Below are 72,089 nucleotides of genomic sequence, written 5' to 3'. Positions count from 1 at the left end.
TAGGGGACTAATGACCTCAGCAGTTGAGTCCCATAGTGCTCAGAGCCATTTTTGAACCAAATAAAGTCCATTAAAAAAATAAAAAAAACAAAAACCAAACAGAATGGTGTGCTGTATTTAGCATTAGAACCAAACGTACAATAAATGAGGTTCCAACACAACCATTAATCTACTTTGCTTATTTTCATTCGCTTAGTACATAAGGCGTTGTGTTCTAGGGTAACTCTTCTCATTCGTGAAGGACGTAAGTCCACGCGATTTGCACGTAATTCGTATGCTACTCCACAAAACATTAAAACAACAGTGGTTACTTAAAGATCGTGGTACACAAATTACAAAATGGTTCAAATGGCTCTGAGCACTATGGGACTCAACTTCTGAGGTCATCAGTCCCGTAGAACTTAGAGCTACTTAAACCTAACTAACCTAAGGACACCACGCACACCCATGCCCGAGGCAGGATTCGAACCTGCGACCATAGTGGTCGCGTGGTTCCAGACTGTAGCGCCTAGAACCACTCGGCCACTTCGGCCGGCCACAAATTACATATCGTTCATATACTAGACGTGTTCCACGGTCGACATATCAGTCGAAAACGGGGGTCAGGGAAGCAGTGATACCCGCCATCCTTCGAAGAAAGCTTGTACATGTCTAACAGATATGGCTTACTGTGAGTTCCGTACTACTGAATTATGGGATGTGCAAATGCCAGAAAGAGGGACGCTATTATAGGTTGTGTAACTTTCTCCTTGTAATTGTGTCTGTTCTAATTGTTCTAAGTACTCAGAGGTTTGACGTGGTTAGAGTTGCAATTAAATGTTGTATCCAAAAGCGTTGCAAAGCATCGAACTCGGCGTTTATTTTCTATACGGCTCAGATATATAGACTGCCAGAATGGGATTACTATGGCAGCGTCTAAAATAACGTAGTTGTGAATACAGGACTGGCCGAATGCCCTTATCAGTTATTAACAGTTATTAAATGTTAAACGGCACAATAGTCTTTACGTATGTCAGTGTAAGTGGGCTGCTTCTGTGGTGGCAGCGCTGTGTAGCGCTTTGCATTGGATCTCTGACTGCGCTTTCTTTACAAGACACTCTGGTTGGACTCGTTGTTGGAAGTTAATCGCTAGTACTATTGGGCAGTTGGAAGTTAGTCGCCAGCTGTGATGGAATTACTGTTGGGCAATTGGAGGTGAACAGCCAGCAGTGATTGATGTTAAATGGGAGAAGTTAGCATTGATGGAGGGTAGAGGTCTGAAGTGTTAGCGTAGGCTAACGATCTGGAAGTATCCGACTTGGAGATTGAAAATTATTCTTGATTATATATCTTTGTACTGGATGTCAATGACGATTTATATTTGTTTTTGAACTGGATGCCACGTTATTAAGGTAAAGAATACATTGTTTGGTTTGCAACGAAATCGTTCCTTTGCTAACCACATGCCTGTTAGTAAACAGTGGCTTTATTAGTTAGAATCTTTTATTTAGCTGGCAGTACTGACGCTCTTCGTGTTGCAATAGTTCGCGTAATAAAGGTTTTTGTGAGGTAAGTGCTTAATGAAATGTATAGATTATTGTTAAGATTTCTTTTTAGTCAGGGCCATTCTTTTGAATTAATTATTTGAAGTCACGTTGTAATTTTTTGAGTTGTCAGATTGCGTTGCGCTAGAATATTGTGGGTCAGTGTTGACATAATAAGAGAAAGTAAAGAGAAAGTAGGTTCAGTATGTTCAGTTTTACTGAGCTGTTTCAGAATCAAATAAGGTAGAAGTTTCATCTCCTCAGTCATTCTGCAATTTAAGTACAGACACAAACATTTAAATATTGAAGTTTCATCTGTCGACCTTCACTGGAATCTTCTGATTTTTCTGGCAGTTTGAATAATTTTTGCATGGGTAGAAATTATTGTTACTGCTAGCGCGCAATTGTATAGAGAACTTCCTTTTGCAGTTGTAGTTTTTTACTGTTATACATTATTGTAATGAGCAAAGCAGTTGTACCACGCATGTGGGGTTGCACCAGGTATTTCGCAGTCGCGTTTGTAATTAACTAGATATTATTTTCAATGCTATTTTTAATGTGTTTTCTTATTTTTGTTCTTCAAATTTTTTTCTGTGTCATCGTGTAAAATTCTGTGATAATCATTTCATGTGAAAAGCGCAACACTAGGCTCCAAAGTAAATTGAGAAATGACAGAGAAGACGAGAGTAGCGTGTTAGCACCACCTAGTAATGAAGTGACAAATGTTCAAAGTAATTTGGTAATTGTGCATAGGGAAATGGACCACGCAGTAAATAATGGTGTAGACAGTGAAACAGTTAGCAAACAGGGAAGAATTGTCGATCGATCGGCCAGCAATAGCTCGCCTCAGGAATGTGAAATGGCAGAACAAAATCTTGCAAATACTGTAGATTCAGGTTTTGCGTCATTACCATTTCCTCAATTAAGTCAAGACTTACACTCCGCTTTTCAAAATGCGAATGTTGCCGGTGCAAATGCACTGCCGAAATGCACAAAGAAACATGTTCCAGACACTAATATATTGTTATTACAATTAATACAACAAATGGCAGAAAAGCTTCAAAAGTTAGACACAATGGAACAAAATCAGGAACGAACACAGCAACAGCTACAAAAGTTAGACAAAACGCTTCAACAAATACATGAAGGTTTAACTGCTGAGTTACTTAAAATCGAATCTAAAGGTCAAAAAGTTTGTAAAGACGTAAAAACGCAAATTTGTGAGCATTTTCAGCTTATTTTTTCGCGACATGAAAACACATTACAGAATCATGAAGCAGCCATAAAAGAACTGCAGACTACAGTTCACGAAAATCACCACACCTTATAGGCTAAAACTGATTCAGTTGTGTCTACCGCTAGGGTCACGTAAGTTGCTCAAAATCAGGAAAACGTATAGGACACATTAGATACGATTTCGACACAAATGGGCGCTCTGAAACTTGGTTCAGAAAAACACACGGAGGAAATCAGTACATTATAGGAAAAAAGTAGTCGAATTTTCGGACCAACTAACTAATTTATCTACGAAGGTAGATGATGATCTGAATGATACAGGACCGGTAGCCTTTATTGATACAGAAGAGTACGAACAAATTAGGAAATTCAAACAAAATCAGAAACAAATCAATACACAGTACAAAAGAGAAATGCGGGAAGTACAAGATCAGTTGGCTCATGTAATACAAGAATTGCATATTTCAGAGGGCACTCGAGCTCCGACACAGGAATAGGGATTTAGATATACGGAAAAGCCACAAAGTAATAACACAGGGCATTTCGGAAATTTTGAGAATAATTGGCAATATGCACCGAACATTGAGATGAAATCTCCGACACGACGTAACAATGACCGATGTGCAACTCGCCGATATGATGATTTTGACTATAAACTCTTTATCACTACACGTAAATTGAAAACATTCAAGAATTCCGGTAATGATATACATCCACAAGCCTGGCTTCATCAGTTTGCTCATTGGTTTCCTCCTAAATGGTCATTAAAGTTAAAAAAATTAACAAAAGATTATATCAAATTTCTCGTGTAAAACGTTTATTGAGAAACAATTTGCTTTCTAACTTAGTCTTTGCTATAAAAATTTTTATTTCACGCTACTATTACGCTTTGTCACACTGAAAAACTGTTAATACGCAACATTGTTTTGAAGTCATCTATCCAGTGAAGAACCTATGGAACTAAGACAGTAATTTTACGAGTGCATTTTTATAGGGAACAGGCGACACAGTCTCAGTGTGTGTACAGTTTGCTTGTTATTTGCACGATTACGCATGAATATAAAGTCCACATTCTTGGAACATACACTGATAATGAGGTTTTACTGCAACATTTTGGTTTACTTGAAAAGACATATTTTATTTAAAGAATTTTCTGAGAGATTACAGATGACAGAGTACTCTGTTTGTTTGACAGCTACACGATTATCTACGACGCTACTAATGAGTGACACAGTTTTTATAATTATTTTTACGCTGCATTTGTGACACAGTTTTTATTATTATTTTTACGCTGCATTTGTTTCATGCCTGCACAGTTTCTGCTTTCTTCTGGAAAGTAAAACGTATTTTGGTAATGACTATTGTGACATAGCTACAATGAGATAGGTATTTTTCGTAACGCAACAATAAGTTACAGTACAGTACTTTCTTGGTCACGGTAATGTACGTAATAACTACGACATTTATACGCATAGCGTTTTTACTTTTGTATATGACAAGGTAAGTACATTGACTTCTGGAGAACTTTGCTTATGAACGACACTTGGCACATTTTTTACCGTTAGCCAATGACAGAAATTATCTTACAGCAAGACGCACAATTTAGCGCTACATGACATACATTTGAGTGATTATTTTCATACTTGGAATATTTTTAGAAATATTTTGGAACTACTATGATGCAGAGAAGGTTTTCGGCGATACATTTCATTCCGCTGTTGTTATCTGTAACATCTGAGGGTATAATTACATTAACCCACAGGGGGGTACACACTTACTTTGTGTACCATGTGTGTGGCGAGCGCAAGGAGCATTAGCTAATATGGTATTTGCTTATACAACTTTACACATCGGTACCATCTTTCTCCAACACAGTAAGCAAGGCATGCTATCATGGCTTGTGGATGTCAACAAAGTGAATGATTCTTGAAATATCGAAGAAACAGGTATAACTCTATGCAGAACTGATTTCTTATTTTATCAGACTATCAGTGCGTCACTGTTATTGTAATTTACGCATCTTCTCACTCTGAAATCTGGCTTATGAAGTGTCATTCATTGTCACAGCAAAAAACGATAAATTCGTTTTTGAAAGCATGTTCCAGCAATTTGCAGTTCAATGAATGTCACCAGTAGGATGTTCTGATGGTACTAATGAGCATTTAAATTACTACCTCAAACATTACTTAGAGCAAAAGACGGCATTATAAATAAAGGAATCGTCTCAATAACATAGACTCTGTAAAATGGATGTTTGGTTCAGTAATTGCGTAACTCATTGTTTAAATTAATGGTAGCCTAACGTCTATAACATGTATATGCATCTTAATCAGGTGTTTACGTATGTTTTAATAAAGGTTTAACAAATAGCATATAGTTTCACTCTTGGTTTTCATACAAAAATATTGCATGTTATTTTAACAGAAGCCTTTTTGCTTCATTTCCCAGACTATTTCTTGCCAGGACTTCTCTGTACCACTTTTTCAGGAATAACCTCCTTGATTTTACTGTTGAATTTCATTTTGAGGTTTTTTAGAGTAAATAAGCCTACATTAAGTTTTGTGATAAACCAATAATATTACTAGGATGACATGCATTTACTGCTTTTAGTTATTCATTCATCCAACATACAGTAGTACAATGTACGTGTCACATACAGTCACGAACATAACAGTATAAGAGATATTATTTATATTTGAAGGGTGCACGGGAATAATGAAAGTGGTCAAAAATTGTGCAAAATTTTTGATGTGCTTGAGAAAAAAGATCAAAGTCCACTCGGTGCTGAGCAAGAACGATCAAGATCCATTTTCTACTTAGAGCTTTTTTCTTTTCCTTTTTCTTTTCATCTTATAATTCTCTAGCTTCATATTACCTGGTTTTCCAGCAATATTCGCCATTCACTCAAACACTGTAAACGAAGTTCGAACTTTTGTATTGTTAAGTAATAAAGCAAAGGCCGATATAAAAATTGCGCCACATTGAACATCCAAAGCGGGCTTCTCAGTAAGTTGAGCAGAAACACTCTTGTTAGCGTTACCGAAATTCTGCATAAGGTTATTTCTTAAGTGAAATGAAAGCATCAAAAATGTCGTAGAATGAAGGTGAACATTCCAGTCCTGGGCAGAAAACAAGGACAACAAAGGTGTTGGGATGCGATTCTGGTTCTTCAAAAAGATTACTGGCCATGAGACACGTTACAGTTGACAAATGTAAGTGCTTACGATTTAGGTGTTTTCAGAATGTTCTGTTTATAGAAAGGGATAGATTAATCAGGAAATTCAATAAAATGGCTTCCTGTAATACACTATACTCACCGAATAGACTTACCAGCGTAAATCCAGCAATGCGAAGACCAGATGAAGCTGCATGTCATGATTTGTCCTCTGTCTATAAGGTGTGTATTAAATAGAAACGGAAAAATACAGGATATTCATGAATTTCAACCATAATTCTTGACATTGCTCATCCATCATTCTTGATATTGCATGGCATAACTGACAGATATCTTACTACTCTTAGAAAGGCATTGGCTACTAGAGGGAAAGCACATGTGGAGACCGGCGGAAAATATATCAGTAGACCAAACAGAATTAAAGAATATCGTATCTAAAGCGCATAACCATTTACCGTCACTGAGAGGCTGCATGTCACAATATAGCATTCATGATAGTGAACTGCTATATGCACGAGAAGAATTTAGAATTCGAAAGCTACGCCTGCTACATTCAGAGAAAAATTCCCCAAACCCTATTTCATTCCATCAATATTTACTGATGTTTGTCACTGAGTACTTATGTTCACTGTACGACGAATGTAGAGCCGAGTGTTCTAAACTTGATTTACAGATAAACAACGAGAAAGACACAACCCAGATACAAACTTTAGTAAGCAGAAACAGCATCTAACGACATAAATGAACTACGTGAAAGTAAAGCAGACAAGTTTTACGAGATTAAACATTGCGGACGTTTAAAGACCAGAAAATCTGAGGATTTCTAATATTTCAACAAATAAAGCATATTACCGCAGGCAGCTATCACTATATTCATTCAACATTCATCTGCTTTCTCCTGGGAAATCTGTATTTTATGCATATGACGAAGCACTTTCCAAGAAAGGACCTGATGAAGTGTGTTCAGTCTTGTGGCACAGTCTAATACATACAATCATGAAACACTCTTGTGCGAAAGTTCATATCGTTTGACAGCTGAAGCGATACTAGTGCTCCAAGCGGTGAGAAAGCAGACAGTCACATAGTCGTAAGGATAATGTTTGTTTTTTAGTTATTTTCTACTTAATTAATGAAACAGTTGTTATATTTTTGCTTTTCATGCGTTAGTAAACCACCAAGAGACACGAATTATCGTGAAACATATGTAAAAACAGCTGAATCAAACAGGTTAAATGACAGAATCTGAAACTTATTCATGAAGAAATACTTTCGAATATAAGTATATTTAAAGCTTTCTCCTCTGAAAGCTAGAGGATGTAAACACTTATTTCATGTCTGAGAAGCATACATTTCTGTTATTTTCTGTTGTGATTACTGTAAGCGCTTTTCTTGACTCTAAAAACATTCCTACACTTCGCTAATACACGAATATTTTGGTAAATGTAATTGCCTTTACTTCAAAAGCGATTGTGTTGCAGATTCTTGCCGTTTGTGGCTCAGATTTAGCAACAACCGTGGAAATGGTTTCTTCTGAGTTGGAAAACAGTATTATTAATTATTTCCTTAAGATGCAGGTGTTGCGGCCTATTTAGTACGTTAAATAACGTTGATATTATATTCCATATAGGTTTCCTCCGTGCCACATTCACTGATTTGGCTGAAAGTGAGCTTACGTAACTCGGCTTTGTTGGGTAGATATACGTCTCTCCACTAAAGGTCAGGTCTCACGTTGTTTACTAGCATTTTTTGTTATTGAACGAAAACGACGATGTTCAGTAAATGTCTATATGTTACAGGATAATCATAAATAAACTGTCCTGTGGTGCACCGTTTCGTACTTCGCAGGGGCCTTAAGAAACTAAAGAAAGAAATATGTGGTATTATTATGAAGTTAATGGCCATTGTTGTGATACCACATGCACTGCATATAATCAAAACTATATTACAAATCAATATAAATGCTAGTATTCTCACTCACCCGATATCGTATTCAGAAGTGTCGGTTGCTTGTGGTTTGGGACGCTACTTTCAGTGTGTAGCAGAAACGTGACGTAGTGTTGCGACTGTTTATGTCAGACTGTGGTTGTTGCCTGACTGTACGTGAACTTAATGTATTCTGTGATTCCTGTTTTATCGATGTATTACACATCCGTGCTTATTCTGCATAGAATAAAAACATCTGAAGGTATTGTTATGGGGCTTCTAAGATGGAGGATGTCGGCTTAAAATTTTTGATGCCATGACATCTCCATAATGTCTATTAAACATAATCGCTGGTTGTCAAGAAAGTCGGCAGTCAACAACTATGCTATGACGATATTTAATACAAAACGTTAAAACAAGAAATTCTCGTTCGTATTCTTTCTGAAGAAGACGAAGTTGCAAATTTATAAAAAAGTAGTGGTGTGCACGAAGCTTTTCAGGGTTGACCAAAATATTTTATAATATTATCAATGGTAATGAAGTAATATCGCTACGAGTAAAATATAAGGGGCAGTCAAATGAGAATGAGAAATGTGGTAAAAAGTAAGTAAATAGTTCATTACACTGAAGCGCCAAAGAAACTGGGCATAGGCATGCGTATTCAAACACAGAGATGCATAAACAGGCAGAATACGTCGCTGCGGTCGGTAAGCCTATATAAGACAACATGTGTCTGGCGCATTTGTTAGTTCGGTTACTGCTGCTACAATCGTAGGTTATCAAAATTTGAGTCATTTTATACGTGGTGTTACAGTCGGCGCTCGAGCTTGGGCACAGGTAGCGATGAAGTGGGGATTTTCCCGTACGACAATTTCACGAGTGTATCGTAAATATCAGGAATCTGGTAAAATATCAAATCTCCGACATCGCTGCGGACGGTAAAAGATCCTGCAAGAACGGGACAACGACGACTGTAGATAATCTTTCAACATGACAGAAGTGCAATCCTTTCGCAAATTCTTACAGATTTCAATGCTGGCCCATCAACAAGTGTGAGCGTGCGAACCATTCAACTAAACATCGTCGATATGGGCTTTCGGAGACGAAGGCCCACTCATGTAACCTTCACGACTCGAGACACAAAGCTTTACACCTCGCCTGGGCCCGTCACACTGACATTGGACTGTTGATAACCGGAAACATTTTGCCTGGTCGGGCGAGTCTCGTTTCAAATTGTATCGAGCTAATGGACGTGTACGGGTATGGAGACAACCTCATGATTCCATGCACCCTGCGTGTCAACAGGTGACTGTTGAATATGGTGAAGGCTCTGTAATGATGTGGGGCATGTGCGATTCGACTGAGGTGGGACCCTGATAGGTCTAGATACGACTCTGATAGGTGACACGTACATAAGCATTCTGTCGGATCACATGCATCCATTCAGGTTCATTATGCATTCCGACGGACTTGGGCAATTCCATCAGGATAATGCGACACTCCACACTTTTAGAATTGCTACAAAGTGACTTCAGGAACACTCTTCTGAGTTTAAGCACTTCCGCTGGTCACAAAACTTTCGACATACACTGCTGGCCATTAAAACTGCTACACCACGAAGATGACGTGCTACACACGCGATATTAAACCGACAGGAAGAAGATGCTGTGATATGCAAATGATTAGCTTTTCATAGCATTCATACAAGGTTGACGTCGGTGGCGACACCTACAATGTGCTGACATGAGGATAGTTTCCAACCGATTTCTCATACACAAACAGCAGTTGACCGGCGTTGCCTGGTGAAACGTTGTTGTGATGCCTCGTGTGAGGAGGAGAAATGCGTACCATCAGGTATGCGACTTTGATAAAGGTCTGATTGTAGCCTATCGCGATTGCGGTTTATCGTATCGCCACATTGCTGCTCGCGTTGGTCGAGGTCCATGACTGTTAGTAGAATATGGAATCGGTGGGTTCAGGAAGGTAATAAGGAACGCCGTGCTGGATCCCAACGGCCTCGTATCACTAGCAGTCGAGATGACAGGCATCTTATCCGCATGGCTGTAACGGATCGTGCAGCCACGTCTGGATCCCTGAGTCAACAGATGGGGACGTTTGCAAGACAACAACCATCTGCACGGACAGTTCGACGACGTTTACAGCAGCATGGACTAACAGTTCGGAGACCATAGCTGCGGGCACCCTTGACGCTGCATCACAGACTGGAGCGCCTGCGATGGTGTACTCAACGACGAACCTGGGTGCACGAATGGCAAAACGTCATTTTTTCGGACGAATCCAGGTTCTGTTTACAGCATCATGATGGTCGCATCCGTGTTTGGCGACATCGCGGTGAACGCACATTGGAAGCGTGTATTCGTCATCGCCATACTGACGTATCACCCGGAGTGATGGTATGGGGTGACATTGGTTACACGTCTCTGTCACGTCTTGTTCGCATTGACGGCACTTTGAACAATGGTCGTTACATTTCTGATGTGTTACGACCCGTGGCTCTACCCTTCATTCGATCCCTGCGAAACCCTACATTTCAGCAGGATAACCCACGACCTCATGTTGCAGGTCCTGTAGGGGCCTTTCTGGATACAGAAAATGTTCGACTGCTGCCCTGGTCAACACATTCTCCAGATCTCTCACCAACTGAAAACGTCTGGTCAATGGTGGCCGAGTCCGCAGTTCGTGGTCGTGCGGTAGCGTTCTCGCTTCCCACGCCCGGGTTCCCGGGTTCGATTCTCGGCGGGGTCAGGGATTTTCTCTGCCTCGTGATGACTGGGTGTTGTGTGATGTCCTTAGGTTAGTTAAGTTTAAGTAGTTCTAAGTTCTAGGTGACTGATGACGATAGATGTTAGGTCCCATAGTGCTCAGAGCCATTTGAACCATTTTTGAATGGTGGCCGAGCAACTGGCTCGTCACAATACGCCAGTCACTATTCTTGATGAACTGTGGCATCGTGTTGAAGCTGCATGGGCAGCCGTACCTGTTCACGCCATCCAAGCTCTGTTTGACTCAATGCCTAGGCGTATCAAGGCCGTTATTACGGTCAGAGGTGGTTGTTCTGGGTACTGATTTCTCAGGATCTATGCACCCAAATTGCGTGAAAATGTAATCACATGTCAGTTCTAATATAATACATTTGTCCAATGAATACCCGTTTATCATCTGCATATCTTCTTGGTGTAGCAATTTCAAAGGCCAGTAGTGTATGAACGTTATTGAGCATATTCGGTATGCTTTGCATCGTGGTGTTCAGAAGAGGTCTCCACATCCTCGTATTCTTACGGATTTATCAACAGTCCTGCAGGATTCATGGTGTCAATTCCCTCCAGCAATAATTTAGACATTAGTCAAGTCCATGTCACGTCGTATTGCGGCACTTTTGCCTACTCTTGGGGAGGCCCTACGCGATATTAAGCAGGTGTACCAATATCTTTGGCTCTTCAGTTATTTCAAAAGTAATCACCCTAATTGTTAATCATTTTTTCATGCAAATATGTTTGCATATGCATATGGAAGCATGATTGTACCCAGGCGTAGACCTCTTCGTACGAACCAAATTTCGGCGGCTTACATATCTTCCATACAATCCCAACCTCTTCTCATGCCAGCTCCGTGTTTTTGGTACCGCGAAGACAGACATTCGCGGCACCAAATATACGGAACTGGCTTGAGAAGAGGTTGGGACTGTATGGAAGATGTGTAAGTTGCCGAAATGTTGCCCAGTTTATTTCGAGTACGCTGTAGAAATTTCGCTAGGAATACCTTACACATCCTCCATACAGACCCGATCCCTCCCCATGCGATTTCCACATTTGTGATTTGTGCAGCTCAGAAGAAAGACATTCATGGCCGTCGATTTGCATCGAACAAAGAGGTGGATGCGTAGGTAGAATAATGGTTCCGTAGACAACCGCAAAATTTTGGTTCATATGGTTCAAATGGCTCTGAGCACTATGGGACTTAACTGCTGAGGTCATCAGTCCCCTAGAACTTAGAACTACTTAAATCTAACTAACCTAAGGACATCACACACATCCATGCCCGAGGCAGGATTCGAACCTGCGACCGTAGCGGTCGCGCGGTTCCAGACCGTAGCGCCTAGAACCGCTCGGCCACACTGGCCGGCCGCAAAATTTTTCCGCGATGGTGCTGACCTTGTCTCACATTGGTATGAATGTGTTAACTGTTACGCAGATTACTTTTGAAATTAGTTGTCACTGTGTTGCATGCCTCAACTTAGGACATAACATTCGATTACGTCTCATCAAGACCTGACAGTCATCAGAAGAGTAATCTTCCACCCTCTTCAGACGTGTGTACAGCGTTTTGAGATATGTGCTGTTCTGAAGTCGGTGACATGGAAGCTAAAGATTATCGCTCTGTGCAGTGGGACACATATGGGAGAAAGGAGAGCAACTCTGACCAGTCTTCACCGGTTTGCAGGCGATACGAACTATTCGCGGTGACGTCTGAGGTCGTCTCGGCAGCCCCGCTGCATTCGCTGGCGACTTCAGTCGCTATGAGGTCGCTACGGGCACCGCTGCAGCCGCCGCTGCTCGTCACGATGTCTTTGTTGATGACGCTCCTCTTGTTGCTGACGAGTTTTTCGGTCAAGGCCGACGAGGGTGACGGTGGCGACGGAAGTGAAGCTACAGCTGAGGCGGAGGTTTCTGCCGCCCCGATGACAGACGAGCCGCGCGCCTTTGCCTTTAGGAAGGCGATCTGTGGAAAGACTGCCGAGGACACCGACATCCTGTGCGCCGTCGTCAGGATAGTCAATGATGCCGCCAGAAGAAGAGAGATGACGGATGACCCAGAGGACGGTCCGAAGAATCAAACGGAGGTTAATTAGGAAGTGGTGAGTCGTTCAGGAGTTGGACATGTTTTGGACCTCTCATAGGGGTTCCTCGTGCCAGGCCAGTATTTGGTCGCGATATTCGAATTATCAGTAATTACGAAACTTTCTGTGTGTGTTTTACTTCAGTATTTACTTAATGGTATCAGTTCCCTCCAGCATTAATTTAGACATTAGTCGAATCCATGAGTCCATGCCACGTCATGTTGCGGCACTTATGCGTGCTCTTGGGGGGGGGGGGCTACACGACATTAAACAGGTGTACCAATTTCTTTGGCCCTTCAGTTATTTGAAAAGTAATCACCCTAATTCTCAATCATTTATCTCACAATTAGACAATACGGTCAATGCCTTGATGCAAAAATGTTTGCGTTTGCATATGGAAGCATGATTGTACCCAGGCGTAAACCTCTTCATACGAAGGAAATCGAATGTGGAGACCTCTTCTGAACAGCACGTTGCAAAGCATCCTAGATATGCTCAATAATGTTCATATATGGAGAGTTTGGTGACAAGCGGAAGTGTTTAAACTCAGAAGAGTGTTGCTCAAGCCACTTTGTAGCGTGTGTATTACTTCGTAGCGATGCAATGTGGTGCATACGCATTTTTATTTTGCTTCTTTATTGTTGAAAATGTTTCTCACTTTACATAGAATATCAAGATAAACTGAATAACTATTAACTTGCACTTGTCGGTCAAAATATTTTTTCCATACTTTACTGATTTACCTTAAATTTCCAGTTATTTCGTACTCTTCACATCATAAGAAGTTCTGGTCTCATCAAGATCACAAGTATAACATCGTACAATTTCAAAGACGGAGAAGTACTTACGAAATGCTTCCGGCAATCTGACAGCGTCCTCGTATTATACGTTGCTAGGCATTGAAATTGCAATGCCAGGAAGGATAGAAAGCGACGAAATTTTGTTTTGCATTTTGTACGTATGCAGCTTAGTAGGTCGAATACATGAGTAAATTTGTGGGTGATTTGGGGGAGTACAGGGCGCGAAATCTGCCACACAGGCCTGCAACCTTGACTACAACAATGGCTCTAACCCGTCTGGATATGAAGTCAATTCGAGTTTTCGTGACAGATGCGGGTAAGTCGTTCATGCGATTCAGCTCTGTGCCAGAATTCGCCAGTCGTAGTACTTACCAGTGTCCCGGTAACCCATGTCCAGATGTCTTCAGTGTGTGAGAGATTTTTACTTTAACAACAAAGAGTGAGGCCGCGTGTTGACGATGCTGTCCTGGACTTCCTCGATACACAGTTTCTTCGACTGCCCCCAATCTCTCACCCACCGAAGACATCTAGACACCTCGCCTATCTCGAAGACAGGGCATGGTATTGTTTGTGGGCTTTCTGAACCCACTGCATCATCCATATTCCCATGACAGCAGTGCGATCCAGACCAACGCGAAAAACAACATTGCGCAACGATAAGCTGCAGTTAGGTCATCATCTAGTCGAAGTCCGACACGTGCTTCTTAAATGAGACGTATTACTTTCTACCCACTAATGGATGACATTGAAATGAGATTTACGAATGACCTTCACAGTGTTTCTTTATATACTGAGTGTATATGGCGTTACTCCTCTGGTTTATGCGGCTGTGCTAAAATTCTTATCATTTGCATATCCAATCATGTTGTATACTTAACGCCAATATGTGGTTTTTTGCATGTCAGCTTTAGGGTGTTACAGTTTTAACGTCCAACACGAAGACTTCTTAAGTAATAGGACCCAGTACGTTGTCCTCGACGGCGAGTGTTACTAAGAGACAAGGGCATTATCAGGAGTGTCTCAGAGAAGTGTGACAGGACCGCAGTTATCTGTGTGTACATAAATGATCTGGAGGACAGGATGGGGAACAATCTGTGGTTGATTTCTAAAGACGCTGTGGTGTTTGGTAAGGTATCGTCGTTTGAGTGACTAGACCAGAACATAAGGTGACTTTGACAAAATTTCTACATCTACATCTACATGGTTACTCTGAAATTCACACTTAAGTGCCTGACAGAGGGTTCATCGAACCATTTTCATACTACTTCTCTACCATTCCACTCTCGAATGGCACGTGGAAAAAAGAAACACCTAAATCTTTCCGTTCGAGCTCTGATTTCTCTTATTTTGGTATGATAATCATTTCTCCCTACGTAGGCGGGTGTCAACTAAATATTTTCGCATTCGGAAGAGAAAGTTGGTGATTGCAATTTAGTAAATAGATCTCGCCGCAAAGAAAACCGCCTTTGTTTCAGTGACTGCCACCCCAACTCACGAGTCATATCAGTGACACTCTCATCCCTATTGCTCGATAACACGAAACGAACTGCCCTTCTTTGTACTTTTTCGATGTCTTCCGCCAATCCTACCTGGTAAGAATCTCATACCACGCAGCAATATTCCAGCAGAGGACGGACAAGTGTGATGTAGGCTGTCTCTTTAGTGGGTCTGTCGCGTCTTCTAAGTGTTCCGCCAACAAAGCGCAGTCTTTGTTTCGCCTTCCCCACAATATTATCTAAGTGGTCTTTCCAACTTAAGTTGCTCGTAATTGTAATTCCTAGGTATTTAGTCGAATTGGCAGGCCTTAGATGTGTGCGATTTATCGTATACATAAAATGTATCGGATTTCTTTTGGTACCCATGTGGATGACCTCACACTTTTCTTTGTTTAGTGCCAATTGCCATTTCTCGCACCATACAGAAATTCTATCTAGATCATTTTGTAATTGGAATTGATCGTCTGATGATTTTACTAGACGGTAAATTACAGAGTCATCCGCAAACGATCTAAGGGGGCTCCTCAGATTATCACCTAGATCATTTATGTAAATCAGGAACAGCAGAGGGCCTATGACACTACCTTACGGAACGCCAGATATCACTTCTGTTCTACTCGATGATTTACTGTATGTCATGAACGGCATCAAGCTGTAAACGTAGAAAAATGTAAGTTAATGCAGATGAGAATGGGAAAAGAAACCCGTAATGTTCGGGCACAGCATCAGCAGTGTCCTGCTTGACATAGTCACAACGTTTACATATCTGGGCGTAATGCCGCAAAGTCATATGACCTGGAACGATTATGTGAGAATTATGGTAAGAAAGGCGAATGGTCGACTTCTGTTTACTGGGAGAATTTTAGAAAAGTGTGTTTAAGATGTAAAGAAGACCGCGATAGGACACTAGTGCAACCTATTCTTAAGTACTGCTAGTGTGTTTGGGATCCGTACCAGGTAGAATTAAAGGAATACATCGATGCAACTCAGAGGCGGGGTGACAGACTTGTTACTGGCAGATTCGAGCAACCCGCATTTATTACGGAGAAGCCCTGAAGCGAAGGCGACGTTCTTTTCGAAGAAGAGTTTTGGGAAAAAAAAATGGTTCAAATGGCTCTCAGCACTATGAGACTTAACATCTATAGTCATCAGTCCCCTAGAACTTAGAACTACTTAAACCTAACTAACCTAAAGACATCACACACATCCATGCCCGACGCAGGACTCGAACCCGTAGTGGGCGCTGATGACCACGCTGTTTAGCGCCCGAAAACCTCAAACCACACACACACTGCAACCGTAGCGATCGCGCGGTTCCAGACTGAAGCGCCTAGAACCGCTCGGCCACCAGCGGCCGGCAGTGTTGAGAAAATTTAGAGAAACGGCATCTGAAGCTGACTGCAGAACGATTCTACTGTTGCCAACATACATTTCGCGTAACGACCACGAAGATAAGATACAAGAAATTAGGGCTCTTACGGAGGCATATAAACAGTTGTTCTTCGCTCGCTTTGTTTGCGAGTGGAACAAGAAAGGAGAAATGTCTAGTAGTGGTACGAGATATCCTTCGCCATGTACCGCACGGTGGCTTGCGGAGTATGTATGTAGATGAACATACGTGCAAAAGCTATTGAAACATTGATCACTATTACAGCTTCAAACTAGCCCGATGAAGTCCATTTTCAACAGTGAACGAGAAATGATACAGCAACGCGATCATATAACTGATATGAGATTGTACAGTTTGCCTCTTACGTCAAAAGTGAGATACATTGTTACTTTTTCATAACTTTCATAAAAGTAGAAGTAGAGAGAGGACTCACATTTTTCTCCGTATTTACAAAAAACGAGTAAAATCATACTTTAGGCACAGCAGGAGTTACATTAACTCTAGGCTACTGATACGCACTTCACCATTTCAAATAATTTATACATTGTCAAGTATTGTCATATATAGACTTCATATGCGATTTAGTGTACAACATAAATGATCCATGTAAAGCAATGTAAATAGCAGAATTATATGGGAATTTTGTCGTTCCACTCAACCGTAATATATATTCTTCTTCCTTTCAAAATAATGTATGACCTCTGAACTGACATTCCCTTGTTTCGACACACTAACAAGTAACGGTGAACTATTCTCTACAATATATTATTTTCCTTTATGCTAATATGCTCCTCTCACTTCACTCTCCTTTCTTGTGCGTTTTTAAGGCAGCTATAAATTATAATTTTTTAAATTGACTTCTGTGTAGCCATTGACCAGTGAGTAAATACAACTTGTGTCTGTCTTCAATGAATATAAGCCCTACATACTGAGGTTTCGGCCTTGTAATTAGTGTGCGAAAGTGAATAAAAACGTACAGTATGGTTGTGAAAGAACTTTTCCATAAAAAACGAAAACACTGTTTGCTGTTGGCGCAGTTCTCATACGATTATCTCTCCCTTTCTTCTGTCTGTAGTGATGACGTGTGTACAACTATCCACGTAATGTCTCATTTACATTTCAGTTTTGTTTCAGTTGAAGGTATAATCCGATCATATATTGCTTATATTCCAGCTTATTTTAATTAGTTTTGCTTAAATAGTAACGCTGAAGTCAGTTTTGGTCAATTACCAATTCACATTTCATGTATTAAATCGTTTTTAGTGGTTCAATTATCTTACCTATTGCAGTTGTGAAACACAAAATCACTAATCGAAAACATGTGGAAACACCTGGTATGTATTTAAATCATTAATTAACCCCTTCGTGTTGTATTTCTGGATATCGCATTTCATACACATAAACTATCCCGTCGTGCATCATTTATTAATTATTTATGTCATTCGAACTAGGTGTTGTGAATTCATCGTTGAAATACTTGCAAGAAATAGGTAATGAGTTATGACAACATTTCTCCGTCCTTTTATCTAGGCTCAGCCATGGAATGTAGCTATGTTAGATGCGTCCCACAAGAAAAACGTAAAAATTTAATAAAAGGTTCATTAATTTGTTTGCAGTTGTGTTACTTGGACGATGAAATGAAACAAGCAGTACTAACAACGTGTAATTTTATTAGGTTGCAGTTGACGTCAACAGTTTGTATCTATGTACAGCAGACCTCTAGGTATGGTCGTGTCTTCAATGAAGCCGGCGTTATCCGTCGTCTAATAATTCTGAAATGAGAAAATAAAATAGAAATTAAAAGACTATTCAGCAAAAGAAAGCTGTAATAAAGAAACTAGTTAATACATAGAACTATCGCTAACCGTTCGAGACTTGGCAAGGTAGGATACCTACACTTGCTATAATCCCAATCCTTACATAAATAATTTTTTTTTGCTTTCTATTATACACGCAAGATATGGACAAGATTACGCAACATTAGTAAACTCTTATGCAGTACACTTTATTATTCACAGTACAGTTTTCAAACTACTGACGATGATGATAGTTCATATGGAAACATTTTATTTAAGGAAATATTTACAATTTTACCGCTATGTAAACCATGTACACTAGAAAATACGTCCCTGCTAATAACTGTTTGTTTCAAGATTGACGTAGCTGATTTGAAAGCTCAAAAAAAAAAAAAAAAAAAAAGTTCAAATGTGTGTGAAATCTTATGGGACCTAACTGCTAAGGTCATCAGTCCCTAAGCTTACACACTATTTATTTAACCTAAATTATCCTAAGGACAAACACACACGCACCCATGCCCGAGGAAGGACTCGAACCTCCGCCGGGACCAGCGGCACAGTCCATGACTGCAGCGCCTTGGACCGCTCGGCTAACCCCGCGAGGCAGTTGAAAGCTCTAATTTTCGTCTTTCAAAGTAACGTTTTACTTTTTCCGAAAAGCTGACATTTCAACAGTTATTCGTATTCAACATTTTCGCATTCCAGAATATATGGACTTTAAAATGCAATCCTTTCCCAGTTAGAATGTTATAGTTTTGCAAATCTAATTATTCTGTTTACAAAAATGTGTAACTTTCCTAAAATAAAGTATTAGACTCCGTCCGAACAGGCCTTGAGAGGCCCAATGGCGCCGACCGACCGCCGTGTCATCTTCAGCGCACAGGCGTGACTGGATGCGGATGCATGTGGTCAGCACATAGCTTTCCCAGCCGTATGTCCTTTTACGAGCCCGGAGCCTCTACTTCTCAATCAAATAGCTTCTCAGTTTGCCTCACAAGGGCTCAGTGCACCCTGCTTGCCAACAGCGCTCGGCAGACCGGATGGTCACCCATCCAAGTGCTAGCCCAGCCCGACAGCGGTTAATTTCGGTGATCTGACGGGAACCGTTGTTACCACTGCGGCAATGCACTTAGTTAACAAACTAAGGCATTAAAAATTTAACTTTCCAGAAAGTTCCTGGCGGGCTTTGGAAGTCCTAGCGTAGTTTAAAATTTCATTCTCATAAAACATTTTTAAATATAGAGGTTGTAGTTAATCAAGAAACTTCACTGCCTGTTGCGATCATGCATTTTTATTGTTTCTGTTTTCATGTAAATATTTAATATTTAATACCTTTATATTTTAGTATTTTTAATTTCTGTCCTACGTGTGGCTTAATAGAGCCGTCACACATAAAGCAATAGGCAGAGAGTTGTTAGCATTCAACTGGTACAGGTGCTATGGATATCAGTCAGTCGGTGTTTAGTAACGATAATGTTCTGTGTCAGTCAGTCTGCGTCCAGGAGTAAACACGTAAAGTACTAATTCGGTACATTGATAATTTTTACTTTTGGACCGTCTAACTACAACAATGAAACACGGCACGAAAATTGTGTTTCGTTCAGATGTAGTTAGACGGTCCAAAAGTAAAAATTATCAGTACACCGTATTAGTACACGCAGCTGAGGAAGGCAGGACTACAAAAGTTGAAGATTTAAAGTACTATTCAAAACAAATTGTTTATTTGTGCTACCACTTGTAAATATTTGCTAGGCTAATGATAGCCTAACGTAACTTACTGAACGGTGATGTTAAACTGATATAGAAGGGTTACACTTAAATACGGAAAGACCATGAGAAATGCAAGCTTGAACATAATGCAGATGCTAGCCATCCTGCAGGTTGCGCTGTGGTATTTGCCCACGAGCGTCATCTGTGCGATGTCTTCCATTCGTCGCAAGTGTCGGCCGTGGCCAGAACAGTGTTCTGTGTAGATGTGAGTGCGTTACGTCGGAAGTAAGTGAATTTTAACGTGCGCAAGTTGTAGGAGAAAGTATGGTGGGTGCTTCCGTAACCAAAGTAGCCGAAATGTTGGGTGTTTCAAGAGGCGTCACCTAGGAGATTTAAACAACATACAAGGAAAGCGGACAAACGGCGTCCGCTAGATCTCCACGTGGACGAAAGTGTGTGCTGAGTGATCGTAGCCGGCCCTGTGACCGAGCGGTCCTAGGCGCTTCAGTTTGGAACCGCGCGACCGCTACGGTCGCAGGTTCCAATCCTGCCTCGGGCATATTTAAGTAGTTAGATTTAAGCAGTCCTAAGTTCGAGGCGACTGATGACCCCCGATGTTAAGTTCTATAGTGCTCAGAGCCATTTGAACCATTTTTTGAGTGATCGTATTGGACGGTCATTGAACAGAACGACAGCAGCAAAAGTCACTACAGAACTGAATGTCGCACTCATGGACCCCGTCACCACCGAAACAAACGAGGAAACTACAGAAGCAGGGATCTGCAGGGACAGCTGGAATTGCAAAACCGCTCATCATTGATGCAAATGACCGCAGCAGGAAAACTTGGTGCCGAAGCCATAAAACCTGGGCTGTGGAGCAATGTAAGAATGTTCTTTTGCTGGATGAGGCTTGTTTCACACCGTTTCCAGATTCTGGCCTAATTTATGCCTTAAGAGCGAAGATTAGCGCGGGTTCGGTGATGATTTAGGCAGCAATATCGTGGCACTCCGTCAGCTCCATGGCTACTGTGCAAGATTGCGGTACTGATATTGATTATGTGACTATTTTGACTGGTCACGTGAATCCCGTGGTACAGTGTTTGTTCGTCGTGTTCCGAGATATCAGGGCCCGTATTCACTGAGCTCGCATCTTCAACAACTGGTCTAGCGAAGCACCAGGATGAACTGTCGCGTCCCCCCTGACCTCCACACAGTCGCCAGATCCCAATAAAGGATGTTTTAAAAAAAAAATGTTTCAAATGGCTCTGAGCACAATGGGACTCAACTGCTGTCGTCATAAGTCCCCTAGAACTTAGAACTACTTAAACCTAACTAACCTAAGGACAGCACACAACACCCAGCCATCACGAGGCAGAGAAAATCCCTGACCCCGCCGGGAATCGAACCCGGGAACCCGGGCGTTGGAAACGAGAACGCTACCGCACGACCACGAGATGCGGGCATAAAGGATGTTTATAAATGAATATCGGAGTTTTAACGCTTTATAATATTTATTATATCAAACTTACCGTTATAAATAATATGTCAAATGAAAGAGCAACTCAAAGCGTTAAAATCCCAATACTCATTTATAAACACCCTGTATTATTGAGCTTTCGTTGCCTACTTTGGAGAGAAGGGTGCGTGATCGCTGTCCACCTCCATTATTGTTGTCTTAGCTTGCCACTATGGTGCAGGAAGAATGGTATAAGCGTCCTTTGCATACTATACAGGACCTATATTTATCTATGCCCTGAAAACTGGAAGCTGCTTTGAATGTCAGTGGCTATCCTACACAATAGTAGGTATTGTAATGTGTTGTGTTTTCTGTGTTTCCTTATTTTGCCCCCCTCCCCCCTCCACCCCTGTAGTTCATGACAAGCAAGCTAATAATCTAAAGTGTTTACAAACAATAGATGTGAATGAAGTGAAAGTTATTCTCAATATAAATTTTACAATAATTGCTTAAAGTTCATTAAAATCGCCAAGAAGTAATAACGGGAAGAGGAAATTCGAGGAGACTTTGGAGGTCGGTAACATTACAGATTTCTCACGTGAATGTTGCAGTTAAATCACCGATTAAAAGGATGAAATAAAGAGGCAACATAATAAAGACCACTAATCAATACACTCTCTCTGTATTAAGCATTCATCCGTGGAAGGCCCAACAGATAATTCCAAATTTTCAGATGGTCTCGGCACACATTATGCAGACTGAAAGGTATCAGCTTGTTTATTCCACAAAATGTATTACACATAGAAATGAATCGATTCATTTCGATGTCTGACACACTTCGAGACAAAGATAAGTTGGTCTATATTTAACCTTAATCGAATAAAAAATTTGGATTTTATTGATACTGCCTTAGCTCAAGTTACAGGGATCCTGTCCTGCATAAAACCCCAGTAATTGTGAAATGCATGCAATTATGTGCTTTGTAAATTTTCCTCTGTTCCAGGAAGATATCAAAGCTCTCATTTATTTTTCGGTTTCTGTTTGTTGTATATTCTGTTAGACGTGACGATAACATTGAGGCAATAATTTTTAGCAGTATCTGTAAATGAGCTGAAAAGTTTTGCCTATCTTATACTTGTTAATGATTACCCAAAGGCAAACACGTATAAGGCTCAAACTGAAAGGTCCATGCTGTGATGGTTTTCGATGTAAAAATTAGCTCGAAGTTAAGCTAAAGCAGAAGCGGGAGAGAATGTTAGTTGAAAATCGCCTGTTTACCTAAGTGTGTCAGTCTTGCCGGTGGGAGACAGTAACACATGCACAGCGACAGAGAGATCAAGAGTTAGAGAATTTCAGAAACAGATGTAATATTATTCTGAGGACTGATTGACAAGTACCGCAACTACATGTGAAAGGTGATTGCAACGCTTTTCCATATGGAGAACGGAAAAATGAAAACAAAACCACTGTTCTTTTCATTATAGCATTGTGCCTCATGTCGAAAAAATGGAGGGTTCATAAGAAATCTGGTTGCAAATTTCATGTCTAGGCTTTCTCACAAATAGTGGTGCCTCTAATAATTCATAATCGGTTCAAGATCACCGTGCTGTATTACACAAAAGTTGAAGTATTTTGCTTTCTGGCTAGTATCCGTTAAAAAAATTTCAAGTGATGTATCGATAGTCAATGCCCGTGCTAGTGGCACTATGTAATTTCATCTGTAAGACATGCTGTTAGCATTCTTAAAGAAGCTGTTAGCGTGGAAGGCTGCATAAACCCAATCTTCTGACTGAATACTACAACACCAGCTGCACCAAACTGATAGCCTTCGATTAACATTTCCTCGTCATTTTTCGAAACATTTTAATGCAATTGAACAAACATTTACTGAGCGCTTGCCAAGAAAGTTGTTTGGTATCTTGAGCTGTTTTTGGAAAAAATGAGCGCGACCATACTCCGTAAGAATCTGCGTAGGTTTTTTTCTGAAAATTTTTAGAATTTTTTGTTTGTCTTTTCGAGTAGGATGTGCTTATTTAGACGTGTGATGTAGAATAATTACGTTAGTTACGCCACATTAAGACACTGTTCCTACATGAACTGAAAATCGCTAAAAAGCTAAAGAGCGTTACGGAGATGCTGAACAAGCTCCAGTGGCGGACACTTCAAGAAAGGCGTTACGCAATACGGAGAGGTTTATTATCGAAATTACGAGAGAGCACATTCCGGGAAGAGATGGGCAACATATTACTACCGCCCACATATATTTCGCGTAATGATCACAACGAAAAGATCCGAGAAATTAGAGCAAATACGGAGACTTACAAGCAGTCGTTCTTTCCACGCACAATTCGTGAATGGAACAGGGAAGGGGGGATCAGATAGTGGTACAATAAGTACCCTCCGCCACACACCGTAAGGTGGCTCGCGGAGTATAGATGTAGATGTAGATGTAAAGCTGCATCACTAGCGATAGATAAATTCCTAGGTAGAAAGATGAAACTGTTCTCAATAGTTTAGAGAACGGGTATCTGAGGTAGGCTCTTCTACGATTCTATTGTAGCTATCGTGTAGCGATTATCGAAAAAGAAAAATAAGATCACGGCACGTCGCCGAGCGAAACAAACAATCCTTTTGCTACCTCTCTATTCATAACGGAACAACACAACAAATGGTTAACACTGATAGAAAATAACCTCTGCGTCGCAATGAACAGTGGCTTACAGACGATGTATTTAGATGCAGGCACTGCGGAGAAAAGAATCTTAATGGAGAAAAGTTTCGACAGGCAAAATCTTAAATGTCTTATCTGCTCGTGTTTGTTGTTATAGTGCCCCACGCTATTTCCATGGGCAGTTAATAAGTGGGTGGTTGATGCCTGCAATTAAGATTCAGTGTATTGCAGTTCAGTGTATACTTCAAATTTGCTACGAAAAATTGAATTAATTTCAGATTATATTTCCGACGAAATTCATCGGCTATATGACATTTTAATGGTACCATAGAACGAATCCAGGTCTTTTACCTCCGTTTTGTACGCTCTTAGCTACCACCACAGCAAAATATTAGAGGTAAAATAACATTAAACGCTAATCTTCTCCATTGCATAAAGTTTTCTTGTGCGGTAAAATCTCCAGTGCGTAAAGTTCTTTTTGCCCTAAGCAATTTATAATAACAAAGCAATCGCCGAACCATTACGTTGTTTATTATCTCAGGAAGCGGGAAGAACATTGGTTAGCAAATACAAAGGAACCTGAAGTTTTCGATGCTCCGCTATCGATACTTTTGATTGGTGATTAACTTTTGCAACGTTTGTTATATACGAAAAACATTACGCTGAGACGAACAGCATGAGGTGAACAGCGTAAATTACATGCTCAACAGTTTTATGGATGAATATCGGAACACTTAATGTCTATTATTGCAAGTGACCGTTGCAATTTTTGTTTCACTTAAATCAAAAAGATATCCTCAGAAAAACGGTAGACGAGATAAGTAGTAACTACAACTAAGAATTCATCAAAATTACTAAGTAGTAAGTAAATAAAGATAAGTAAGTTTCAGATATGTAACCAAAAATTATTGAGTTTCCGTATTATGAGAATGTTGATTTAACGGTAATGGTGGTGTAGGAGACAGGAAAATTCGAAAATAAATGCAGTAATGAAATCCGAACAGGGAATGAAATAAATATTGTTTTACATGTAGCTAGGTATCAGTACCGGTTCAGGCGCCTGAAGTCTGATGTTACTTTTACAGCTCGAACAGTTTTTATTTCTCTGTTCTCTACCATTTAGACAGAAACTCGAATGCTGCAAGCAACAAACAGTAAACAAACATTGTTCTCATTAAATTTTGTTTCGCATGCTGGGGTCAAGTGTTATCTTCCTGATAAGGGAGACTTGTTTGATTGGTTTATAGTCCGAACTTTTGAACTGTTTCGCTGTCCTGGTCCAGTTTGCGACCGACTCCTATCAGCGGGCTAAGTTCTAGGAAAAGCCTGTTTATCATTTGCGTAGTACACGACGAAGATTATCTAGAGGTCTTGGTAGTTTACTTTCAAGGGGCGAACCTAATTTATACTTGGAACTTTTGTTATGACTACCAGTTGATATAAAAGTTGTTATCGCTGTGGCTAACGGCAAATAACTTATCTGGGCCGTTTGAAAATGTGGCAATCAGCGCGAGAAGCTACGCTCACATTACGACTTAGAACAAATTTACGAGTTCGAAAATCGTAGTCTCTAAAGACTCCATTCAGGCGAGATTGAAATCAAAACTGTAGGAAAGTTTATAATGAGGCAGAATGCAAGTGTAATTGTCGCATCTAACAAAGCTGCCAATAAAAGGAATATATAATACTGCTAACAGTTTACAGATCCTGGTGCCGCATGACCAAGAACTTATCCTATTTCGGGAATCGTTCAATAAGTAATGCAACCCTTTTTTTCCGCGGCCTATTATCGGTTGAAAAAACTGAAAAGATCGTATGGCATTGTTGGCGGGGAGTCCTCATGCGGGGGAGCTCGGTCGCCATATTGCAAATCATTTTTAGTTGACTTCACTTTGGCGACTTACTGGTCCATGATGATGAAATGATTACTCCCCTGCTGAGAATCGAACCCGGGCCCCCAGCGTGTTACGCGGAATCGCTACCACCACACTGGGTAGATCACGTAAGTAATGAGGAGGTGTTGAATAGAATTGGGGAGAAGAGAAATTTGTGGCACAACTTGACTAGAAGAAGGGATCGTTTGGTAGGGCATATTCTGAGGCATCAAGGGATCACCAATCTAGTATTGAAGGGCAGCGTGGAGGGTAAAAATCGTAGAGGGAGACCAAGAGATGAATACACTAAACAGATTCAGAAGTATGTAGGTTGCAGTAGGTGCTGGGAGATGAAGAACCTTGCATAGGGTAGAGTAGCATGGAGAACTGCATCAAACCAGTCTCTGGACTGAAGACCACCACGACAACAACGCTACGGAGGCGGATATCGAGTGAAAAAGTACAGAACGTATTGTTGACCCTTGTGGAGTAATCCCGCTTCAGCCCATATAGTTTCATGAAGAACCGATAGGTGACAGCACTATACGTAACCTTCAAAATGGCATTTTATCGGTGGTACATTCCAAGTAGGAAGACGTCATTGAGTCTACATGTAATTATCGGAACAATTTTCTTATCAACATGTCTACTTCGACATTCAATAAATCAATTCTCACGAAGACACCACTTTGGATTTGAAGCAGCAGCTCAGACTTGACTGTCATCTTGACAACGGTCCGACAGTAGCTGATTTAGGAAAGGAGTTGGACGACGTGAGAGAAATTCGATTGTTACCTTGCCGAAGAAATCACCGCGACAGTCTACAAAGTGAGCTAGGAAAACCAATGAAAACATAAATTTGGATCGCTTAAAGGAGGCTTGAAATCTGCTCCATTCGACTGAGAGCCCTGTACCTTCATTGCTCCACCTCGATCACTTTTACTATCAGTTTCTTGAGAACGAGACCGTCCTATACTTTTCACGGAACCTCTTTCTTTGATACTACTTAGTTAAGAGTGAACATTTCCATTCACGGAAACTTAGGGAGATGCTTTAGGAAGGGTAAAAGCACCAGAGAGGTTGGTGTCACGTTATATTTGTTAACTGAACGAAGAGTTAAAGACAAATGACGACATCTTCGTAGCATTTGTCGACCAAGAAAGATCATTTGACAACGTACAGTGGACCAAGGTACTTGAAATCCTCAGGAAAATGGGTGTAGGCTCTAGGGAAAGGTGAGTTATATACAGGCCTGCAAGAAGGATTATTTTTCGGGTGGTGGCGGGGAGGGGGGGGGGGGGGCGTAGGGTTTGGAGGGCTTATTTCACCTACTGTTACTTTTCATGTTATAATATAAATACAGATTCGAGTAAGCCTTTTAATAGCGAGACAGGGGGACAAGAATTGATTTGCTGCTTTCATTGCCCTTAAATGACCCATAAACGTGTTAATAGCTCAAATTTCGCAAAACGTCTAGATAAATATTTATTTAATTTACAGTAATGTTACTGAAGTATGAAGATCATTGTTTATTGTTAGGTTATTGTTTGATTACTGTTGTAGAACTCAAGAATCGCTCTCGCTAAGCTGGTTACTCCATATGAAAATGTTTAAAATATATGAAGCTGCACTCGAAATTTTACAGTTTTTTTCGCGGAATTGGTTGGCTAGTGTGCTCTACAACTTCTATGAGCGGGTAAACTTCAGGTGGACTAGTAATTTACCTTCGCTTATTCCCAGTGAATTACCCATGTCGTGCTTTCCCCTTGCAAGATTATCATTAATGTAACCTACGTGGACAGCGGAAACACGTCTCTGAAATAACGTCATGGGGTCTAATCTTGTTTGTTTGTTGTATTGAATAGGTGGATTCGAATCTGCCCGATTTTATGATTATCAATGACTAGCGATCATACCTCGTTCGGTAAGATTTAGAATTTCCAGTTAGCTCTAATTGAAAACAATGTGTTCCAAGACCAACTCGGATCAGTGCTACGTATTCCATACTCAGAAATGATATTAAGTATTGACTGTTTTTCGTTGGGTTTGGAAAAGTGGTATCTCTATATTTCTTTAAATAAATTTTTTGGCTTATAAAAGTCCGTAGGATGGATGAAATGCTTAATGTCATTTCACTTTTGAAGAACTGAAATAAAGAATTAAATGATTCGCATTACTGGCAATGATTCCAGTGATCAGAGTTGTTATGGTGACCCTGTTTCCATCTACAGTTAGGCTGAACTAAGGGTGCAAAATACTGAATGCGCTGGCTTACCGAACTGACTTCTGAATTGATAACGCACACACGCGTTGTACCGAACAGACTGAAAATTTACTTTCAGTAGCTAACTGGGTCGAAAGCCGTCTTATAAGGTGATCGATGAAAAATGCCTAGTTAAGTGATTCCGAACTAGTGCCTTCACTTTCTTACGTGGTTGGAATTCCTTACTTAGATACGATTGGACAGGGGCTAGAAGATTACTGTTTCTTTGACAGCTCTGTTCTACTCCACGTGACTCTTTCTGCTAAATCCTTTTTTTCTACGTGAAAGCCATCTATTTACTTTACACAAAATTTCGAACAAAGATACTAACCTTGAGTGTATTTTGCTTTGTTCTGAAATAGCCCAGACGCAGCCATGTTGCATCCTGTCACTTGACTTTCAGTCGCAATTAAGAACGAAAATTATAAGAAAGTATTTTCGTACTAGAAAGTTTCCATTGTATCTAGTGTAAGCCCAAACATTTTAGAGGAGGAGGGAGGGGGGAGCAAGGGCCTTCCTCCCGCCCCACAACTACCACGCCGCGTGTGGGCCTCCATACAATACATACAGAAACCAATAGAGAACAAAAGGAAGGCCAAGAGAGAAATGCTTGTATTAAAAAGGATGTAAGGCATGGGTACAGTCAACTATTAAACCTGTGTATTGAAGAAGAAACAAAGAAAATAAATAAAGATTGAGAAATGGAATTCAACTTCGTGTTGGAAGAATGTCAATGACAAAATTCGCAAATGACGTTGCTGTCTTCAGGGAAAGTGAGGAGGAATTACAGGCTAATGGGGACGATTATGGATTGAAAGTAGACCTAAAACAGATGAAAGTAATGAGGAGTAGCAGAAATGAGAGTAAGCAATAAACTTAACATCAAAACTGAGGACCGTATAGCATCTGAGGTGAAGAAATTATGCTGCCTTGGTAGCAAATACCGCGCCACAGAAGAATCAAGAAGGGCATGAAACGCAGGATAGTAAAGACGCAGCCAGCGTTCCTCGCGAAAAGAAATCGACCGGTACTTAAACAGAGTAGATACACCGCATTAAGGAAACACACTGATTTTTTTAAATTATATATTTCAGCCTCAGCTCACACAAATAGTGTCATCACCACCTTCGCATTATTACCAAGTCATTATCAAGTTTCTATTTAAAAAGAAAGAAAAAGTGTAATATTAAATTAGTAGTAACGTAAATTACTAATCAAACAAGCTTCTGTAAACAACAATATGTTACGTATTCAAGAACGTGTAGTTATGTTTAGAAGTCAGCATGATTTAAAATTTAGTTTCTTGCTATGTTACTGTCCCTTTTTTTCCTTTCTTTTTAAACAGCCCATTTGAAGATGGCTTTTTATTAAGTCGAATCTAATAGTGATAAGATTTGCGTGACTCATGGCTGAAATGTATAATGAAAAGTTTACTTGTATCAAACAAAGGCCTCAAGTTGGGGAAGAAGTTTCGAAGAATGTACATCTGGCTAACACAGCACTGTATAGATGTGAATCGTGGATTTTGGGAAAAACGGAAATGGATGGGAGCCGAAGCGTTTGAGATGTAGTGTTACAGGCCACCGAAGATTACGTGGGCAGATAAGTAATACGAAGGTATTTCGCAGAATCGGCGAGGAATGGAACATGTGTAAAAGACTGACATCGGGAAATAGCTTCCATTGTTGTAGGAGGCGCCACAAAGAACAAAAATTGTAGAACGACATTGGAATATATCCAACAAATAGTTGAGGATGTTGGGTCAAAATGCTGATCTGGCACTGGAGAGGAAGTCCAAGAGGGCCGCATCAAACCAGTCTGAAGAATGACGGATCGCACCATCCCCTCCCTGCCCATACCTCTCAAAGTAAATAAGGTCACACGGAGATAAACATTTTTTGTTCAGAAACATTTTCTTTTTTTTTACTCATCGTTTATCAGCTATGCGCATGAGACAGTCAGTATGTCTATGAGAATTAACAACGATTGCACATGAATAACATTTTATCAGAGTGGTGTTAGAATGAGTTTAAGCGGGTGAGCAATCTGCCCTGAGCCGCAAGTCATGCTTCACCACTTTTCACTGTGGCTCTGAGTCTTCGCTAGACTGTAGATCCCTCTACAGGGTAGTCAGAAAGAATCTGAAAAACTTGTAAGGATGTTTCAGGGTAGGTTGTGCTGAGAAATAATTGTTAAGAATACGATGTGCCGCTTTCGAGCCAATTAGCTTTGAAGTTAGCCAATCAGGTCGTTGCGCGCGCAAATTCAAGCGGCCCGCCAGAAACGGTGTCGCCAAACCTGTTCCTCGTTTGGTTTCCTCACACCGAAAACGAGCGTGATACAAAAATTGGACATGGAACAGTAGTAAGGACTGTACCCGAACCAAAGGCTGAGCAGTCTCGTGCGCTATCATCTGCGCTAAGAGACCAACTGACACTAAGTGTAGCTGTCGGGCCACTTGAATTTACTACCGCAGCGGCTTGATTGGCTAATTAACTCGGAAACAGCGCAATGTGTAGAATTTTTTCTTAACAATTATTTCTCAGGACAACCCACTCTGCAACACCCTTACAAGCTTTTCAGACTGTTTCAGAGCACCCTGTATAGCTAGGTCGATGAGTCAGTTCATAGGTCGGAGTAAAGCAACGGTATACAACGTCCTGTAGAAACCTGCCCAGTAAGGCAGTGTGATGCAAAAACCAATCTTTAGGTTGATGATAGCTTTAATTAACTACCTGACGCAGCAGCGGGTGTCCCAGTCTGTTGAGCATAGCGACATTGTGTTTCATGTCGTAAAAGGCGTCTTTGATTTAGGCAAAAAAAAAAATCTATGGAGGTAGTTCGTCTATAGGTTTTGATGCGAGTTTGAGAAGATTTAAATGCGTAACACAAATGGTCGTATCTTTTGACTGCATTGAGTTAGAAGCTTAGATTTTTACACAGCCAATGTACCGTGGACCTTAGTATATGACATAAATTTCTAGTTGATGCTTCTACTCGTTCCTGAAAAAGTGGTCTTAATAGACTAACGGACAGAGAGCCAGACACCAATCGGGAGAAAATATTTTGTATGTGATATGTTTACAAATTAACAAATTTAGGATTTTTTCTTTGTTTTTACTGTGAAAGTATTTTCTTGCTGAATTTCACGATTCCAGCTCAACGGGAAGTACGCTATTGGATTTGATGAGCGAATTCGCGAGTATCAAAATATGTGACGTAAATGCCCGTATCCTTTGAATGTATCCTTAGAAGCTTGAATTTCTTATACTGTCAAAGCACTCTAGACCTTCAAATTTCACATGAATTTCAGCTTGATACCTAGTTCTATTCCTGGGAAGAGGGGTCGTAACAGAAGGAGCGGCAGACAGATAACAAAGTGACCCAGGGGGGTTCGGTTTTTACCGACTGATTTATAGAACAGAAATCCGCTTCAGTTGAGAGGAAATTTCTTAATTTGCTCCACGACCAGTTTAGAAGCTTAAAGTTTCATCTTCAGATGCCATCAAATAATTATGGGAACATAAATGTGTGGCGTTCGGGCCAGTCATGGGCGGTCACACACAAGTCAAACAAACGCATGGGAGTGTAGGACCAGCAGCCACAGTACCCGCTTGGACAGCACGACGCAGAAGTGACTAGTGGCACCTGATGGCACCTGAAGATGAAACTGTATGATTCGAAACCAGTCGTGTAATAGATTAAGAAATTGCTGACAACCGAAGTGGATTTTGACTCTGAAGTGTCTTTCGCAATTCGTGATTTACACTTATAGATGTTGTAGAGGGGACTTCGCAGACCAATTTTTTCATACGAACACATTTCCAGAAACGTCATTCAACGGTGCTACAGAGCGTCAAAGTTACAGGCGCCGGCACCTGTAAATGTATGTATGTACAGTGCGATTCCACCATGATGTTACAAACTTTCAAGTATGATGGAGAAGGATAAATATACCAGTTTGAGATAAGGGTGCCTGCACCGGCAAAGAACGAGTCGGATGTTATAAGCCAAAACCGTTCAGAAACTTGTGAAAGTGGAACACATATACCCGTACCGTTGTTGCTAAGAATGTTGGGTACGCAACTTTCAGAGATGGTAGTATGGACCAAAACAAGAAAAAAATATCTAGTAAACTAGGGCTGTAGAATGCATACCTATAGAGCTATGACCACTTGCTGGTCTTCGCTAGTGTGAAAATATCACCTCTAATGAACAAGTGCTCAAAGCTGTTAAGGTATAAATTTTAGAACCAATGTTTACTGGACTTTTTTCCTTGTTTCGGTCTGTACTACCACCTCTGAAAGCTGTATGTCCCACAGTCTTAGCAAGAACAGTAACAGTACCTGTATTACACTGTCAGAGGTTTCAGAACGGTTTTCACTTACAACTTTCAACTCGTTCGTTTCTGGTACAGACACCATTACCTCAAATTGATGCACTTATCCAGCTCCATCAACCCTGAAAGTTCGTTACATCATCACGGAATCACCCTGTACATACATACATTTACAGGCGCTAGTGCCTACAGCTTTAACGTTTCAGGACGTGGGTTCCCATTTAAAACTTGATCTACTGAGTGTCCTCTATAAAATCCAGAAGTGTATAACACGAATTGTGAAACACCCTGTATAAATATCTGTATGTCCACCTTCCCAGAGATAATTGCGGCACTCCACTGTTCTGTATATGAAGTCAAACACCTTTCAGCCGTCTAATTTCCAGACTGTTATTTTATTTGGCTACGAGTTTCGGCGATTTACTACGCCATCTTCAGGCCCCCTGACCGACGTGTAGGAAGATTGCAACCTCGGTTCGTGCCAAAACAGGGACCTGCATTCAAATACTGGTACCTGTAGATTTCTGCTTGATACAGTGATACCTCAACCGTCACCTGCCAGTCACGGGGCATGAAGATGGCGTAGTAAATCGCCGAAACTGGTAACCAAATAAAATAACAGTTTGGAAATTAGACGACTGAAAGGTGTTTGATTTGACATCCTGTAAAAATACGTGGGTTGGAACTTAAATAATGACAACACTGCTGTGGAGGTATTATGGAATGGACTCTACTATTGTCGCTCATAGCACACGTGACATACTTACCTTACCTCCGAGCAAATGGACTCGCCCGACCCACGTCACCGGCGTGCGCACAATCGAGGGAAAAACAGTCACTTGTGAGCAAGTGGTCTAACGTAACGGTGTCACTATGTTTTCGAAACAGGAACAACGGAGCTGGATGAAGATTGAATGTGCCAGAGGTCGTACAGCACGCCAGTGCCATCAAGGCCTTCAAGAGGCGTGCGGGGAATCGGCATTGCTGTACGGAACAGTGGCACGTTGGGTAAAAGCCTTCAACGAAGGTCGGCAGACTGTGGCAGACATGCATCGGGTAGGTCGTCCTAACGTCTCTGAAGAAGAAGTGCATGCTATTTCCGCGTTAGTGGACAGTGATCGATGCCATACGATTCGTGAGCTAGCCCACAACCCCGGAATAGCGCATACGACTGTGCTTCGCACCCTGAAGGAGGCCTGGACATGCGAAAAGGTTCTAGGCGCTCAGTCCGGAACCGCGCGACTTCTACGGTCGCAGGTTCGCATCCTGCCTCGGGCATGGATGTGTGTGATGTCCTTAGGTTAGTTAGGTTTAAGTAGTTCTAAGTTCTAGGGGACTGATGACCACAGATGTTAAGTCCCATAGTGCTCAGAGACATTTGAACCATTTTTGAACATGTGAAAAATTGCATCACGATGGGTTCCACATGACATGACAGAAATGCAGAGATGGATGCGTTACGACGCTGCTCAGACGCACTTGGAGCGCTATGAGCGCGAAGGGGAGGCTTTCTTACGCCGTATCGCAACATTGGATGAGACGTGGGCCACATCGTACGAGCCAAAACTGAAACGCCAATACAACGAATGGCGTCATTATGGGTAGCTGCGAAAGTTGAAAGTGCGCCAGAGCCTCGGTATGGTGAAAGTTATCGTGTACGACTGTGATGGTGTTATCCTAACGCATTACGTTCCTCCACGGCAGACCGTCAATGCACAGTATTACTGTTCGTTTTAGGAGCATCGCCTTTGACCAGCTTTGCGAAAGAAGCGGCGACACGTTCTGCGCAACCCACCCATCATTTTGCACGACAATGTGCGGGCGCATACAGCGCAAGCTGTGGCTGGTCTGTTCGGTCGATGGGACTGGGCAGTACTGTACCATCCACTATACTCCCCCCACTCAAGTCCTTGTGAATTTGATTTGATTTCGAAGATGAAGGAACCACTTCGTGGCATTCGCTTCAGAACTCTTCCAGAGATTCGACAGGCAGTAGACCGCTCCATTCGCACCGTCAACAGAACAGGCTCTGGTAACGGTATACTACGCCTTCCACATCGCTGGCAACGGGTTCTACACAACTCTGATGACTACTTCGGGGGGCCGAGCGGTCTGAGGCGCTGCAGTCATGGACTGTGCGGCTGGTCCTGACGGAGGTTCGAGTCGTCCCTCGGGCATGGGTGTGTGTGTTTGTCCTTAGGATAATTTAGGTTAAGTAGTGTGTAAGCTTAGGGGCTGATGACCTTAGCAGTTAAGTCCCATAAGATTTCACACGCACACTACTTCGGAGGACAGTGACAGGTGCAAACATGTAACTCTGTTGTATCGGTTGTGAATAAATAGTTGCGACTATTTACACTACTGGCGATTAAAATTGGTACACCACAAAGATGACGTGCTACAGACGCGAAATTTAACCGACAAGAAGAAGATGCTGTGATATACAAATGATGAGCTTTTCAGAGCATTGACACAAGGTTGGCGACGGTGGCGACACCTATAAAGTGCTAACATGAGAAAAGTTTCCAACCGATTTCTCATACACAAACAGCAGTTGACCGGCGTTGCCTGGTGAAACGTTGTTGTGATGTCTCGTGTAAGGAGGAGAAATGCGTACCATCACGTTTCCGACTTTGATAAAGGTCGAATTGTAGCCTATCGCGATTGCGGTTTATCGTATCGCCACATTGCTGCTCGCGTTGGTCGAGATCCAATGACTGTTAGCAAAATACGGAATCGGTGGGTTCAGGAGGGTGATACGGAACGCCGTGCTGGATCCCAACGGCCTCGTATCACTAGCAGTCGAGATGACAGGCATCTTATCCGCATGACTGTAACGGATCGCGTAGCCACGTCTCGATCCCCGAGTCAACAGATGGGGACGTTTGCAAGACAATAAACATCTGCACGAACAGTTCGACGACGTTTGCAGCTGCATGGACTACCAGCTCGGATACCATGGCTGCGGTTACCCTTGACGCTGCATCACAAACAGGAGTGCCTGCGATGGTGTACTCAACGACGAACCAGGTTGCACGAAAGGCAAAACGTCATTTTTTCGGATGAATCCAGATTCAGTTTGCAGCATCATGATGGTCGCATCCGTGTTTGGCGACATTGCGGTGAACGCACATTGGAAGCGTGTATTCGTCATCGCCACACTGGCGTATCACCCGGCGTGATGGTGTGGGGTGCCATTGGTTACACGTCTCTGTCACGTCTTGTTCGCATTGAAGACACTTTGAACAGTGGACGTTACATTTCAGATGTGTTACGACCAGTAGCTCTACCCTTCATTCGATCCCTACGAAACCCTACATTTCAGTAGGATAATGCACGACCGCATGTTGCAGGTCCTGCACGGGCCTTTTTGGATACAGTAAATGTTCGACTGTTGCCCTAGACAGTACATTCTCCAGATCTCTCACCAATTGAAAACGTCTGGTCAAGGATGGCCGAGGAACTGTCTCGTCACAATACGCCAGTTTGATGAACTGTGGTATCGTGTTGATGCTGCATGGGCAGCTGTACCTGTACACGCCATTCAAGCTCTGTTTGACTCAATGCCCAGGCGTATCAAGGCTGTTATTACGGCCAAAGGTGGTTGTTCTGGGTACTGATTTCTGAGGATCTATGCACCCAAATTGCGTGAAAATGTAATCACATGTCAGTTCTAGTATATTTGTCCAATGAATACCCGTTTATCATCTGCATTTCGTCTTGGTGTAGCAATTTTAATGACCAGTAGTGTAAGTTCCAACCCTCGTATGCTACTCAGTTGCGGATGTTTAGTGGATCAAATATTTTAAACGTATAACGGTTCCGTGTCTACCGACTGAAGTTGGGGGACCCCAGAAAGGGTCCCAGAGGCGGCACTCACCTCGCGGTTCTCCCCGGCGTGGGAGCCGTCCTGCCCCCCTTGCTGGCCGCCCTGGCCGCCTTGGCCGTGCTGGTGTCCTCCGCGGCCGCTGTGGCTGCCCTCGTGGCTCTCTTGGCTCTCGTGGCTACCCTCGTGGCTGTGCTCGCCCTGCTGGCCGCGGTGGCCGTGGTGGTGGTGGTGGTGCCGGTGCCCCCTGCCGCCGGGCCGCCCCCCGTGGTCGGCGCCGCCTTCCCCGCCGTGCGAGTGGCTGCAGTTGCGGCCCTCGCCGTGGTGCTGGTGACCTCTACCCTCGTGCCGGCCGCCATGGCCCTCGTGGCCCGCGTTGCCGGAGGCGTTCTCGTCGTCGCCGTCGCCTTTGGCCGCAGACACCACGCACGCCGCCACCACGACGGCCAGCGCTAACGCCAGAAACAGCTTGGTGTACGGCCTCATCTCTCGAGTCGTTCTGCTTCTCTTGCGGATGTAGTCGCAGTGCACTGTCGTTGCCGACGGGGCGGTATATATGGATACGGAGTCGCCTACGCGCGAGTGCGCCGATAACCTACCGCCGAATATGGGTCGTCCTCGGCGCAGTTACTTTTCTGTAGCAGTTATCACTTCGTCGAAAGCGTTATTCTTTTTTTCCTTTTTTTTCTGGCTACTCGTTTATCGACGGGGTGAAGTAGTTTCAACTAGAACCGGAGCGGCTGAGGGTTTTTCCGGAGACAAACAAGCGGCCTTTCGGTGTAAGATGCCTCGGGAAAAAATGTAGTAGAGATTGCAGCAACGAAGTAACCCAGTTATGGAGGCCGAGTTATTGTTGGAAACTGTGAAACCCCACCTCACAGAGTCCGATTTCCACTACAGTTAGCGTTTTTACGGACAGCCACCTTGGTTACTTTGAACACTCAACACCAAAAGCTTTACAGCTCTGAGTTAGGTGTTCAATCTATACTGTTTGATGATAAAGATCAGTCAATATGCACTAGATGGCGCCACGTACTGCCGATTTTCTTGCGCAAAACTTGGTGGACCTATTGCGACTTGCAGTTGTGCACATAAAAGTGTATTCAAATCTGGGCCGGCCGTTGTGGCCGAGCGGTTCTAGGCGCTACAGTCTGGAACCGCGCGACCGCTACGTCGCAGGTTCGAATCCTGCCTCAAGCATGGGTGTGTGTGATGTCCTTAGCTTAGTTGGGTTTAAGTAGTTCTAAGTTCTAGGGGACTGATGACCTCAGAAGTTAAGTCCCACAGTGCTCAGTGCCATTTGAACCATTTGAATCAAATCTGGTTCTGCAAAATCCACCGATGTCACTAATGGCGGAGCGGTTCTAGACGCCTCAGTCCGGAACCGCGCTGCTGCTACGGTCGCAGTTTCGAATCCTGCCTTGGGCATGGACGTGTGTGATGTCCTTAGTTTAGTTAGGTTTAAGCAGTTCTAAGTGTAGGGGACTGATGACCTCAGATGTTAAGTCCCATAGTGCCTAGAGCCATTTGAACCATTTGATGTCACTAAACTACAAACCCATTAATGTTTTCAACTATAACATGTGTGCTACTCGAATAATTCTCAAAACAGACCACCGATTACTTTTTTTTGTTCGCATCCGTATGTCTGCCAGTACATTATGATTTCAGATAACACGTGCGTGGTTTCTCTGTTCTGTGGTTACTCCGACCACTGGTCATTGTCATCAGAGGATTACGAAAACGCAATTTATTAAACGATGTAGATGCCTATGGCAGTGTGAAACTAAGAAATAAAAAAAAATTAACCTTAGATGTATAGACTAAGGCTCATTTGTAGCTGTTAATGAGTCTACAACTAACGAAAATAAATGTCAGTCATATATTACACAAACTGCAAGCTCTTGTCGTTCAGGCAGTTTTCAGGTATGACATGTAATGTCAAATACCTCCGAAAACAAGGAATGAAGTTTGTCTGGCCACAAGTGCCAGATGTTGACTTAATAAATGGATAATCTTAATTCTAACCGCAACGGATGTTTTGAAATAAGGATTTACCCTGTACGTTTCAGACGGATGAAATTTAAGGTATTACGCTCAACTGAATTTAGAGCTACGTGCGTCGTACTCCATCCTGGTACCTTCCATTATATTTATAATTTTGGTGATGGGTCATTTTGTTTGATTCATTTACCATACGAGGTTTCTTTTTTTATGAGGCTTAGTAAACTACTTAAGAAAATTTTAGATCAGTGTATTTATCCCTGGGTCGTGAAGGTTTCATTGTGGTTTTGAAATATAGACCGCAAATGGAATGGTAGTTGACGGTTGTGTTGGAAGTATAGTCCAGTTAATGTACCCCAAATCCATGTTAACGTTGATCACCTACAATTTTTTCCATTTCCTCCACTGCATTTTAGAAAGTGTACTAATTAGTATGTAATATTTTCATACAAGCCTCTCTGTTCACTAAAGTAACACAGAAGAAAAATGGTCGTAATAATCACACTTGAATCTGAAGATCGGTCAAAGTATACGTGGTTTACGGTATTCGTACACTCACTCATATTCATTCTCGAAAAGCCGTGGTACAAGGTAATATTTAATATACCACGTGTTATGAAATGTGACCAATACGTTTGTATAGCTGAGCGAGTAGCTCGCCAGATTCTGACAGGAAAGTGAGCCACGCCAGGATCGAATCAACGTGGTTTATTAATGTTCGTCGGTGTATTACAATGGCAAGCCTGAATGTGGTTTTTTGGCGGTTCTCCATGATGTATAAGGCAAATTCTTGGTTGGTCCCCAATCTCCACTTCTTGAAATAAAGAAACAGTTGAAATATAATAGACACTAAAAAGGGTACACAATTCACAGATACATTTACTTCTACATGCATACTTCACAAACTCACTAAAGTGCATGGCAGAGGGCACTTCCCGCAGTACTACTTATTAAGGTTTGTAACCGTTCCATTAACATACGGAGCATGGAAGCATGATGTTTTAAATGCCACTGTGTGTGCTGTAATTAATGTAATATTGTTCTCACTGTTCCTACTGGAGTGACTAGCGGAGTGTTGTAATATACCCCGAATTCACCAATCAAAAACTGTTATTAGCCTTTCTCAGGATAATCTTCTTCAAGTGTCTGCCAGTTGAATTTCTTCAGCATCTCTGTTACTCTCTCTCTATACGTTTGATATGCACAATATTTGCGGATTTATGAACAGAACTGCCTGTCACAGACTGTTAATGGTTATCATCTTGTCACGCTGCACACGGGAAAGTGGGTCTGTTCGTCACTTATCTCTATCTATAGGAGCAATATTTTCATGAAGAAATCTGGATGTACGACAGCTATCAGTATACGCCTATTTTTTTTTAATCGCATAGCATCATGAGCAACACGAAAGTAATCACAATGAAGACATGTGAACTGAGTTCATTACAATAATGTGCTGTTACCTGCCTTTCTTTATTTTCGTGGTGTCCTGTATGGTATCCAATGAGAGAAAGGGACGTGGCACATTTTTTATCTCCTTTAAATAAAAATAAACTTGTAATTCTCACAGAGTGCAAGTACAGCACAAATTGGAGCAAATAAAACTGGCCCGGAAAATATCAATAAGACTGAATCAGAATTGACCCTGGTTAGTGAACAACAGAACTGTCCGTCACAGAAAATGCTGAACACTGTGATTTCGTTGCATCAACCGGTTCTGCCGGTGTTTCTGAGTGAAGTGGAATCAGGATATTTGAATCCTTTTTCATTTCTTCTGGTGGAGCGTGGCACGCATAGTGACGGTACGTGAACTCAAAGAACATGCGCCATTTCGCATCAGAAAATCCCCATCAGCACTGTGGCGTTTGATGATGTTGTCGAAACTTTGCATGTAACTGATACCTATTCTAGAATCCTTTTCCATGGCGTTTAAGTAATAATGAGTTCTCGCTCTATCAAATAGGGGCGTAATATTCATAATCTCCGAATACGCACAACGTTAATTGACTAATCTGTCTATCTGAAGCCCTAAATGTGTGTCTGACTGGTTTAAATAAAGCTCTTATCTTCCATACGTAAGTCTAAAGAATCTCTATATTTTCCAGGAACTAGTTATATGGTCTTAACTTCACGTAATATTCTTCATATCAATAAAAATCCTGCTCTGCATCTAACAGACTGAAAATCCAGAGAATCATACTTTCTCAAAACAGCAATGAAAACGACGAATTACTGAAATAACATATTTCCACTTCTATTCTTGAAAATAAACATTAGAAGCACTGCGCATTGAAATTCGTAGATAACTGTTACATATTTAATTCAATCTTAGCAGTAAGTTCATTCAAATAACCTGGCCTGGTGTAATTAATATCATTCGTCATTTCTGTAATCATGCAAAGCAACGACTGACTGATATATAGCTAAAATCAAATCTTAATTTAACGACAGTGGCGGTTGCTGTGTAAGAGCGCAAGAGCACGTGAACATCCCAACTTTTGACACCTTGCGGATTTATTGGTTCTTTTTCTTTGAATGCTGTTAAATGAAACATGAATGCCGTAATCTGAAATACATGACACTAAATCTGCCTCGATATGTATTGTTACTCCTCCAGACTCCGTGAAACTTGGCATCAGGGTCCTGAGCACATCTTGAACTGTGTATGTTTCAAGGAGCTTTTGTCTTATGGGTCAAATACATACGGATTTGATAAACAATGTGCGCGCTTCATGGCGTGCACAGCTAGCCTTTACCACTTAACTACAAGTTTACGTCAGTGCCACCAGGTGCTGCAGCAAACTGTTATCCCTGATCACTTGGTATAAATCTCACCTAGACTGCAGCACACTCCTCAGATATGCAATTTTACTCACAAGGGAACCTCCCCATCGCACCCCCCTCAGATTTAGTTATAAGTTGGCACAGTGGATAGGCCTTGAAAAACTGAACACAGATCAATTGCGAAAACAGGAAGAAGTTGTGTGGAACTATGAAAAAATAAGCAAAATATACAAACTGAGTAGTTCAAGGGAAGATAGGCAACATTAAGGATGCGGGGAACGAACATTAAGGATGCGGGGAACGCAGGAGCGCCGTGGTCTCTTGGTAACGTGAGCAGCTGCGAAACGAAAGGTCCGTGGTTCAAATCTTCCATCGAGTGAAAACTTTAATTTTTTTCTTTACAGTTTATGTGACAAACTCTTATGTTTTCATCACTTTTTTGGGAGTGATTATCACATCCACAAGAAAACCTAAATCGGGCAAGGTAGAAGAATCTTTTTATCCATTCGCCAAGTGTACAAGTTAGGTGGGTCGACAACATATTCCTGTCATGTGACGCACATGCCGTCACCAGTGTCGTATAGAATATATCGGATGTGTTTTCCTGTGGAGGAATCGGTTGGCCTATGACGTTGCGATCTTTGCGATGCGGTCGCAAAACACAGACACTAAACTTATTACAGTGAACAGAGATGTCAATGAACGAAAGGACAGATAATAACTATGCAAAAATAAAGCAAGTAAAATTTTAAGTCAAGGGTAGACTTGAACCAAAGAACTTTCATTCTGCAGCTGCTCACGCTACCACGGGACCACGACGCTCCTGATCTCACAACATCCATTATGTTGCTTTTGTGGCCCATGGACTACTCATTTTGTATATTTTGCTTATTTTTTCACAGTTCCACACAACTTCTTCCTGTTTTCTCAATTGATCCGTGTTCAGGTTATCAAGGCCTATCCACTGTGCCAACTTATAACTAAATCTGAGGGGGGTGCGATGGGGAGGTTCCCTTGTCAGTATTTAGTAAAATTAGATCGGACGTCTGTGTATGTTATAGATATACTAATAGAAAAACTTATTTTATGGGTTTCTGAATAAGTTAATAGTATATCAAGTTTTGGATTTTATCGTACAGTAATACATTTGAGTCGCTGAGAACTATAAAGGCCTAAAGCACGTCATCATCATCAGTTGTGAGATTGTAGTATTTATTCATGCTTAGCCGGCCGCTGTGGCCGAGCGTTTCTAGGCGCTTCTGTCCGAAACCGTGTTGCTGCTACGGTCGCAGGTTCGAATCCTGCCTCGGGCGTGTATGTGTGTGATGTCCTTAGGTTAGTTAGGTTTCAGTAGTTCTAAGTCTACGGGACTAATGACGTCAGATTTTAAGTCCCATAGTGCTTAGAGCCATTTGAGCAATTTTTATTCATGCTTTATGTTATGGTGAGTCAGTTTTATCTGTGCAGTAGGCCCCCATTTTATATAAGAACTTTCACGAAAACCTCTCTCACTGGTTTCTTTGATATTGACTTAAATGTGAGATTGACGACGTTGTACTATAGGCCTTTAGGGTTCTCAGCGCCTCATTTGTATTATAATGAAGCGACCATGTGTGTATACATTACTACTTGAATTTAATCAGTTCCAGAAACGTCAGTTTGTGTTTGGAGTTGGTTGTTTACTGTGTGGGGATTGGCTTCCATGTGCAGTGTCAACATGAGCTCTGCTCCGTCTATTTTAAAGGCTAACAGAAAAGTAAAGTGCCAGGAAAAGTTAGCTGCAAATGAATGAAGACCTTCCAGACCACAATCGTTGATCGAGAAAGTGACGAAATTAAATAAGCGTGGCAACAAGCGACCATTTGACAAAGAACTTCACAAGTAGCGTAAGTTGTTGTCCGGAAGTAAATTTGTGGACTAATAAACGTGTTAGGGATCTCGTACATTAGTTCGACAAATAAAAAGGCCACGAAAACTCCCATTTACATAAAAATGAGAAACTGGAGTATCGAAAGCTTGTATATTATTTCTTTCTTGCCCTAAACTATATTTAATTACGTATAAAACAACAAAATTCGACAAAAACTGTTTTTCTTTTGTGAGATAAGTTGTGCATGTTATTATTATTATTATTATTGTCAGAGGCTGTAATTATATAAACTTGTTGATAAGCATAACTGTTATACAGCAGACGCTATTAAATTTATACTCTCAAATTTATCTCAGTCTAAAAATTTGTGAATACCCAGAACGTATGCTCATGAACCTCCACCGTTTAACGGTATTGAACTCCGGGCACCTCTTGCCCTTACAATTGTTAGACCCACTGACAGGCTGCCGTCGCCGTGCGCATTGCTAAGTCCAGATTAGTGACGAGACAACTGACTGGTTTTGACAAGGCTAGTCCATTGCTTTTTCATTCAGTCGGTTTTTTCATTCGAATGAAACAACCGAATAAAACTAGCCTCTTCGCCACGTGAGCAATATGAACGTTGGAGAAAACGCCATTCCGTTTGCGGAGACGGTGGTTGACTTATTGTAAGGTATTATTTTTTATTTTTGACTCAATCACTTTTTTGTGATACAATCATTACCGGCTTCGGCCTTCAAGGGCGATATTCTGGTACTTTGGATGGCATTTGGTGAACAAGTCTTCATGCCTTGAAGGCGGAAACGGGTAATGTTTATATCATAAAAAGTGACTGAGTTAAAAAAATCTTATATCTCTGACTATGAGACGTTTACTTATAAGGGCACCACTTCTGCTCGGCGTCACCGATTTCTTGCAAATTTATGGTAGACTCTATACGCAGAGCTCGGTCAAAAATGAAAGTCACACAAGTGGGAGCGACAAATGACCAAGCGTTTAGAAAAAATAGCGTTTTTTCGCGGGTTGGGCGAGACATGAGCCACCTGTGTTAGCTAAGTTTCCAAACAGCGATTGGCACAGCGGAAAGAGTACAGAACGGTGAGCCAAGGGTCCGGGGTTGGAGTCTCTATGAAGAATTTGTTTTTATTTTTTTAATTTTCAGTTTTTAATTTAGTTACACTGCGAATAAACCTAAACAATGTTCAGTACATTGTATTTATTAATATTTTCTCTGAAGGCATCGAAAGGAAAGTAAAATTTGGGATTGCAAATTAATTTCCAGGAAGGAATTGTAAGGCGTACATGAGAACTACGTGCTAAGAAACACTTACCAATTGCTACGGAACACATGTCAATTGCTACGGAACACCTGACCAATGATGGTAAAAGGAAATGTAGAGGGCGAGAAGTGTTAACTGCAGCGAAGCCTGTGCACGAACGCTCTGTATGTATTCGACAGTTCATGCAGTACGGTGTTTGACGAAGGTTGTTGTGGCACCGATTAGTGTGATATTCCGTGTGGTATGGCAACATATCTACAAGATATCATCTGCATGATTACAATCTTGGACGAACATTTGGAAGGCTCAAAGCCCGTCAAAATGTTTCAATTGTGGCCACAATAATGGGTGTGTCCAAAAGTGTCATCTCACGATTTACAAAGGCCGCTGAACGTAGAAATGCTATGCGAAAGCATGTCTATCGCCGTAAACGACCACCACACCGCAAGTGGATCGACACGAAGACCCCGTGGTGAAAAGGAAAGGACAACCCACTCCTAGGTAGATAGCTAGAGACGCAGCAACCGCTACCACTATACGTGTCTCTGCCACAGCCATTTTTCAGAGATTAAATCAGGCTGGCTTGAATGTTCACAAGCCTGTTAAATACATTCCACTTCAACTACACCTTCATCGAGAAAGAGTTCGTTGTTTAGGGGGCATGTTGTTTGAGATCAGCAACAGTGGTCAAAAGTGATGTTCTCCGACAAATCCCGCTTCACAATTGCGAGTGATGCTGGCCACCAGTTAGCGTATAGAGAATGGGGAACATGTTACGCATCACAGAATGTTCATGAATGTCATCGGTATGCCCTAGGCGTTCTGGTATGACCAAACACCGCCACATATTTTTTCACGAGGTATCGTTACAGCATACCGGTATTGCAAGTACGAGGGTTATTCCAAAAGTAAGGTCCGATTGATTGCCAAATTGAAACCACAGTGAACATCAGAAATGTTTTACTTGTAACAATTAGCTACACCTTTCAGCTACTTCTCTACGTAGTCGCCGTTCTGACTTAGACTTTTGTCATAGCGTTGTACCAACTTTTCAATAGCCTCATCATAGAAGGCAGCCGCCAGTGCTTTCCGCCAATTCTCCACGCTGGCCTACACCTCGTTGTCTGTGTCAAAATGTTGTCTTCAAAGACAGCGGTTCATGTGACCAGAGATGAAACTCAGGGGGAGACAATTGCGGACTGTATTGTGGGTAATCTAACATTTCCATTTGAAAACGATGCAGGAGCATCTTCATTGCCCCTGCAGAATGCGGCTGAGAATTGTCGTGAAGACGAAACAGCACGACAGTTATGTAATGTTGGCTGCATAGCTTCAGGCGAAATTTCTCACCAGGCCCTCGTACTTGGCGGCAGACACTATTTTCTAGACATCTTTACGCACTCACTGCGAGCTCAGAAATGAGAAGAGCGACGTGATGCTAACTGGGGTTATACTAGAGACACTACCCAACACATCTGTGCAAAGCTTTATCGGATTTTCATAGTCGTTTCCATTTCGCGACCGATCGGACCTTACTTTTGGAATAACCCTCGTACATTATTCTGGATTATGTCCGACTGTTTATGTGTGCCGTCCCGTCTTTCTGTTTATGGACGACGATGCCAGCGCACATAGGACTGCTGAGGTGTTGGACATACTGGAAAGCAAAGATATTGAAAGTATGGAATGGCCTGCGTACTCCCCAGACCTAAAACATATAGAGCATGACTGGGATGCTCTTGGCAGACGTGTTTCTCAACGAATACCTCGTCCCCGAACCGTGCAAGAACTGAAAACCGTCTTGAGAGAGGAGTGTTACTATATGCCCCAAGGACTCCTCAGCAGGTGATTAGCCAGCATGAATGCAGGTGTAAAATGTGCATTAGTGCGCAAGGAGGTCACATTCCTTCCTGGGAGTCCAATATCGACCTTTATGTTGGAGTCCGACCTGTGTCGAAAGTGAACGTTATTTATGTCTGTTATCCTGTCTTCCTTTGTGGTGAAATATGTATCATTTTTCGTTAGAAATATACCACTCCACCTCTGCTACGTATTTACTATGTAGGACTGTTGATATTTTTAAAAATTTCGGGAATCCCATACACTGATATTAAAAAAAATATCACCAGTGACCACTGTTATATCGATAACAGTATCGATATAACGACGGATAAATATCGACGTACCGGCGTATAAAAATATCAGCTGCAAGGTAAATATACTGCCGGCTCGGAGCTATATATTTAAGTACTGATTTATTATTAGATATCCTGTACATCAACAAGCTAGCAGCCTGTTTACCCCCCTTAGAGCAAGAATTGAATGGAAAACGATGCACGTTAACGCTTGGCGACAACTACTTTGCTAACAATGGTAACTGCATGTAAGTGGCACAATAATAGGTGTCCGATGGGTCCATCGTTCGGTTTCATCAAGTATCGGATTTGTCTGAACACACCATGTTGACCCCCGGTCAGTGGCCCATCAGTTGTAGTGTCAAAATTCCTGGAGAAGTTAAACGTTGCAGTTTCTGTAAGTAGCGCCGAGCGCCGATTACGTCAGCATTTCCTTCACACGTCTCCGCCCACTGCAAAGATCAATCTTGTCATTTACGTTTTTGTCCATCATTTTCTGTAACTGCTTTTGAAGAATGCCGATGTGACGAAATAGCACACTACTTGCATTAAAAATTGTTTCTAATGCAAGTGGTGTGCTGTTTCTTCACAGCGGAAATCTTGTTATTCTATCCATACCGCCACCCCCAGTGCAATTGGACTTCTTCTTTGTGCCACCTTACATGCTTCACACAGTCAGACAGACGGACTGGACGTGGCGAGAGCTCAAAAAGTGGTAAGACTCCTTCACACAGTGAAATTAAAATTATGTTCTACAATTACAAATCAACAATTTCAAATATTACCGAAAATGGGGATAAAATATAGTATAAAATAAAAATATTGGCAGCTGATTACTTATTTGATTACTGATATGTCGATACATCGGAAGAGCACATTTCGTCTGCAGTTATCGATATTCATGGGAGAAAATATCGGTATTTTCAACAGTCCCAGTAGTGTCTTTCATGTCGTTGTAACGTACCCTCTCTCTGTTATTGTTTTTTTTGTTGCTGTTTTTTGTTATTGTAGTTGTAGGGATATGAAATTATTGTAGCGGTTTGCTTAGTCAGCCGTACTTCGGAATTTTTTGACATTAAATGGAGCCTGAAACTTGCGTAATAAATACTTCGCGTGAAGTGCGATTTGCGGCATAAACAATAATTAATTGCGGAGATGCAATCCACAGAATATTAACAGAAAAGCTTTAGAACAATGCGCACGACTGACTAGACACATTCAGAGGGTACGTACATTCACGTACGAGTGGTTGCGATCTGATGAGAAAGATCTATCTTAAATTTTTTTGTGTAAAGTATTACGTCGTAATGAAACTTCCTGGCAGATTAAAACTGTGTGCCCAACCGAGACTCGAACTCGGGATCTTTGCCTTTCGCGGGCAAGTGCTCTACCATCTGAGCTACCGAAACACGACTCACACACGGTACTCACAGCTTTACTTCTGCCAGTATCTCGTCTCCTACCTTCCAAACTTTACAGAAGCTATCCTGCGCAGAGCTTCTGTAAAGTTTGGAAGGTAGGAGACGAGATACTGGCAGAAGTATAGCTGTGAGTACCGTGCGTGAGTCGTGCTTCGGTAGCTCAGATGGTAGAGCACTTGCCCGCGAAAGGCAAAGATCCCGAGTTCGAGGCTGGGTCGGGCACACAGTTTTAATCTGCCAGGGAGTTTCATATCAGCGCACACTCCGCTACAGAGTGAAAATCTCATTCTGGATTACGTCGTAACTCACTCGGAGATTGCGAACGTACAATCATGGTAGAGGCACGTACTTTCTATCATTCCCTGTGGCCTGGGTAAAAGAATTGCAATTATTTAAATTTGAGAATATTTCTTTTTCTATCGGACTCCTATTTTTATACGAAAAGGAAGATTGCAGGTTCTGAATGTCTCGGGGCAAAACACATCGAAAGTAATCTTAGCGGCCACCAAAGGAAAGTAGTGAGCACAATCACGTACCTCTATTGTTGAGCAGCGCCGTCGTAAAGATTGTTCCTCCATCTAAAATTCGCCTTCTCGAATTAACAGAATAATTTGAACTCCATTGGTATGGGATTTAGGCTTGATCTTGACAGAAATTACAAAACACATTTTTCATCATTTAACACCTTCATTTAACATACACATAGACATGAAACTATACAGTACGTCTTTACGCCAGCACATCAGAACAAAAGGTAGTTAATACTAGAAGTAATAAAAGAACCTCGAAATTAGTCCTTTGTCTTTCAATGATAAAAAGTTTTTTAGAGTATTCCTCTGGTATGACAGTCGAACAAATTTTCTTCTTGTATCTTTGAGATTAAATTACAACATTGTTTAGTTCCTTTTCATCGTCCGTCATTGACAGGGATTACTACTGTCCAACAATGTCTCTGTTCCTTAGAAATTGTCAGTTTAATTACAGTCCCGTCTTGGAAAGTTATTTGCAGTGACCTCGTGGGCGCTGTCAGTTAAATCCTTTCTTAGACAATAATTTGAAATCCCATATTTCCCTTTGTCTTTCTTTTTCATACTTTTTATGAAAATACCAGTAAATACAACACACTGAACATTATTTAGGTTTATTTGCAGTGCAAGTAACGTAAAATTTCAAAATAAAAATGATAAAAAAGAGTTTCTGTGTGGAGTCTCGGCCCCATTACCCTCGGTTTACCATTGTGCACGTTGTCCGTCGCACCAACCGTTGTCTCGAAACTACGCTAACATAAAAAGGCTCGTGTCTCGACCGACCCGCGGCAAAAATTCAATTTTTTCTAAACGCTTGGCCTCATAGAAATTCCTACTTATCACTTTCATTCCTGGCAAAGTCCCTCACATATCACAAATTTGGACGCAATCGGTGACACGGTGAGGCGCGGTCCTCTTGTTAATGTGAGACACCCGAATGACACAAGTCTCTCGCACTTGACGGCAGGGTGCGTGAATTGTTTCACTCAGTCGCCGTGTTTGGGCGATTTCATTTAGATACTTTTCCAGCCTTTTCGGCTACACACGAACCATGACCAGGTTTGCGAACTTTTTTAGAGACAGATAACGTATCATCTTTCAAGGAAAACAATAAAAAGTATATTTCTGAAAGTGAAGTATTTTCAAAATTACTGGATTTATTTACTGAAATACATTTTTTCTTACTTCTGATATTCGGCCTAAATATGGATGTTTCGTTCGTTTTGAAAGATTTGTAATTGGTGCTACATTATAGTATGTTTAAAGAGATGAACGATTACTTTGTTATTAAAATCTATTGAAGCTCTCTTTCTCTCTCTGTCTCTCCTCCCGCTGGTTTGCACGCATCACCGATAGTCATATTTCAGTAAATTCCGAGGCGGTGTAAACGGAAAATCCGCACGATCATTCATGCTTTCTGAAAATATCAATGCAAATACATTTTATAAAAATGTTTGATGATTTAGTCACTTGCTTATTCAGCATATACTGTCACCTGTCCGAAATACTGTAGTTGGTTTTTGGAAAAGAATTTGTCCCCATTAACTATGTTTTTTAATTTCTGTAATTAATATAGCTTCATAATATGAGTTACCCTTGCAGATACAGATATAGCATTGAAATTGTCTTGAGGATAACTTTTTATCCAGCTATATGATCTCTTCCATTCCCCTGTCACTGAACCTTTCTGCTTTCCGATTTGACACAAGGTTCATCATTAAGTAAATGCCTATTCATAAGCATGGACGAGAAACGGGACTACATGCTACTTATTGACACTCAATGAAAAGCAGATATCGAAATGGTAACAACAGTGACGATAGGGGATAACAGCGTGCAGTCAACAATATTGATTTAACAGTGGCAAAACGATGTAATGTTTCCCCTCAGAACTGAATGCGCCGGACTGCGTCGACTGTTTTCATTCTGTTGCCCCCCAGACTGGTTCCACTTGAAATAAATGAATTAATAATAATCCTGCAGATACAACTGACTAAATAGACTGTTTTCATTCGGTTGCTCTCCCAGACTGGCACCCGCGCAAATGAATGAATGTCTTAATTAATTAATTAAGTAATTAATTAACACTCCAACCGAAACGTAAAGCTTTAACTGGCTGCGTTGATTGCTCCCTTAGACTGGTTTCACTCAGAAGAATGAATGAATAATGCAACTGATACATAAAACCACAACTAAAGGGGTTGATTGTTTTCCAGCCAGTCGGTTGCTCCCATCATTAAGCCAGGTACTAATTTCTCCAGAAAATGTTATATCAAACAGGTATGCCACTCACAAAATTACAGTTGGTGGTGACTGCAATCTGCTCTCGATATGTTGAAGAAAATGCAGAAAATACAAGTTTCAAATCGGTGGTAGGCACAAAACGCGTCCGAAATCGTTCTGAACGCTTTCGCAGAAAATTATTTTGAACACTTAGTTCATGAGCCTCTTGAAGTGTAAATGGTTGCGGAAACATACTTCATTTCTCAGCAACAACTAATACAGAGCAAATAGGGATCATCATGACGAATACAGGGGTTAGTTGTAGTAGTTAGTTGTAGCGAGACTGAATACCATAACATCCTAATCCGCCAAAAATAAACTCACAATGTATCTATTTAAAAAAGTAGATAAAAATTCGCTTGACGCCTTCGTAACAGACAGTCTTCCACCAATCTCACTGCCTAAGCGTAGACCAGATGTTGGGTAAATTCAGAGAAATAGTGTCGACAGCAGTTGAGAGATATATACCAATGATCTCTTAATAATGTTACTGATCCCGGAAGAAACACAAAACTGGTCAGAGCACTGATGCGGGAGAAACGGAAAAAGCGTACCAAATTTAAAAGAACGCAAAATCCCCAAGATTGGCAAAGTTTCACAGAAACTCGAAAGTGACGATCTTCAAAGCAAGATGCTTTTGATAGTTTCCACAACGAAACCCTGTCTCGAAATCTGCCAGAATACTCAAGGACATTTTGTTTGCATGTAAAGTACACCAGCGGCAAGAGGGAATCAGTACCCCTACTGCAAAATAGGAATGGTTATGTTATTGATAACAGTGCCACTAAAGTAGAGTTGTTAAACACTGTTTTCCGAAATGCCTTTACCATAGAAGACGAAGTAATCGTTCCAGAATTCGGATCAATAACAACTGCCAACATGAGTAACTAAGCAGTAGGTATCCTCGGTGAAGCTAAACAGCTTAAATCACTTTATAAAGACAACTGTTCTGGTCCAGGCAGTATATCATTTACATTCCTTTCAAAGTATGCTGATACAATAGCCTCATACTTAGCAATCATATACAACCGTTCCCTCGTACAAAAAATTGTTCAAATGGCTCTGAGCACTATGGGACTTAACAGCTGAGTTCATCAGTCCCCTAGAACTTAGCACTACTTAAACCTAACTAACCTAAGGACATCACACACATCCATGCCCGAGGCAGGATTCGAACCTGCGGCCGTAGCGGTCTCGCGGTTCCAGACTGACGCGCCTAGAACCGCACGGCCCCATCGGCCGGCTCGCTCGTACACAGATCCGTACCTAATGATTGGAAACTTGCACAGAACACACTAACAACCAAGAAGAAAAATAGGAGTAATCTTCTGAATTACAGGCCCATATCAATGACGTCTATCTGCTGTGGGGTTTTGGAACACATTTTGTGTTCAAACATTATGAATTATCTCGAGGAAAACGATTTGTTGACAAATGGCCAACACAGATTTAGAAAATATCGTTCTTGTGAAACTCGGTTAGCTATTTTAATCTAACGATGAGTGCCATCGACACGGAATGTCAAATTGATTCCATATTTTTACCTTTCCGTGAGGCTTTTTACACCGTTCCTCGCAAGCGACTTCTAACCAAATTGCATGAGTACGGAGTATCGTCTCAGTTGTGTGACTGGATTCGTGGATTCCTATCATAAAGGTTATAATCCGTAGTTATTGGCGGAAAGTCATGGAGTAAAACAGAAATTACATCTGGCGTTCACCAAGGAAGAGTTATAGGCCCTCTGCTGTTCCTGATCAGATGAACAAAACCAGCTGCAAAATGATTTAGACAAGATATCAGTATTGTGCAAAAAGTGGCAGTTGGCTCTAAATAATGAGAAGTGTGGAATCATCGACGTGAGCACTAAAAGAAATCCACATATTTTCGGGTACATGAAAAATCACAGAAATCTAAAGGCTGTGAATTCAACTAAATACGCTCAAACAGATATTGTTGTGGGGAAAGCGAACCAAAGACTGCACTATACTGACAGAACACGTAGAAAATCCATCGCGTCTGCCTACACTACGCTTGCCCGTCTTCTTCTGGAGTTTTGCTGAGCGATGTGGGGTCCTCATCAGATAGGATTGAGGAAAGATACCGAAAAAGTTCAAAGAAAGGCAGCTTGTTTTATATTATAGCGAGATAGTGGAGAAAGTGCCATGGATGTGATGCTTGAACTAAATAATAAATGTCGTGTGACTTGAGACTCCCGTCGGTTGCAAGTCTTTCGATTTGACGCTACTTGCTCGTCGATGGGGATGAAATGATGATGATTAGGACAATACACCGCCCAGTCCCTGGGCGGAGAAAATCTCCGACCCAGCCGGGAATCGAACGCGGGCCCTTGGAATTGACGTTCTGTCGCGCTGACCAGTCACCTACCGTGGGCGGACATGCTTGAACTAGAGTGGTATCATTAAAATAAAGGCGTCTTTCGTTGCGGCGGGATCTTCTCACAACATTTCAATCACCAAATTTCCCCTCAGAATGCGTAAATATTTTTTTGGCGTCTATCTACAAACGGATGAATGATCATCATAATAAAATACGAGAAATCAGAGCAAGCTCGGCAGGACTTAAGTGTTCGGTTTTCCCACTTGCTGTTGGAGAGTGGAACGGTAGAGAAATAGCTTAAGGGTGATTCGACGAAACCTCACCCAAGCACTTAACTTTGAAATCCAGAGTAGGTATACAGTGTGAATCGCAGGTTAATCATGTAGATGTGGAGCAGAATTACTGCGTGGCGGCTGAAAACGTTTTCAAGAAGGTTATTACAAGGTTTATCTCTCACTTGTAAGTAGTTTAATTCTGACACTCAGAAAGTTTTCCACGTCACAGTAACCTTATTACCAATAAGAAATAAAACAGACGCATGGACGGCCGATATCAGCGGTCAGTTATAAAACTTAGAAGAGCCGTTGCATGATCTCAAGATTGGTGTTCGGTGCTCGAAGTATGGTGCCGTAACGCATCATAACATAATTCTTACACCAAACTATTAATGCTAGCTGGAATGTCCAGACTCTGTTTAACACAACCCACTGTAGATGAATGACAGTATGTGCAGTATAGATTCAGAAAAACGGATCCGTGACAACCTTCTGACGCGTGCATGATGTGCTGGGTGAGGAGAGGACAGTCAGCGGAAGCACCGCAATCCCGTGGCCACCCGATCGCCTGATCTGCGATATTTTTCCCTGTTGGGTAAATTGAAGGGTCTGGTCTACCCAGGTAATCTCCACACACTGGCAGAGCTACGGCATAACACTGAAACCGCTGTTGCAGGAAGGGCTGCTAGGCGTGATTCACAGTTGGATAAACCGAGCGTGGATAAATCGAGCACAGCGCTACATCTCTGTCAACGGTGTTCGTTTACATAATATTCTCTGACGGTCATTAATAATTTTCAATCCCGCGTCAGTGTTGTTGACAATACATGGGCCATTCAATTTTGCCTATCTAGTGTGTGAAGTGACCTCTTCATTTTAGCAGTGGTGGCGAACCTGGACAGCCGGCCGCGGTGGCCGAGCGGTTCTAGGCGCTACAGTCTGGAACCGCGCGGCCGCTACGGTCGTGTGTGGATGTGTGTGACGTTCTTAGGTTAGTTAGGTTTAAGTAGTTCTAAGTTCTAGGGGACTGATGACCTTACAAGCAGTCAAGTCCCGTAGTGCTCAGAGCCATTTGAACCATTTTTGAACCTGGTCAGTTTTCAGGAGAAGGGTTGTATTTTACCTCAAAGTTCTTTGTTTTCATAATGTTCTGTATTGTTTTTGAACGAAGTCATACGTAATGCGAACTCTATAAACACAAAACTCTGTCTGTGATGCTAGCTATGCCGGCCGGTGTGGCCGAGCGGTTCTAGGCGCTTCAGTCTGGAACCGCGCGTCCGCTACGGTTGCAGGTTCGAATCCTGCCTTGGGCATGGATGTGTGTGATGTCCTTAGGTTAGTTAGGTTTAAGTAGTTGTAAGTTTTATGGGACTAATGTCCTAAGATGGTAAGTCCCATTGTGCTCAGAGCTATTTGAACCATTTTGCTAGCTATGTTTACAGCATGCCACGCATAGGAAAAGGGTGAAGCGGTGCGAAATATTGAAGGAAGTGTCTGAAGAGGTGCATCAAGTCAACTTGAGACACGCTGGGAACTTGGAGACATTTTGAATATCGCAAGTGTGGACTGTTTCCTTCAGGTGATGTCATGTTAAAAACGAGTTACAGAACTGAAATCAGTAATTAATTAGTTAGTTGGAAAATAATTGGCTGGAGCACATGTTGCTGCAGTCACTTATCTTTGGAAGTGCAACGCTCATCAATTACACTTTCACATGAAATATTGTTTAGAATTTCAAGTGGAATTGGGGACAGCGTGAAGACAAGCCTTTTTCCTTGACACTGTCGTGCAGATGTTACTGAAACTCCGTTCCAGTCTCATATATCGCACACGGCAACCTTTGGCACGGTTTACGTTCGAAGAGGTACTCTCAATAAAAGGTCACCCGATCTCTGTCCCACCAACAGACCGTACAACATAAGCCGTCGAGCAGATCTCGCCGAGAAAGCGTGTAATATTTTGGAGAAATACTTCTCGTCCGGTGAGTAAGATGCTGAGCAAGAGAGAAGTTAAGCCTGTACTGTGTTTGTCGCCAGCTATCATTGTTGCTTTTAAGTACTCCTCTCGAAAATAGTTGCTTTTATCATAACTCGTTACTAGGTAAAGACAAACTCTCAGTTTCAAGCACTAATCATATGTGTAAAGAAATTCTATTGCAGACAGAACTGGTCTGTCATATTACACACTTACGGAAAAAAAATCGCAACACCAAGAAGGAGTTGTGTGACATAACGAAAGTTTGAAGATGTGTCCCTACATCTGAAAGATGATGTCTATTCAAATTTCGCGCCAGTCGCATGAGAGAGGCGTTAGTAGCGCCACTATGACGATGCGCATCAGGTTTGCTTTGTACACACGCTGTAACGGTCGTGGGCGTGAGTTACCTTTGAGGTTGGATTTGATGAGTTGTCGTTAGTCAAGAATGTCTTTAAGGCGACAAAGACCCCATTATGAACACCTCAATGAGTTTGAACGGCGTCGTGTAACAGGGCTACGAGAAGCTCGATGTTCTTTTTCCGATATTGCAGGAACACTTGACAGGATTGTAGCAACTGTACTTGCTTTCTGGCAGCGGTGGCCAAAGGAATTATACGGTCCACCCCCCCCCCCCCAAAAAAAAACGGACTCCGGACGGTCGAGTGTTCAGCGTATGGCTCTGGCGCATCGTACGGAATCTGCAGCAGCAATTTGAGCAGCAGTCGGCACCACAGTGGTACAAGGAACTGTTACAAATCGGTTACTTCAAGGACAGATCCGTGTCAGAGGCCTTGTAGCGAGCATTCCCCTGACCTGAAATCACCGCCTTCAGAGGTGTCCACCGAGAGCTCATTGGGCGCGAGGAGGGGGGGGGGGGGGGGAGAGAGACAGGGCGAAGTCTGTCGTGTTTTCTGATGAACACAGCCTCGGTGCCAATGATAGCCGTGTGTTGCTTAGGAGGCTAGTTGAGGCCCTGCAACCAACGTGTCAGCATGCTAGACACACTGGCCCTACATGTGAAGTTATGATCTGGAGTGCGATGTCGTATGACAGCAGGAGCACTATCGTTGTTATCCCACCCGCACTGACTGCAAATTTATATGCTTTCCATCCTCTTCACCGTTGTCACAACGCTCTCCTGAATTAGCTGTTGGTTACGACACACCGCTTGCAGCCGGCGACGTAATTACTGTGATTCGTTTTCGTTGTTTGCAATGTTTTCTGGCAGGGGCGTTTACCTGCATGCGGGTGAGCGGCCTAAACTAATTGCGAAAGTTCTGTAATAGTGATAAGATTGTTACCACCCTGCTAAAGAAATCCAATATTACACGTCAATAGGCACCGCGAGGATACATTTAGAAACGGTAACGTCCATCTGCTGGTGGCCCAGCGATGTTGTGTTCGCTGGAACACGCTAACTGACAACCTCCCCCCCCCCCCCCCCCATCGCTCCGGCCCCCGCCTCTTCCCATGCTCGTATGCCAATCACTTTATTGTTTGGACTGTGACTGCAGCTAACAACTGTAAAAGGTTGTTTACGTGTAATGCTGATTATGTTTGTCAGATATTGAATCAAAAATCAAGCAGCGTAGCATCTGCTAACGCTAGAATTAGTGAAATGAAATGATATTACTTTCACATATTATATGGATGTTAAGTAATTTGTCAAAAAAACTGTGAGCACATACTGCGGAATGAGCGCTCCTAGTTTATCGGTGCTACGAGCTTTGCGCAGCTTTAAACCGACCTTGGCGGTAAACATTTTGCATATTTTCGCTTTATGTTAGCTGTAGTTTCCAAAACGTGTATATGAATATAAGCGGCGATCAAAAAATTTCCCTTCGAAAGCCACACTAACCCCTTTCCACGTGTCGCTACTTACATACCTGCATCGGAGTCACGCTGGTTTGCATGTAAGCTACAGCAACGTCCTCAAATGTAAAATTTTTGATCGCCGCTTGTAACAACCCAGCGGTAGCCTACTAAATTTTGTTGGCTCTGTAAACTGTCCGTAAGTGACAAAATTAAATATAGTGATTTTAAAACCTTTCGCCTCATGTAACATGTACTTTAGGTACGGTATTCAATTTCTGAGCAAAACTGAGTGTTCTTTGGCCCTGTGTTGAGCACATGAACAGTGTCGTGAAATAAACTTTAAATTTCATGAAATACAAAATTTGTAGTAAAGAAAATGAATCTAATTAAATGAGCTTAGACATTAATGCTGAAAGACAGAATTTCCGTGAAGGGAGTGATGGAACGTTGTACTTTAACCCTATGTTCTGGTATAAGCAATTTTTCAACAAGACAAGTAGGCCTACAAATCAAAACGCCTCGTCTACAAACTTCTGTGAAAGAGTCGACTACATTGAAACTAAACTACAGAGCTCCTGCTACTGCAGTACCGAAGGACTTCATGAACGATGCCTGATATGAAGTGCAGTGTTTCACTTGAAATATCCACAAAATTAAGTACTGCTCTACTCGGAAGAAAATAACTGTTTGAAGTTACCAATACTGTTCTACTCAGAAGAAAATAACTGTTTGAAATTAGCAATATTTTCACTGAAAATTAATCTGCTTGCTAGTACAACACCTGACAACCCCGACTACAAACTGTTTGCTCACGAATGCAAGGTGTGATCTGCCCTGAAATAAAAGTGACTTACCTCTAGCTCAGCATACTGTCTTTGCGTCGGGAGTACTGACATTCTCGAAAGCAAATACAAGTCAGCAGATGCAGCAGTTAAAGGAAAATAAACTACTCACTACTAATTTCTTTCTTTTTTGCTTGCTAGGAACGATCTGTGGCTTCGTGTGGCGTAAGGTGCAAAGCACACACGACAGAATATTCAAAACCTTACTATAAACCATGGACGTGGGTTTTACTTTAAAGAAAATCGTTCTTGAGAAATCAAACTCTAATTATTGGCAAAAAGGAGTGTAAAACACAAGAAGATTCTAACAACTGCGAAATTATCTCATTACAAAAATTACAAACGTCTCAACCAGTTGCGTAATTTGGAACGTAATGAAGGCAAAGAGATCAAATTAGCACTGATCATAAACATTATTAGTTATCAGAGGGACAAGGATTTCCTTCAGTTAAGAGTGCCGACAAACAAACATTTAATTCTTGCGCATATCTCCGTTACCTTTAAAGTATCTCCAAAATCTTCTCCATCAATATAAATAACGAGGAAGTATTACAAATGAGTTTTTATCTCCATAATAAAGTTTTCCATTTCGTTTCTCCCAGCTTCACAGATAATACACTCCTGGAAATGGAAAAAAGAACACATTGACACCGGTGTGTCAGACCCACCATACTTGCTCCGGACACTGCTAGAGGGCTGTACAAGCAATGATCACACGCACGGCACAGCGGACTCACCAGGAACCGCGGTGTTGGCCGTCGAATGGCGCTAGCTGCGCAGCATTTGTGCACCGCCGCCGTCAATATCAGCCAGTTTGCCGTGGCATACGGAGCTCCATCGCAGTCTTTAACACTGGTAGCATGCCGCGACAGCGTGGACGTGAACCGTATGTGCAGTTGACGGACTTTGAGCGAGGGCGTATAGTGGGCATGCGGGAGGCCGGGTGGACGTACCGCCGAATTGCTCAACACGTGGGGCGTGAGGTCTCCACAGTACATCGATGTTGTCGCCAGTGGTCGGCGGAAGGTGCACGTGCCCGTCGACCTGGGACCGGACCGCAGCGACGCACGGATGCACGCCAAGACCGTAGGATCCTACGCAGTGCCGTAGGGGACCGCAACGTCACTTCCCAGCAAATTAGGGACACTGTTGCTCCTGGGGTATCGGCGAGGACCATTCGCAACCGTCTCCATGAAGCTGGGATACGCTCCCGCACACCGTTAGGCCGTCTTCCGCTCACGCCCCAACATCGTGCAGCCCGCCTCCAGTGGTGTCGCGACAGGCGTGAATGGAGGGACGAATGGAGACGTGTCGTCTTCAGCGATGAGAGTCGCTTCTGCCTTGGTGCCAATGATGGTCGTATGCGTGTTTGGCGCCGTGCAGGTGAGCGCCACAATCAGGACTGCATACGACCGAGGCACACAGGGCCAACACCCGGCATCATGGTGTGGGGAGCGATCTCCTACACTGGCCGTACACCACTGGTGATCGTCGAGGGGACACTGAATAGTGCACGGTACATCCAAACCGTCATCGAACCCATCGTTCTACCATTCCTAGACCGGCAAGGGAACTTGCTGTTCCAACAGGACAATGCACGTCCGCATGTATCCCGTGCCACCCAACGTGCTCTAGAAGGTGTAAGTCAACTACCCTGGCCAGCAAGATCTCCGGATCTGTCCCCCATTGAGCATGTTTGAGACTGGATCAAGCGTCGTCTCACGCGGTCTGCACGTCCAGCACGAACACTGGTCCAGCTGAGGCGCCAGGTGGAAATGGCATGGCAAGCCGTTCCACAGGACTACATCCAGCATCTCTACGATCGTCTCCATGGGAGAATAGCAGCCTGCATTGCTGCGAAAGGTGGATATACACTGTACTAGTGCCGACATTGTGCATGCTCTGTTGCCTGTGTCTATGTGCCTGTGGTTCTGTCAGTGTGATCATGTGATGTATCTGACCCCAGGAATGTGTCAATAAAGTTTCTCCTTCCTGGGACAATGAATTCACGGTGTTCTTATTTCAATTTCCAGGAGTGTAGATTCCATTCTCTGAAAAGCTCAATCGTCCGCTACTATGCCTGTAATAAGAATGCCCCAACGCTGCACAACTGACTGACTTGCAAGTCAACCGCAAATAAAACTAAATACAGACTCAAGGATCTTATTCGTTACACTTGCAGTGCGTTCGTGCATCTTTGTCTGACTACGATAAAGATCAATTATTTACAGTAGTAGAAAACATGTGAGAAACTTACAACTCTGAATAGAAAACGAGTATATAAAAAAAAACTATCTTTAACTATTGTTTGTTGTTTATAGTAAGCAAAAAGACAATCATGTTAAGGAATTGTTGTGGGCTGTGTTGCAGATTGTTGCCAGAGTGGTGCAAATGTACTTCGGTCCAGTGCTTATTGTTCTCCCGCTGGTGCTTGTGGCACACCGCCCTTGCGATGGCGGCATCGTCATCAATAAGTTCAGCAGCTTCGTGAAGACGTCCGTGCCGCTCCAGCGAGCTACGTCCACGAAGCTGCCTCCGAGATCACAGCGCGCTACCTCAGCAGCCAATCACAACCGGCACCGCAACGCACCTACGCATCAACAGCAGCAACAACAGTCCTCTGGCGGCAAGTTTTTCGTGACGTCACTGACGAACGAAGTGACCACGGCAGGGTCGGATACCACGCACGTGAAAACATTCATCGTCTTCCCTAACCCGGCTTCAGAAGGGGGCATAACGGGAATGCTACAGAATTGTGTGAACGGACGATCTGCACCCGCTCCAGGAAACTAAACATCTTGTACATATTTATCATTCATTTGCTTGTCGCCATTTCAGAAAATAAAATGCTGAAAATACACCATTCATTCTGGAACTCACTTTTTATTGGCTTGGATGTCGTGAGTCATACGCCATGAGTTTGGTACAAATATTAAAACATCTATACAAAGAAATGACAAGAGTTTGAACACTGATTTAAGATATTTAACTGTGTACATAGACACAATATCCATAGCTAAAGAATTTTGACAGGAAACTTACTGTAGACAAAATAGGGTGTAACAAAGATCAAATGACCTTCCGTTAGGAATGTGGAATGCACTCAACGACTGTGATATGACTTGCAAAATTATGGAAAACAGCAATCGATCAGTCGTCCTTTCCTTTCAGGCTTTATTAACGCAGAAAATCTAGATTTCGGCAAAAAACTAGCTATTATCAGTGATAAATACAAGAAGCACACAGTCAGGCGATAGCATAAAAAATTACAACTCGTGGCATAACCTGTATCGCATGTACATTACATTACATATCAGCATGTCAGAGTTTTAATACACGCCCTAGTACGTCAGTCCTTTGTTGTTCGGGCTTCAGTCATAATTCATTCAAGACTATTGAAACTAGGCTTTGCGGAGAACACCATCTATCTAGCTGATATTTGGCGCCATCTATGAACTATTCAGTAGGTAAGAGGAACCGCGTATCGCGCAGCGACGATTAAATGAGAGAAAAATAATAGAAAAGAAAAAAAAATTTAAATCAAATCAATTCTAATAATCGCAGCGTTCTTCATGTGCCTCCTAGTATTTTGTAAATATTTAAAAAAAATTTTGTGAATCTGACGTTACCTATGTGTTCTTAAAGAATAACAAAACATTGACTCACTAGGAGTGAATCTGGCATTTTTTTTATATCTTCTAATGTTAGATGTTAAATGTGGCAGCAGATCAGACAACAACGTCAATAATTTTGTTTGTATTGTATCTTGTGTTATTCTTATGCAAATTTTAAGTTTTATTAGAGACCATAACTGCTTACTATTAATGTTACACATTACGTAGTTCATATAGAGAGCGCCATACAGGCAGCTTATGTGTCCTCTGCGGAACCTGCCCTCATTATACAGTAATGTTGAATAAACCGTGACAGGAGCCCAAACAACAGGGGTTGACGTACTAGGACATGTGTTAAAACTGATATGTAATTTAATGTACATGCGATATAGGTTATGCAACGAGTTGTAATTTTTTGTACTGTCGCCTGACTATGTACTTCTTGTATTTTTTAGTGTTGATATTGTCTAGTATGAGCCGAAATCTAGATTTGCTGCTTTAATAACGCCTGAAAGGAAAGGGCGACTGGCGGCTGTTCTACATCATTTTGAAGGTTTTACAAAGAATTCAACAGAGATTGAGAACTATATAGCTGGAGATTAAAGTGTTAATTAATCCAGTACCTGATAGCAAACTAAATTTCATAATAATTCTTTACAACTTTGCTAAATCGTCTCAGACTAAGTAGGATTTTGGACACTTGAGAACCTTCAAGTAGCAGTAAAACCGGAACACCTGTCTGTAGTGAAATGTTCATTTTCGCAAGATTTTGAAGTAAGTGGATTCTCTGTGCTTCGAACTACAGGACATCAGCAAGTGGATTACATCTTCTTCTCCTTTCTCAAAGGCACAGAGCGGATTATCTGTTCCACGTAACCTGAAAGAACTTGATCCATGGTTGGTACATATTCTAACAGCTTCCTACTCGTCTGAAATTTTCGAAACCAGGGGAAGCTTCTAATGACCGGTTAGATGGCAACTTCACTAATACTCAGTACTCCACGGTTGATTGTGCAGTATTTCTGGTTTCGATTCCGCATTCCGCCTCATTGTGACGACTGGAACATAATTGATTTACACACTGATAACAAATGAGGATTTTTCCGAAAAAGTTCTAGAGAAATCGATTGCATGACGCTAATTTTTACTGTGGAGAGAGCTGCGTGTTGATTAAACGTTAGTCTGTTGTTATTGTCGAATGGCGACCAAAGCAGAAGGCGAAGCAGCAGTTAATTGCAGGCTATGTTCAACATTAGTGACAAAGATTGTGACATGAATTCTGAACATATGTCATAACACGACTGAAACTTAATACCACACAGCGATTTCACAGCGGAGTGTGTATACAACATATGAAGAAGGATCGATGGCTATAACTGCCAGAGTAACTTCTTTCCTCCTAATGTCACTATTTAAACAATATCTCATGTATTGGATGGACTATGTAATCTGCAGATCATTCGTTTAATAGACTGACATACCATTGAAAGAAAGTTTTGGCAAGTGAATGTTGAGAATACATAGTTGGAGATCCCTTGGGAAAACTAGTGATACAACACTTATTATTAAATGGTTTTTAAAAAGAAGATGGCAAATATAATAAACAGGGAAGGCCAAGATTATTAAAAGAAGTGTCCCATGCCAGTACCCATTGTTTACATATTAGGTGAAACTGAATCGTACCGAAAGTACGACGTTTATGTAACAAGTGAATAACGCTCAAAAACAACCCATATATCTCTAAGTCTCGTGCTGCGCGTTACCGAACACTCGCAAACATTGGAGTCGCAACTGGCTGCCAGATTCTAAGCTGATATGAGAACCGAATTTACTAAGACCGTACAACTGCTAAAATATCGCGCAGCCACTTTAATAGTAGTTATCAACCAGAAGACACACTGACATGCTCATTATCTCCTCTCTGGCACAGAACAGACCACAAAAATACATGAAATGAACAAATTGGATGACTATTTAAAACGTATATAACTTACAGATGACATACACATGTAGAGTGGAGCACTTCTGTCAATCGGTCCTTCTCAGACCACGCATAATATTATAATCCCAATAGTTTCGTCCTAAACAATTAAATACAGATAATGCGCACACGCTTTCAACATTTGCAAGAAATTTACACAGGTAATAATAAAATGACTTGCTCATAGGCAGCATGACTTTAATCTCTATTCAGGCTTGGATTTAAAGTTACATAAGTAGCACAATTTTTACGGCAAATACGTCTTCCTTACTGACCAAATGATAATTAGTAAGCCAACAAATAAATGTAAAAACTATACATAAAGCATATTGAAAAATAGGGAATGATTCAGAGTACTAAACCGGTCCTGACCACTACCTTCTTAAAACTAACTATCATGGCTGCTCCTCGATTACTTAATAATGTTTCACAAGATTGAACGGACTTCAAAAATCTCTGACGTAATCCAGTAAACATTCTGGTGCAAGTAATTAGTATAGGGAAATTCAGTACTCTCCCCACACTGTCTCTAATGCGCCATTAGTGAGAGATCACTATAATGTCACCAGCACTTTGCAGTTTAATCCACAGCGTACCCACAACGAAATTTTTCTGATCAAAATTAATCCAAAGTAGTACGCCCCTTTTCATTTAATCACGTTAACACAAAATAAGGAATATACCTATGAAATCATCTTGTGGCTAGCTTGCCTCTTACGACTGACTGCAGTGTACAAGGTAAATACTCACACATTCACATACCTCTCTCTCTCTCTCTCTCACACACACACACACACACACACACACACACACACACACATACTGTCTGTTATTGAAAATGGTTATTCAGTCAAGTATATGAGTTATGTTTGATGTAGTGTTATCCAATGAGCAAGTGGATATATATGTGCTCTACTGACATATATGTATTTGGTGTTGTGTAAGATATTCAGATCCAATCTAATAACAAAATGTTAACCGTTGTAAATGTATATATGTGAAGCTTAACAAGAGTTACGTTGTAGTGATATAGAGTGACACATAACACACACTGAATGACAAACACTTCCAAACAAAATCTAAGATCAGGATATCCGTCAATTAAATGCTATATTCGTGTATATAGATCATATTAAGTCCTGCCTTTAACCTCGTATGTAGAACAAAATTATAGTCAAGCTTTTAATATTGCAACTCTCTCAACTGTATTTAGCATAGCTGTTTCAGTAATGACCAGGCTGTTGGATGGCCGACCATAGTGGTTAAATAAGATATGAGTAAATCAAATTCAAGTTACATTGCTTTTTCTTAAATCCTTCCATTCTCCACTCTAAGGAGTGGAGCAGGCTTTTGGAGATCCGGCCCATTGATTATTCAGCCAAGTAATTTGGGGTGGGGGGGAGGCAACAGAGAGATGCCAGTTGGAAATGGATGAGAGGGGATTACAAGTTCTGGCATTCGACATAAAATCTATGGAAGCCTTCCCAAAATCTTGGTCCAAACAATGTTAATTTATTTTTGAGACATTGTTTACCATTGATAACATTATCCTAATCATAAATTACGATTTTGTGTATGTGTAAGCTGTAAGTATGGTGTTCACACTGTAACGTCCCCTTAGAAAAATTAATGAATGACTGTGCCGATAAACCTCTTACATTATTTGCTTTTCAAACAGCTGAGCAAAACTGAACGTACTCAGACATTACTCTCTTTACTTATTCTGATCAACACTAAACTGACACACAATATTTTTAGCGCAATGCAGTCTGACTTTCAAAAATCCCTACAAAAGAATGGCCCTGACTAACAATAACCTATACCTTTCATGAATGACTTACCTCACAAAAATTTTCGTTACTCAAACTACTGCAATACAGCGAGCGCCAATACTGCCAGCTAAATAAAAGATTCTAACTACTGAAGTCACTAACTACTGATAGGCATAGTTAGCAAATTAAAGATTTTTATAAAGAACAAACAATGTATTTACCTTAATAGTGTTCAAAAGTCATAATATATATATCAGTTCATGACATCCAGTCTTACAAATTTACTGTCTCTGATGAACACACGTCCAAATCATCTGCTCTCAAAACTCCACCATCTCTCTCCCCACATCCACCACTGCTGGCGGCTCACCCCCAACTGCGCAATGCTACGCGCTGTTAACATACAACTGCCCAACACAACAATAGCGAATATTAGAACAATGCTAACCAGCCACAGACTGCACACAGCACAGCCAGTGATTTTCATACAGAGCGCTACGTGGCGTTACCAATATAAAAACCTAAACAGCCTACTTATATAGCCCTCATGCTCCCCACAAAAAATTTTACACATTGTTTTGAGCAGTGGCCAATAGAGATTTGAAGAAATTTTTCATAATTACAATAACAAAGGTATCTAATGCACACACTTATTGATACAATGTTGGTCAAAAGCTAAAATTTTCACACAGTCCATAAAGACAGTGCTGATCATTCATCACAGTATTAATTACAATTTTATGCACAAAGTCTGAGCAGTAAAATAAAATGCACACGGAAGTAGTGGATTTCCATGCAGTCTTGAAGAAGTAGTGTTGTCCTTCCAGCAGAAAGGTAATGCTTACTCTTGACATGCAGACAGGTAACGGTCCACAACAGAGCAAACCCATAGCAGAGTCAGTCAAAGTTTTGAAGAATATTGGTATGTAGGTCATCACAGAGCAGACTCACTGTAGGCCTGGTAGAGAGTATGGTATTGGTGGGTCTCCAGAGGTGCAGACTCACTGCAGTCCTTGTAGAAATAACGGTACTGGTGAGTCATCAAAGGTGTAGACCCACTGTAGTCCTTGTAGAGATGACCAGCAGCCATCTGTTGCGACTGTGCAGGTGCCCAGTCACCATCGAAGAGTCTTGCGGACAATATAGCAAGTCCATAACCACTGCTTGTGCACTCATAAAGTTTTTGGAATTGTCCTTAGAACCAGCAATGCTGTTAACCAGTCCCTTGCTGAATTATTAACACATATGCGAGCACTAACAGTCCAAACTTCTCACATATTGTGCATATATTATGACCAACAGAAACGTGTGCACTGAAATGATACTCAATTTGATGAACTGGTGTCTATACAATTATAAATTTACAGCATAAGAATACAATTACAAAGGCAAAAAATACATCATTAAAGAACATAACAATACAGATAACATTTGTAGTAATACGGGCTTTACAAAAGAATGGAAAGAAATATATACATCAGTCTTACAGGAATTATGACATAAGTAAATATATAAAATAATGAAAATAGTTTTCGAAACTTTAATTTCACACATGAGCATTAAAACAGAACAGAATAAATAATGTCTAAACATCTTTACAAAGAAAATAACATATTATTAATGCAAATTATATTTTAGGATAACAGTATTCCTCATCTTAGTGAATGTAGCTTAGTATCAGAAAAATTCTGCAACATAAGTCTTATCAGATAAACACATAAAGACAGGAAGAACAGAAATACACAAGGTACACAGACACGTAGTGGAATGACACAAAAGGACAGGATAGGATTTGTTTTCAGTGTGACATTTGGTACTGCAAACCAACCCAAAACTTCATTTCATAGATGTTTCCTCATGCATTACTTCCAATTCATCACAACTCATTCTCTTATATAGCCTACCCCCTCTTAAGCTAACTTAAATCTACTGAGCTCAGATGCTAAACTAAGGGATGAGGCAATACAGCAGCACAAAACAATTAAGACAAACAGTAATGACAAAAAATGGGAATTGGCAAAGCAAGCAGCAGTATATCTAAATTAGCAAAGCAAATGCAACATTACAACTAATATGAGCCAATGTGCAGCAAAAGGAAAAATAAATCAGTAGTAAAACTGGCTTAATACAATGTAAAATTCAGTAGAACTATGCCTGGCAAACAACAGCAGCGAATGCAATAACTTATACCTAAATATGACATAGCTCAAGCAGAAAAAATAGTACACTAAAGACAACAATGCAGATAAGAGAAACGTCTATTCATATCTTAGTGTCTATGTCATTAAAGTGGTGCACCACAACAAGTTATTCTACCAAAAAAATTACCAAGTAGTTGAAAAGAAAATTATGTATGCACTTACTGTTATTAATCCCTTCTTATTGTTCTTTCCTTTCCAAGTGCTCCTTTTTCGAAGAATGTGGATCATAAACTTATTATTTAATAGATCTGTTGACAGAAAGTGTTCACATTAGCAAATGCATTTAATTTTATTTTATAAAACCAATGCTGCAACACAGCTGGAAAACAGATATCAAATGAAATAAGCAACTATGTAAAACAAACCATAAAAACATCATTCAGCAGCCATGTGGCATTTCATAAATCAGTAGAAATTCTCTCAACTCTCGTAGAAAGGCAATTGTCATAATCAGGCGTGCAGATGTAGGAATATTTCCCATCAATTCATAAGCGTTTCAGTAAGTAGCACAAAGTACGATATGTTTCCAAGTAATGAGCGTGTCGTATTTGCGATGCTTTCTACAAAGGAATGTCAATAGCGAGGTTAATGGTCTCTTTTTTTTCTCCACCTAATGGCTTTTTCTCCAGGCAGGTGGCATAGCTGGGCACCCACGACGCATTACGTGAAGGTCACTTAACTTTCTTACCGAAATATTTGTGACAGCAGTGACAGTCTCATATAAAAAAGAATTTCACAGGTTGAGAATTTGCGTTACAAATGTGTAGAAACAAAATCCTATAAATATAACAGTGTCCAAAAAATTTTCGCCGTCTTTGTGATACATTCACGCATATACGCACATTTCATAACTCTTAAAGTACGATACTTGGTTTCCAACATCCTTTTTCACAAATCAGAGTTCATAACCACTACTCATTATTCCTTACCTCATTACACATATACATTTCGTCGACACTTCTTCAATATTTCATTATAATAAATATGTAGCATAATCAACTTCCTCATATAGCATCAGCTTATTGATCATAAACATACCTCAACAGCATAATACACATCGTCATTGTAATAATAACATCATAACAGATCGATCACATCTCAAAATCGTCGCAGCTTCTTTCAATAATTTTAAGACCTAAGAAAAATTCTCTGCTCATTTCAATAGTGTCATCTACCTCAAACGTACTTTAAAAATCATGATCCCATACCAAATACAGGGCATTTCAAAAAGAAAGAGCAGATTTCAAACATTTATTTCTCAAAAACTACAAATGATAGAAACACAATTCAAACGTTTCTTGTCAGAGAAAGGTTCAAAGTTTTTCAATGGTCCGCGCAGAAGTTCCATGCAAATCCGCAGTGGCGCTGGCGTTTGTTTGTAGGAAAATGGCGACGACACCACAGGAACGATCATTTTGTGTGCTGCAATTTGCAAAGTTAGAGTCCATTGTTGGTGTGCAACGTGCATTCCGCCGTCAATTCAACAAACAGCCGCCTAGTCATAAGCAAATTTATGAGTGGCATCACAGATTCGTAGAAGATGGTTGCATCTGCAAGCGAAAAAGCACGGGTCGTCCACGCACATCGGATGAAAATGTCGAGCGTGTCCGTGCAGCTTACAAAAGGAGCCCTAGAAAATCCACGACACGGGCAAGTCACGAACTAAACATGTCTAAAACAACGGTATGGCGCGTTCTGAGTAAGCGTCTGCACATGAAGCCGTACAAACTGCAGTTATTGCAAGCATTGCGTCCTGACGACCACAACAAAAGGTTCGAATTTTCAACTGCAATTCTACAGGACATGGAAGAGGACAATTTTGCCGAACGATTAATTTTTTCAGATGAATCAACGTTTCACATTTCTGGTAAAGTTAATCGGCATAACGTACGAATTTGGGCGAGTGAAACTCCGAGGGACGTTATTCAACATGAAAGAGACTCACCAAAGGTTAACGTCTTTTGTGCAATTTCGGTAAACAAAGTTTATGGACCTTTCTTTTTCATGGAGAAAACTATCACAGGAACCATTTACCTGGACATGTTAGAAAACTGGCTATTTCCTCAACTTCAGGAAGATTCAAATCACTTCATCTTCATGCAAGATGGCGCCCCACCACACTTCTCTGAACCTGTACGACGGTACCTAAATAACACCATTCCAGGACGGTGGATTGGAAGAGCAGGAGCACAAGATCAATGTCATCGTCTGTGGCCTCCCAGGTCACCAGACCTTACTCCCTGCGATTTTTATTTGTGGGGGTACATAAAGGACTGTGTTTATGTCCCACCTATGCCCGCTACTCTTCAAGAGGTACGACATCGAATTGTTGCGGCCGTGAATTCGGTAACTAAAGACCAGTTGCGTCGTGTGTGGCAAGAAATGAGATACCGGTTTGATATTTGTCGTGTAACAAATGTTGCTCATATTGAGGTACAGTTTTGATATTTGTTGTGTAACATTTGGTACTCATATTGAGTGAAGGACCGTTGGAATTGTGTTTCTATCATTTGTAGTTTTTGAGAAATAAATGTTTGAAATCTGCTCTTTCTTTTTGAAACGCCCTGTACATCATTCAAAGCTCTTATAATATCACAATGGTTCCGAAAAAATATGAAAAGTTCACAAAGTACAGACAAAATACAATTTCATAAGTACAAAGTTATTCAACTGTGTAATTGCGTAACCATCTGTCACTGATGTAGTAAAAAAACATGTTTGTCTCTCAGTTAAATATTTGATAGCTGTGTAATTTATGTGTTAGAGAAATATGGTACCGATGTGTAAAATTGTATAAGCAAATACCATATTAGCTAGGGCTCCTTGTGCTTGCCGAACACATGGTACACAAAGTAAGCGTGTACCCCCCTGAGAATTAATGTAATTATACCCTCAGGTGTTACAGATTACAGCGATGGGAAGAAATGTATCATGGAAAACCTTTGTATAATTGTAATTAAAAAATCATTAAACATAAATGTTTTAAGTACAAAATCAATCACTTAAATACGTGTACTGTAGCGCTTAACTGTGCGTCTTGTTGTAAGAGAATCTCTGTCATTACTTAAGGGTAGAAAATGAGCCAAGTGTCATAATTATCGTCGTCCGTAAGCAAAGTTATGTAGAAGACAATGTACTTACCTCGTAATAAACAAAAGTGAAATGCTTTGCCTATAGATATCGCAGTTATTATGCTTATTGCCATGATGAAGTAAGTACTGTACTGTAACGTATTGTTGTGCTACGGAAAAGGCTGTCTCATTGTAGCTATACCACAAAGTTACTACTAAAACATGTTTTACTTTCCAGAATAATACAGAAAAATCAGATGCACAGCAAAAGCAAAAATGTAAATTGTGTAACAGGTTAGTAGCGTAGTGATATAATCGTGTAGCTATCAAAGAAACCAAATGCCAAGTCATCTTTAATCTCACAGAATGTACTTCAAATAAAGAATATCTTTTCAAGTAAACCAAAATGTTGCATTAAAATATCATTAGCAATATATGTTCTAAGTATGTAAGCCTTATAGTCGTTACGTAATCGTGCAACAAATAAGCAAGAATGTACACACACAATAACACTTTTTCGTCTGTTCACTATACAATGGATTCGTAATTACCGTCTAAATATGTTCCATAGGTTCTAGACTGTCTAACAACCCTACCACAACAAAGGTCAGCATTTAATAACGATTGTGGTGTTGCTCACGCTGCTAAATACTGCATTTTCAGGCAACAACAGTCATATTATGTGGCAGGTCTCATTAAAGCACAGTTAATAAAGTCATTTCATGTAATAATCAAAAAACTAGGCACTCATCTTTTTGTGTTTCCCATGCTAGTCTCGACGTAAAATCATGGCTCAATCGTTGAAAATCTAGGTGGTTATGATTCCAAGCTCGGATGCAAAGAGGCCTAGGTTTTATCCTGCTATATTCAAAAGTTATGTAGATGCGCTTCACAAACCATTCTTGGAGATTAACCATTTTATAAGCCAACTACAATATGCATCTTTCCAACATGACGTCCAAGACTTGACTTTCTCAAGGTCCTACTCTCTAACAACTCAACAACTAACTAACTATCGCTTACGCGCCCAAAAATCAGAGTTACAAGTACGTCAAAGATCATAGTGACAAAAGAAAGAATACACATAAGAATAATATCATTGCAATATAAACATATTGATGTATCACAAATGAAATCAAATTCTAATATTGTCTCAGAAATATGTCAACTACTTTACAGAAATACAGTAGAATATTGCTGGTATCGAGAGATTCAGGTCAGGTGCCGTAATGGTTGTGTAATTCAAATACCATTACAGTTGGATAGTTCATTTTAAAACATAGTTGCATGTTAACAGTTTCTAAGTGTGACGAAGAGTACTAGTAACGTGAAGTGAAAAATTTTGTAGCAAAGACTAAGTTAAAAAAGAAGATTATCTCTCAATAAACGGTTTTACATGTGAAATGTGGTGCAATCCTTTACTCTTCCTAGTACGCAGAGTTTCAACTTCAACGCAATTATCATGTGGTATACGTCGGATTCTGTATGGTCCATTGTAAATCAGAAAGAATTTGTGACTCAAGTGTTTCTTCTTATGTGACAATGAATGAGCTTTAATGAGAAC

The 72,089-nt window shown here is 41.3% G+C and overlaps 1 protein-coding gene and 1 long non-coding RNA gene across 2 annotated transcripts; one reads left to right on the top strand and one right to left on the bottom strand.

Moving 5' to 3' along the window:
* Positions 1-12,287: 12,287 nt before the first annotated feature.
* On the top strand, positions 12,288-60,761 carry LOC124605599. The gene is made up of 2 exons (XR_006978660.1): positions 12,288-12,733; positions 60,257-60,761. It is a non-coding gene; the product is annotated as an uncharacterized LOC124605599 (long non-coding RNA).
* On the bottom strand, positions 18,052-36,886 carry LOC124605598 (zinc transporter SLC39A7-like). Its single transcript, XM_047137390.1, has 2 exons — positions 36,391-36,886; positions 18,052-18,173 (listed from the first exon to the last, which is right to left on the bottom strand). Exons 1-2 carry the CDS (start codon positions 36,820-36,822, stop codon positions 18,165-18,167), a joined length of 441 nt encoding a protein of 146 aa, XP_046993346.1. The 5' UTR covers positions 36,823-36,886; the 3' UTR covers positions 18,052-18,164.
* Positions 60,762-72,089: the final 11,328 nt, after the last annotated feature.

This window comes from Schistocerca americana, chromosome 3 (genome assembly GCF_021461395.2).
Source record: "Schistocerca americana isolate TAMUIC-IGC-003095 chromosome 3, iqSchAmer2.1, whole genome shotgun sequence".
NCBI lineage: Eukaryota > Metazoa > Arthropoda > Insecta > Orthoptera > Acrididae > Schistocerca > Schistocerca americana.
The sequence above is the reverse complement of the archived record's forward strand: the minus strand, read 5'-3'. Positions and strand labels throughout refer to the sequence as shown.

Coding starts and splice junctions, on each gene's coding strand:
- LOC124605598 (XM_047137390.1), bottom strand. CDS start 36,822: ATGAGGCCGTACACCAAGCTGTTTCTGGCGTTAGCGCTGGCCGTCGTG.